The sequence below is a fragment of the Bidens hawaiensis genome, unplaced genomic scaffold, assembly GCF_021521415.1.
Source record: "Bidens hawaiensis isolate Kalapana, Puna unplaced genomic scaffold, B.hawaiensis_p1.1 tig00002866_1, whole genome shotgun sequence".
In the NCBI taxonomy this organism is placed as follows: Eukaryota; Viridiplantae; Streptophyta; class Magnoliopsida; order Asterales; family Asteraceae; genus Bidens; species Bidens hawaiensis.
The window spans coordinates 1837917-1909480 of NW_027491154.1; the positions used below are offsets into that span (position 1 = coordinate 1837917).

At 39.6% G+C, this 71564-nt stretch overlaps 4 protein-coding genes and 3 pseudogenes across 7 annotated transcripts; 3 read left to right on the forward strand and 4 right to left on the reverse strand.

Annotated features, from left to right (window-relative positions):
- The first annotated feature begins 5370 nt into the window (after positions 1-5370).
- On the forward strand, positions 5371-8610 carry LOC143621520 (heat shock cognate protein 80-like). Its single transcript, XM_077092928.1, has 3 exons — positions 5371-5636; positions 6511-6652; positions 6751-8610. Exons 1-3 carry the CDS (start codon positions 5514-5516, stop codon positions 8583-8585), a joined length of 2100 nt encoding a protein of 699 aa, XP_076949043.1. The 5' UTR covers positions 5371-5513; the 3' UTR covers positions 8586-8610.
- Positions 8611-10284: 1674 nt separating this feature from the next.
- Positions 10285-12244, reverse strand: LOC143621468 (uncharacterized). Its single transcript, XM_077092886.1, has 5 exons — positions 12096-12244; positions 11175-11237; positions 10911-11062; positions 10638-10713; positions 10285-10519 (listed from the first exon to the last, which is right to left on the reverse strand). The coding sequence occupies exons 2-5, from the start codon at positions 11221-11223 to the stop codon at positions 10335-10337; spliced, it is 462 nt and encodes a 153-aa protein (XP_076949001.1). The 5' UTR covers positions 11224-11237; positions 12096-12244; the 3' UTR covers positions 10285-10334.
- A 4140-nt stretch (positions 12245-16384) lies between these two features.
- On the forward strand, positions 16385-18395 carry LOC143621470 (pentatricopeptide repeat-containing protein At3g61360 pseudogene; annotated as a pseudogene). Its single transcript, XR_013151526.1, has 2 exons — positions 16385-18039; positions 18149-18395. The product of XR_013151526.1 is annotated as a pentatricopeptide repeat-containing protein At3g61360 pseudogene (transcript).
- A 3784-nt stretch (positions 18396-22179) lies between these two features.
- LOC143621527 (SEC14 cytosolic factor-like) lies at positions 22180-24663 on the forward strand. The gene is made up of 11 exons (XM_077092932.1): positions 22180-22251; positions 22354-22382; positions 22566-22649; positions 22728-22781; positions 22854-22931; positions 23025-23078; positions 23327-23386; positions 23474-23569; positions 23653-23754; positions 23835-23915; positions 24162-24663. Exons 1-11 carry the CDS (start codon positions 22197-22199, stop codon positions 24486-24488), a joined length of 1020 nt encoding a protein of 339 aa, XP_076949047.1. The 5' UTR covers positions 22180-22196; the 3' UTR covers positions 24489-24663.
- A 14-nt stretch (positions 24664-24677) lies between these two features.
- On the reverse strand, positions 24678-26913 carry LOC143621428 (uncharacterized; annotated as a pseudogene). The gene is made up of 5 exons (XR_013151515.1): positions 26854-26913; positions 26666-26751; positions 25675-25979; positions 25528-25611; positions 24678-25246 (listed from the first exon to the last, which is right to left on the reverse strand). The product of XR_013151515.1 is annotated as an uncharacterized LOC143621428 (transcript).
- A 3138-nt stretch (positions 26914-30051) lies between these two features.
- LOC143621429 (WEB family protein At5g55860-like) lies at positions 30052-32738 on the reverse strand (annotated as a pseudogene). Its single transcript, XR_013151516.1, has 4 exons — positions 32686-32738; positions 32167-32235; positions 31338-31509; positions 30052-31233 (listed from the first exon to the last, which is right to left on the reverse strand). The product of XR_013151516.1 is annotated as a WEB family protein At5g55860-like (transcript).
- Positions 32739-49089: 16351 nt separating this feature from the next.
- On the reverse strand, positions 49090-50570 carry LOC143621471 (protein NOI4-like). Its single transcript, XM_077092887.1, has 3 exons — positions 50550-50570; positions 49729-49917; positions 49090-49386 (listed from the first exon to the last, which is right to left on the reverse strand). Exons 1-3 carry the CDS (start codon positions 50553-50555, stop codon positions 49342-49344), a joined length of 240 nt encoding a protein of 79 aa, XP_076949002.1. The 5' UTR covers positions 50556-50570; the 3' UTR covers positions 49090-49341.
- Positions 50571-71564: the final 20994 nt, after the last annotated feature.

The window sequence follows — 71564 nt, forward strand, 5'->3', positions numbered from 1 at the left end:
CTGGGTTCTTCCACCTACAAAATGAACAGCACCGTCAACTTACCCCTCAGAAAGGGACAGAGGGGTCCTCTTTGGGGTAACCCTCCGGTGTGAGAATAAGTATTTGTGGAGAAGATAATAATATCCCAATAAGGAAATCTGGAGAGTATTGCTTAATAGCTGAATACTCAGTGTGATTGTGTTACTGGCTGTAACTGTTTGTGAGTGAATGTAATTGAATATGATTGAATGTGAATCAATGATGATGTTACTGGCTGTAACTGTGAATGATTGAGTGTGAATGTGTCCCTCTCCTTGTGGAGTTGATGCTGTATTTATAGTGCTAGGGTTTCCACTGATTGGGCTCAGCCTTGTTGGCCTCCTCCAATTGCTCTGCGCCACGTGTCCTCTGGGACACCTGGCGCTTTCTCATTGGTTGTAATCACGTGGTAGCACATGTGTCATGCTGAGTTGTCGACCTTTCATTTGGCAGCTGTCAACATCAGCATATTCTTATTCCTTAAAAAGATACCTTCTGGAAGGTTGTCTGACGTGCACAATCAGGGTTGCCCTAATCCTGATTTGGATAAGGATGAGGTTGATTATGTGCATGTGTGATACGCGCCAATCCTGAGGATGCGCGAGGTCTTCTCTTTATTCTCACGCGCAGATGTTTCATGCGCAGATGTGATATGCGCCGCGCGCTGATGCGCCGCGCGCATATGTGACGCCTGGGCATATGATGCCTGAGCATGTGTGGTGCCTGGGCATATGATGCCTGAGCATGTGTGGTATGCGCCATGCGCATAGGTTTTGGCTTAGTGCCTTCATAATGTCTTGATTTCAAGCTTCTTGTCTTTATCTTGTGGGTTGACCCGCCTCGTTCGTTGTTGAGGCGGGTACATACCTCTTCAATATTTATTAAATTGGGTACCTGTTTAGACATATAAACAAAAAATAATTAAAGCACCAAAGTCAAGTGTTAATGTTAAATGAGTCGTTTTTATGTTTGATGATTATGTTAAACACGTCGTCTCTAATATGTTAATTAAGATAAGACACGATTTGCCAACCTTGTGCTCCCGTGTAATGTTCCATTGTTTAGTGACATGATAATTTTCTCCCTTTTCTATTGATCTTTAAAAAAAATGAAGAAGATAAATTTTTCTTGACACACCTTTCTTACTACTATATATATAGTACCATTTTTTTTATATATCGACACCATTCACCCACCACAATTCCACCATCGAAGCCACATTTGCAGATTTCTTCATACAAACATACCAATGCTCTAACTTATCCTTAATTCCTTAGTCCCTTATGATACATCTCGTAAATTCGTCATCTCCCCGATTATTCTAAGATCTTCGTAATCTAGTCCCAACATCAATGAAAAATTGTATTGGAAACATAGGCAATGTGGCTTTTTATATAGTGAGAAATACAACCTCAATGTTTGAGTTTGATTCGATATGAATCGTAGTGAATTTAGTTGGGTTTTTGTTGCCCCGTATAGAAATCAAACCGAATAACCCATAATTAAAAGTCACTGTTATTAGATTCTTATGTTTATTCTTTTTTCCTTAAGATAAAGCGTAAAAGAGCATATGTCATCAAGTAATGAACTATTGATAAAATCAAACATGTTATCGTTATCAAATTTATAAAAGTTATGAATTATAGATCTAGATCAAACACATAACTTACGCGATAAATTAAAAGAAAAGAGCATGTGATTTAATATGTTTAAAATAAGACTTTCACCTAATCACCAGTCTAATATAATTTTTGGGTCAAGTTATCAACAAAGGATGACAAAGATAAGAATGATTAAAATGATTTCTAGCCATAAAAAAAACAAAAAAAAAAAATAATGAAAAGTTAATAAAAAAAGGGATATTGGTTTTTAATACTCTCAACTTTCCCTCATTGGTAGATAACACTCCCAACTTTCGATTTGTCATCCACCACTCCCAACTTTCACACTATTTTCCTGTACCACTCCCCGTCTAAATGTACATTAACCTCGTTAATGTTTTGGACTAAAAATGTCATTCAAGTTAGTTGAGGGTGTAAAACAGAAATTTTATTTTTAACACGTAACCTCCATTTCCGGTGACCTCGTTTTTCCGGCGACCTCTTTTTTTCCGGCGAATTTGAGTTTTCCGACTATCTCGTCTTTCAGAAAATGGAGATGGTTCAGAGGTGTAAAAAGGTGATGGAGATCATGAAGATTGTGCACCGGTGGAGATATGATGAAGATGGTGCTCGCCGGAAACCTGCAACTCGATTTTCCGGCACGCAGGCGATCCCGGAAGGTGGCTGGGTGAGACGCTGGTGGTGGCGGGGGGCGGGGGTTGCGGTTTTGGGGCGGTGGCGGTGAAATGATGGATATGGTGTTCGCCGGAAACCTGCAACTCGCCGGAAAACTCAAATTCATATGTGAAGCTCGATGAAATTATGGATATGGTGTTCTGAAAGTCGAGATAGGCGGAAAACTCAAATTCTCTGGAAAAAATGAGGTCGCCGGAAAAACTAGGTCACCGGAAATGGAGGTTGTTTGTTAAAAATAAAATTTCTGTTTTACCCCCTCAACTAATTTGAATGACATCTTTAGTCCAAAACATTAACGAGGTTAGTGTTCATTTAGACGGGGAGTGGTACAGAAAAATAGGGTGAAAGTTGGGATGATGGGTGACAAATCAAAAGTTGTGAATGTTATCTACCAATATTAAAAACCAATATCCTTAAAAAAATCATAACTCAAAATTTATTAACAAAATGAAAAATGTATAAAAGCAAAAATGTTTCCACCGTCTTCCTCGTTTTCAAAAAAAGAAAGAAAAAAACACACCATGTTGAAGAAAAAACATCATTGTGTCTTTTTATTTACCATTGCGTTTTGTGTTTATTTTCGTCATTGATTGTATCTTTTTTCCTTGACATTGTGTCTTTTTTTTCTTAGTATTATGTTATATTATTCAATAGTGTTTTATATTTTGTTCGACATTGTGTTAAATTTTTGGCCTATTGTGTTTTTTTTATTTATCATTGTGTTTTTGTTCATTTTCGGCATTGTGTCTTTTTTTCTTAACATTGTGTATTTTCATCAGTTTTTTTAATGGGAATGACGAAGAAACATTTTGATTTTTAGTTTTTAAATTTTTTTATTTATATTTTGAGTTATGACTTTTTTATTATTATTTTTTTCAACTTTTTGTTGAGGGTTTTTTTTTGTTGTCATCAATTCTTCTCATACTCCTCATTTTTATCTTCATTTATATTTTAACTTTACCATATAAAAAATGATTAAGATATGTATATTTTACCATTATGAGGTGAGATTCTTTACAAATAAAATTAACCAAGTAAACATACAAATAACTAGAGTACTTACCGTTTTAAACTAGAGTAATTATGTTATAAAAAATAAAATAGCGTAGTAATAATTACTCTAGTAAGATGTAGAGTAATAATAATTACCATAATATTAACAAAATTACTTTAGTTATTTATGTACTTCTCACAATAAAAAATATTTATATTTGATCTAAACCCTTACCCTTTTCCGCTGTTTTGAAACCCGGCCCGACCGGTCGGACCGGGACCCGGTCTCAGAACCGGGCCGGGTGAGGCATTTGACCCGTTTCCGAAAAACCCGGCCGGGTTTGGCGGGTGGAGATCGGCCCGGACCCGGTGACCCGGCGGGTCGACCGGTAAAACCCATTTTTTATTAAATCTAAAATAATGTGTATAGTGGGATTCGAACTTGGGTCATTTCTTAGATAAAAGCTTTAATAATTACCAATGAGCCAACCAACCAAGCTTCGTTGATGTCTTTATTGATCAAATATATATCATCTATATTCAAAAAACAATGTATGAAACATAAATAAACATTAAAGTTTGTTATTATTATTATCTTTTGTTATTATTAATTTTTTTATGTATATGAATTATATATATAAATATATATATATATATATATATATATATATATATATATATATATTTAAATTATTTATGACGTCATCCGGGTCAAACACCGGTCCGCCCTCCTGGGTCGGTCTGACCTTTGACCCGATAAGACGTCCGGGTCAACACCCGGCCGGGTCTGAAAACATTGCCCTTTTCTATATACATATTTCTCATCAATTATTTAATCATTTTTTTAAGCCAAAGAAAACGATATATACTTAAATTAAATGTCAACAAGGGCTATTGTGGGCCACTTATTAGTTATCTGTTAAACTAATTGCATAGATTTTTAATTAATTACATATAAGGTCCGTATTTAATCATAATTTTATGATTTTGGTTCATAAATTTCATTAATTGCATTAATATACTCTCTCCGTCCCATTATAAGTGTCTTAGTTTGACTTTTCAAGTGTTTCTTTTGCAATCTTGACTGTAAATATTTTTGTTCGTGTCATATAATACTTGAAAATTATATCAATGTAAAATACATTTAAAACCCAATCCATTCATATATTTTACATCAAGTATTATATAACATAAATAAAAATATTGTCGGTCAAAGTTAAACAAGAAAGACTTGAAAAATCAAACTATGACACTTATAATGGGACGGATGGAGTAATTGTTTGCTTAAATATAACATTGATGGTTTAGGAAGTGGATGAATATCAAAATTTTTAGAACTTTTTAAAATATCAAAATAACTATAATTTAAAATTAAAAATGAGAATGACTTAAACATTAAAAATTAAAAAATAATGAAAATTTGTTATCTTCTCTCACCCTATTTTTTCGTGAGAGAAAATAATGAAAATTTGCGCGCCATATTCCATATCGAAGAAATACACTGACATGAAATATCAAATATAGAAAGTCAAGGCTCTAACCTCCGCTCCTTCGACTGATTGTTCGCATCGGATCTCAGGTTCTCTATTGCACTCCTAAATAGGGATTCTTTCTAGATGGTTAACTTGAATACTTGATACAAAAGCTAATAAAACATCTGACTATATACACCACTAATATACTAACCATGTGACACAAGCCACTTAGTTATTACACAGATCGTATGATGGGTTATACGTGGTTGTACCAATATTATAATGCGTAACCACACATGTCATAATATTTATACAATCGTACGAGTCATATCATGCTAGACTGACAATACACACCATTGACACGTATGACATGTTCTCGCCGTTTATAGGGTTCATATAATATATATCCTGTACACTAACAACCCTAGTAAAAATAAAGAGTGTAGAAAAGAATAAGCATAGAAAGTGAAACCACTTGATACTTTGAAGGTCTATATGCAAAAATAAACAAAGTCAAGGGTCTTTATGTAAATTAATATAAATAATAACAAAAATAAAATAGGTGTGGTTTGTGAATAGAAGGATCTAGAATAACAAACCCTAACCTCACTCGTTATTATATAAACCCAACTCGCCTCCTTGAATAATCCACACCAACTTCTTCAAATCAAATCCTCCAAGCGCTCATTCTTCTCCGTTAATTCTTCTTCAAGCAAGCTTTCATTAACAATGGCGGACAGTGAGACGTTTGCTTTCCAGGCAGAGATCAACCAGCTGTTGAGTCTCATCATCAACACCTTCTACAGCAACAAGGAGATCTTTCTCCGTGAACTCATCAGTAACTCCTCTGATGTAAGTCTACTTTTACCTCTTGTTCGTCGATTAAAGTAATAGATCCTTCGTCTATGATGCCTCTGTTTTGTTTTTGATATGTTAGGGTTTTGTTCATCGATGTTTTAGGTTGCGATCTGGTATTTAATTAGGTATACACGGGTTTCTAGGTTATTATTGTAACTGTATGATGATTTTCAATCGTTTATTTGTGTATCTGCTTACAGTTGCACTCATAAGCCCTAGAATGAGGTTAATTGGTGTTAATTTGTATAATTGTTATACATATGTACCTGATTGATATTTATTATATTGTAACCTGATTGATATTTATTATATTGTATATAACTACACTGTATCTGCTTACAGTTGCACACATAAGCACTAGCAAGAGGTTAATCAATCTGTACCAGTTTTACATGATAATATATTATATACATATGTAATTAATTGAGCTTTATTATATTATATTGTATTCAACTTACACTAGATGTACAATTAGACCTACTATTTGTATGTGCTTTAGAAGGATGTTAATAGGAGTTAGTTTATTCAGGTATACATATGCAACTAAATGAGTTTCATTATATTGTATACCACTTACACTGTATGTACATTTATACTTATAATTGATGTATGCCAGAGGTTTTATGTACACTTATACTTATGACTGGATTTCCTGTATAAAACTTTACAATGACGTTTAGTTGTGCTAGTCGTTTACATTTATACTAACGATGTTTTTGTGTGTCTGTATGCATGTTTATTTGTTATACTATTATGCTCTGTTTTGGACTTGAAAGCTACTGGTTGTATAAAATTTGGTTGATGTTCTTGATGTGATTATTAGTTTATAATGTAACTAGCGTTGATCTTTGTATAACTTTATTCATAGGCTTTGGACAAGATCCGTTTTGAGAGCTTGACTGACAAGAGTAAGCTAGATGGACAGCCTGAGCTTTTCATTCACATAATCCCTGACAAAGCTAGCAACACCTTGACCATCATTGATAGCGGTGTTGGTATGACCAAGGCTGGTGAGTAACAGCAATCTATTTTCAACTAAATACACCTTTATTTTGTTTAAAATCATATAGACTGTGTTCTAATGATGTCTGTATTTCAATAATTACAGATTTGGTGAACAACTTGGGTACCATTGCCCGATCTGGAACCAAAGAGTTCATGGAAGCCATCACTGCTGGTGCTGATGTCAGCATGATTGGTCAATTTGGTGTTGGTTTCTACTCTGCTTACTTGGTTGCTGATAAGGTTGTGGTGACAACCAAGCACAACGATGACGAACAGTATGTCTGGGAGTCACAAGCTGGTGGGTCTTTCACAGTTACCAGAGACACTTCTGGTGAATCCCTTGGCAGAGGTACCAAAATGACCCTTTATCTTAAGGAAGATCAGCTAGAGTACCTTGAAGAGCGCAGGCTTAAGGATTTGGTCAAGAAGCACTCCGAGTTCATCAGCTACCCGATCTCTCTGTGGGTTGAGAAAACCACAGAAAAAGAAATTTCTGATGATGAGGATGATGAAGAGAAGGAGAAGAAAGAAGAGGATGGGGAAGTTGAGGATGTTGATGAAGATAAGGAGAAGGAAGAGAAGAAAAAGAAGAAGATCAAGGAAGTGTCACACGAATGGGATTTGGTAAACAAACAAAAGCCCATCTGGATGAGGAAGCCAGAAGAAATCACCAAGGAAGAATATGCTGCTTTCTACAAGAGTCTCACCAACGACTGGGAAGAACACTTGAATGTGAAGCACTTCTCGGTTGAAGGTCAACTTGAATTCAAGGCCATTCTTTTCGTCCCGAAACGGGCTCCATTTGACCTGTTTGACACAAAGAAGAAGCAAAACAACATCAAGCTTTACGTCCGACGTGTCTTTATCATGGACAATTGTGAGGAACTCATTCCTGAGTACTTGAGTTTTGTGAAGGGTATTGTGGATTCTGAAGATCTTCCCCTTAACATCTCTCGTGAGATGTTGCAGCAAAACAAGATTTTGAAGGTGATCCGCAAGAATTTGGTGAAGAAGTGTATCGAGCTGTTCCAGGAGATTGCTGAGAACAAGGAAGATTATGCTAAGTTTTATGAAGCTTTCTCCAAGAATCTCAAGTTGGGTATCCACGAGGATTCTCAAAACAAAACCAAACTGGCCGAATTGCTAAGATACCATTCTTCCAAGAGTGGTGATGAGCAGACCAGCTTGAAGGACTATGTGACCAGAATGAAAGAGGGTCAAAATGATATCTACTACATCACTGGCGAAAGCAAGAAGGCAGTTGAGAACTCTCCATTCTTGGAGAAGTTGAAGAAGAAGGGTTACGAGGTGCTGTACATGGTGGATGCCATTGATGAGTACTCAGTCGGTCAGTTGAAGGAGTTTGAGGGTAAGAAGTTGGTTTCTGCAACCAAAGAGGGTTTGAAGCTTGAGGAAACCGAAGACGAGAAGCAAAAGCAGGAAGCTTTGAAGGAGAAGTTTGAGGGTCTATGCAAGGTGATAAAGGATGTGTTGGGTGACAAGGTTGAGAAGGTGGTTGTTTCAGACCGTGTGGTGGATTCCCCTTGCTGTTTGGTTACCGGTGAGTATGGGTGGACCGCCAACATGGAAAGGATCATGAAGGCACAGGCTTTGAGGGATTCAAGCATGGCTGGATACATGTCGAGCAAGAAGACTATGGAGATCAATCCTGAGAATGCGATCATGGAGGAGTTGAGGAAGCGGGCAGATGCTGACAAGAATGACAAGTCTGTTAAGGACTTGGTGCTGTTGCTTTTTGAGACTGCTTTGTTGACATCTGGGTTTAGCCTTGATGAGCCGAATACCTTCGGCAACAGGATTCACAGGATGTTGAAGCTTGGTTTGAGCATTGATGAGGACGCGGATGAGGATGCTGATGTGCCTGCTCTCGAGGAAGCTGGAGACGATGCTGAGAGCAAGATGGAGGAGGTTGACTAAGTTTTTTTTTTTGATTTTAGTGATGGGAGTTGGTTTTTATGTTTATGTTTTTACTTGTCTCTTTTTGGTTTAATATTGGGATGTTTTCATTAAGACACAGTAGTTTGGTGGCAATTTTCATGTCTAGAGTTTAATATGGTGAATCATCTTTTGGTTTACCAGGATTGTTTAATATGATGAATTAACATTAAGACAGTAGTTTGGTTTACCAGGATTGTTTTTTTGGACGGCCAAACGAATAACAAATTAATTAAAATAATGCCGGCATTAAGCTGTCCATAACTACAAACGCTACATAACCAATTAAACAATCTGTGAAAAAATTCAGGTCTGTTTTTATACACCCCCCTGACTCATCTCTGCTAGTTCTGATTATGATCCCTGGAACTAGAATTAAAGCAAACCGATATACCTACAAGATCGTCAATGGTCAACTTCCATCCTTCTGTTGTCGGACAAGCTCTTTTTCCTCCAACCCCACTTTATGGTCTTTGTTGCATATATCCTCACTTTAATGATCCTTTTGTGACTTTTTGAATGTTTCTGGTTCATACAATTTGAGAAACTCCTTGAGTGAAGTTACTTGGCCAAACTTTCTTTTAAAACCAAGTCTTGTTACCTAATCCTAAAGTCCTGGGCTGCCCATGTAAGTAAGTAATTTGGGCTTTGGACAAAAACAAAATTAAATAAATTAATTAATTATGAAACAGACCTCAATTTTATTATCCGTTTTGGATCTTGAAAAAGCTTGAGCTGGTTATGCTTTTAAACTAAACTACCAGAAGTTAAGATATAAGTGAATCACATATCATCATCGTACTCAGTATATCCCACCAATAGCAATGCTATGGTAGGGTCTGAGGAGGGTAAGATGTAGACAGCCTTATAAGAGAATCACATATAAGCTATCTAAATCCAAATGCTATTAAGTTGTTTATTTATTTATTATTATTTTTTATTTTATAATTTGAAATAAATTACACCAAAAATTTACACAATACGATCGGGTAGTCTGGTCTATGTCCAAACCTTAATAGAACTTGGATTGTTTGCAGTGCGTCTGAAATAGAACCTGATCCTCGCTCTATACCTCAATACGGTTTAACTATGTTTTTTTCAATTTTTCTTTAATTCGTCTCTACCATGTAATTTATCAAAATTTTTGAAACGCCATTTAGAGTATTAGACTACAAAAATACATGTTACAAATCCCTTCATCTACTGGCTGGCGTAGGCCTAGCTCTGCCTCAATCATGGCTGTAAACATGTATATAAAACCTCTTATTGTACCTATTCTCACATGCTTATTTTACGTCGACGTTGAGTTGCCGAGGAATACCTCATTTGTGACACTGACAAAACTAAGGGATGTTGCTTTGCGCTATTTTCGTTTCACACACTAGCCTCCTGAATCTTGATCTACTTGCCAAAAGACGATCAAAATCACGAATCATATCAAATTTTCGGTATCCAAATTGACTTGACCGGTGACCAGTTTAGCCTTGGTCAGTTCTGGTCATTTGGTTCTTCGATCTGGCAGATTTAGCTTTGGCCAGTTCCAGATATCACCCAATTGACAAAACAAACACAGTAAATAACAATACGGTAAAACCAACCAAATAACTTTTTCTTAAATACTCCGCTATGTTTCATATTTAGTTATTATTGCAATCAACCCAAACACAATTAAACCACATATTCAAATTTATCACCAGGTCCTTCATAATAGAATTACACCGGTTTTAACCTCTAATCCCTGTAAGTCCCCTCTTTTTCTTGATCCTTGAGAAACCCTAGAAATGCAAGAAACCCGAAAAAGAACCACCCGCCTTTTCCCCACCCACCTCCACCGCCTCCACCACCACCGCCTCCATCATCATCACGTGGCGGTAGTCCAGTACCTCCATCATCAAGGTCCGGAGACTTCTCCTTCCCTGTTTTCCAGTTAATTGTCAAAAACAGTTTTACATAAACATGGTTTCTTTACATATACAATCTAAATTCCCGAATCTTATTTTATATATTTTCGTATAAAGGAAACAAGAATATTACCTTGGACTGGAGCAATGGTGATTGTTGACGACTGACGTGTGACCGTTTGAGTCTGCTCTGCACCCATTCTAGCATTCTGCATAGAACAAAATGCAGGAATTTCATAAATTGTCTTATATAATATATTAGATTATTATTCCTGAAAGCATTTATCATAGTTTAGTACATAAAGACACAATCTTTTAAAACTTTCTACACCACTGCTTTGAAACTCATAAGGTTGAACACAAAAACACAATATGCACATGTGACAGATGATGAAACTGAACTAACCAAAGCTGCAGCACATATAAAAGCAGCAGACTTCATCTTCGAAACTTGAACCTGTCCTCCAAATGTTGCAGGTTGTGTGGAAAGTGGTCTAAGTGGCAATGAACAAAGACTAGTAGACTTGACATGCCCAACTTTTGGTACTTCCGACCTCACTGTTAACAAATTCAACATTGCACAACCCGAAAGTCAGTCATTTCAAAACCATCTAACATCAAATATGAAATATCAATATTTTAAGATGATTTAGCAGAATAATTTCCGAACCTAGTTGGGAGGTGAAGCTTGGAACCACACTTGCACTCAATGAGAACATCTTGAAATACTCGCCTGAAATGTTCCTCACATTAGGGAACAATTGCACAAACTTTATATAGAATTCATACAGAATATTGCATAACCAAACAGACATGAACAGACTAATTAAACCTAAAAGGGATTAAGTGACATAAACTCTGTGAAAACATACTTCTAATCCTATAGTTTAAGGTTTCCAATTCTCCCAAAATTGACCAGTTTCAAGCCCATATATGTACAGAAACCTTCTTTCCTACGAACTGCAGACTAAATCGGTAATAACAATGACATGTAGGGCTGTAAACGAACCAAACTGTGAACTGCTCAGCAGGAAGTTGTATATATTCATTTGTTTAATAATTGAACGAACACGAGCAAAAGCCATGCTCGTGCAATTGCGTTTGAGAACGTTCGATAATGTGTCTGTTTATGTCCGTTAATATTTGTTCATTAAAGATTTAAAGTTTTAATATCTTTAATGACTTTTCTGATCTTATCATATAGATTTAAGCAAAGCTATAAACAATAAAACAAATACACGCACAAGTATTATGTGATTAATATATATGCATATTAACTAACATACGAATATGAATGTTAAAGAAAACACCAACACAAAGTCACAAACTTGTAGCCGGACGGTTAGTCAAATCAAATAAAACATTATTATTTCTTTTCATTTGTGTTCATTCTTTAAACAAGCAACTTCGTTTGGTTATCTGATAAAGGGTTAACGGAACAAGGACTTGTTGGATTGGGTTCATTTACAACCCTAAATTGACAAGTAAGAACTGGATAACCTTATCTAATATGAGTTATCTAATATTGAATATAACGATTATTACAGACAGAACCCATTGAATTTGAAACCCTAAGAAAGAAAGATTGTACCTATTTTTATTTGAAATGAAACTATTTAATAAGTTTCCGGCGGTGGGTGTTATCGACCAACCAAGATATCGGGTTGATGGAAAACCCCGTCCACGTCGGATTGGCGAATTGAACGAACGAACGAACGACCGACTCACAGACAACACAAGAGGCTGCAAGAGCTAGAGGATGTTGCTCATTGCTTGAGGATATAACTTATACATACATGTCTTCATTTTCTATTTTTATTAACCTTTTTTTTTTAACGGATGATGCTATTGAAAGAAAAAAAGACACAACAAAAAACCCAATACAAAACACTAAAACAAGAAAATCAAAACGAAAAAGAGCACCGACTATCCCAACTCATGTCTACAAGTTTCCCCTATTTTTCACCAAAGCCGTTTGATGTCTTCCTTGATTCTATAAACCGAGACTCTCTTATTATAAAAAATGGCCCCATTTCTAGCCTTCCATATACACCAACACTTCGTAAGGATTATAGCTTGAAGCGCCTTTTGTTTTATCTTATCTACTCCACAAGTAATGTGAATCTTAAGTAGAGGTCTCGTATATCAAAAGCATACACTGGGTTTAAGCCACACCAACTACTAATGAATTGCTATATTACCATAGCTACATAGCAAGACGTTAGCACATGAACCGCTGATACCTTTTCGTCTTCACAAAGAGGGCACCAATTTATTTCATTCACAACATTCCTCTTGAAGAGATCATCCGATGTCGCGATTCTACCCATTTTCGCTCGCCATCTAAAGAGGTTGATCTTCAATGGAACCCACTGATTCCATTCCCTTACAAAAACCGACCATCCCTAGATTTTTGAATTTGGTCTCAGACTGATTTTGTAGCGAATCCGCTCTCTTTTTCAAGTGCCAATTTCCACTTATCTTTCGCTACACCCAAAGTCCTACCCGGAAACAATTTGCCAAAATTCTTGTAGTTCTAGAGAGGTGGCAGGCTCAATAATCCATGTCCAATTCCAACCATTAACTGAAGAACCCTTCAACGTTTTCTCTCTAACCGTGTACCTTTTGTTTCTCTCCAATTAAACAGGGATGGGAATTTTGTGCATAAAGGGGCTTTAGATGGGATTGACCACTTTAGATGGGATTGGTTTAATTAGTTATGCAAATTGATTTTTTTTTCATAAATATAAATAGTAAGACTCTTAGCTTTCACTTAGTTGCAAATGGCAATATAAATGTGACTTTGCTTGTCTGAACAATTTATTCATTGTTATGATGAATTGTTTTTGAAAAACATACATAAAAGTTAATGGAAGTTATTTTTTCATTAAATTGGATTATCATTGACGATGAAAGTAAAAGTTACTAGTGTCGATGATTATTAGGGATGAGCGTTTCCGGTATTGGTGCCGTCGATATCAAGTTTTAAGTTTTCGGTATCGGTACGTACAGGTATTTCCTGAATTTTGCACAAAATACCAGTACCGAACCAAACATATCGGTACTGGTACCGGTTCCAAATCTTTTCAAATTTCGGTCGAGATTTTCGAGATCAGTACCTATCGGTACCGGTATTGTCTCAAGCTCATCCCTAGTGATCACATTGTCGGTGCATGTCATTACCAACCAACAAGTTATAGTTTAAATTATTAAAATCAAATTTGTATTATAATCATTTTGATGTTGAATTTTCTTGAAAATATAAAATATACATCTAATTATCTTCTCTTTTCCCCGTTTTTGAAGAACAAAGGCTCGGCTACTAGAGATCACCTTGACAAGTGGATATACTCTTCTTTCCGCCCAAAGAACTAAACAATGACCCCGGCCCACCCAACCCAACCCAAAGATTTATAATAGTTAGGATGTTTGTTAACTAATCCACTATCAGGTATACATAAAAGGTTTATCTTTAGTAATAACTTTTCTATAAGTAGGTATGGATAAAGACGTAAGCTCAAATTTCTATAAATATGTGTTATTCATTGGCGAATAATGAACATTGAATATGTAATATTCGAGGAAAAAAAGTATCAAACTCCGAAAATTCATGTAATTAGCTCTAAAGGTATCGACCATTAAATTCCATGACAAATTTAGTATGTCTTGGTATTCTTAGCAATATATATTTATCTTCTTTTGCCTTCTCCGATCATTCGACATAGATTTCAACTCTCTCACCCTCTTTCTCTCTATCCATAACTTACATACAAGGCTCCAAACTCGCAGGCATTCGTGACGATAAATCTTCCGTTTCAGGTAAACAAAAGAATCTTACAAATAATTTGTTTCAAACATGTTTGACGAAATGCATGACAATTCAAATAACTAATGTTTTCGCCTTTCGAAATGTAAATGTACATATTATTTGCATATAATTAACGTTATGACAATCAAACATATAGTGGATAAGATGGAAGCACAACAACAACGACCAAAGTTCGACCAACCAAAACCAACAATGGAACAAAGCAAGATATCTACACATCTTGATCCGCAATCGCCACGTCATGGTGTTGGGTTTTTCAAACTATCACATTTGGACATTAAAGACGGCGGCGGCATGAACAGGGACCCTTCCGACGCAAAGCTCAATTGCCTTTGCTCCCCGACCACCCACACGGGGTCTTTTAGGTGCCGCTTTCATAGAACTAATAGCAATGCTAACCACAATATGAGTAATGCTGGCAAATCGTTTAACAATTTGTCTAATCTTGCTGGTGCCCATGATTAAGAAGTTGAAGCTTGCTGAAATCTGGATTGCAAATTGATTTGGCTTGTAAGTTAATTGGATGATTCATGTAAAATGTCTAAAGCATTATGTTTTAGGGATGATTGATTGCTAACAACCACATTGTTCTCTTTGATGGAACTAAAATTTGTTTGGTGAAAATTCCGATTAGTTAACAAAAGAAAAAACTCATGCACTCCGGGTTTAGTGAGTGTTGGGTTGACTAGGACCTGATGCACACCCCTGCATTTATGTAATAAACTAGCTATTTCCACTACTAACTCACACATGTAAAACGCCAAGACATAAATAAAAACGTAATTCAGCAGCGTTGTTCTTTTAGCAAGAAAACTCCTAACAAACACGGATAAAACTTACGAGATTGAGATGGTAGGTACATCCTTAAATAAAGTATAAGAACTCGAATGTATAAATCTACAATATGTTCTTTTCAATATCCATTAGAAGAACCTCAAAATCTATTATATAGAAAGAATAACATGATTCTGTCAATTAGTAAATAGATAATACGCAATTAATATAATGAAATTAAACAATAAATCAAGGGAAAATCCCCAAAATAGCCATGTTGACCTCCTCATTTTCAATCTTAGCCATCAATTAGTCAAAATCCTAAAATAGCTATCAAGAACCGTCAGATCCAATGAAACTCTCTAAAGAACTGTCAGATCTGGCGAAACTTGTTGAAGGACATTCTTGATGGCTATTTTAGGGATTTTGACTAATTAATGCTAACTAAATCCAACCGTTAGCCGCCTTCGAAGGCCACAACCAAACACCCTCGTGCTTAGGATGTAGACACTTTCGTACAAAGCATCCAAATGTGCCGCCAATCCATGAGATGCATGTTGCCCGAAACTTGTGGTGTTTGGCTTATGGTGTCCCGATTTGGTACACCAGGCCAATCCAAAATTACCGAATTTGATCATATTAGGAATTAAAATGTTGCATTTGCACACCTACAAACTATTGATTCAAACCTCTATTGTTTCAAGCATTAGAGAACACCATTCTAATTCTAGTAATTAACTCTTGTTTTAAATAAAACAAGAGCATACTTATCAAAACTATTTTTCAATAACTTTTTTCCAAGTCTACCCGTGAAAAGATTTCACCCTTATGCAGTTATGTGACGCTTCAGGTTCGACTCGAGTATGAGCCGAGTTCAACCACTAATCTATTAGTACTTGCTCAACAGTACCAGCTTCTCTTTTGCCAAATTCACCAGCTTCAACTTCAATATCTTCTCGGTTTCCTTTCCTGTGGTAAGTAAGTTCGTTCGATTCTACATCTTTATCTGTAAACCCTAACCCCCATTGTTCGCAATTAAGCCTATGCGTTGTGATCCCATAATATCAGTGTAGTGGTTAGGCTTTGAGCCCTAATTCTTCAATTTTTTTCATTCTGTTAGGGTTTTACTTTACCAGATTGCAGGTTTAAGTTTTCACCTATCATTTTGCCTACTTTGATTGATTATATAATATTTAAACAATAGTTTGTGTCTTAATTTAGCTTTGATTTCAGCTAGTTTGAACTTGAACTTGTAACTTATAATAATATTATTATATTTTTTTAAGATTATGCTCTTCTTAGGAAGATGCAATCAACTTCTTCAAGCTCCTCAACAACTTACATTATTACTCAACGTCGGTTTCCGGTTTTATTCATCGGATTTGGAGTTTGAAGTCAAGAAAATCACCAAGATCATCAATGACCATCCGTTTCCTGACCAACCCATTCACCCTACACTTTCCCAAGCCATCCCTTCGGGTTGCGTTTCAACCGCTTTTGTAGAAAACATTCTCGGCCGTCTTTTTGCAACTCACTCTAATGGACTTAAAGCATACGAGTTCTTCAAATTCTCCCTCCAGTTTCCCCAATTTACCCCGACCCTGGACGCATTTGAAAAGACACTTCATATATTAACACGAATGCGGCATTTTAGCAAGGCGTGGGAATTAATAAATGAAATTCATCAAACACACCCGTCACTGATCAGCCTCAAATCAATGAGCATAATGCTGTCAAGAATTGCAAAGTTTCAGTCTTTTGATGAAACCCTTGAAGCATTTGAAAAGTTGGAGGATAAGTTATCTGATGGCAAGCAATTCGGTACTGATGAGTTTAATCTTCTGCTTCGCGCATACTGCACACAGAGGCAAATGAAGGAAGCTAAGTAGGTATTCAATAAGTTTTATTCTCGATTCTTACCGACAACGAAAACAATGAATATTTTGCTTCTGGGATTTAAAGAATCCGGTGATGTTACTTCTGTAGAACTGTTTTACCATGAAATGATTCGAAGAGGATTCAAACCCGACATTATAACTTATAATATAAGAATCGATTCTTACTGCAAAAGAGGTCGTTTTTTAGACGGAATAAGGCTTCTAGAAGAAATGGAACAAGTTAACTGTTTCCCTACCTTAAAGACAATAACCACTTTGATCCATGGAGCCGGTATTGCTCAAAACACAAACAAAGCATGCCAACTGTTCGATGAAATTCCCAAGCGAAAATTAATCGCAGATTCTGGTGCATACAACGCGTTAATAACCGCTTACATCAGATCAGGAGACGTCCAGTCTGCAACTAGACTAATGGATGAAATGGAAGGTAATAATCTTGTTCATGATAATGTTACATATCATACAGTGTTCTCGGGACTGATGAAATCTAATGGAATCGATGGTGTTCTCAAGCTTTATCACAAGATGATTGATCGAAACGTTGTCCCCAAAACACTAACGGTAGTAATGTTAATGAGTTTCTTTTGTAAGAAGCGTAAGTTAGATGAGGCGATTGGTTTTTGGAATTATTTAATCGATAATGGATATTGTCCACATAGTCATGCTATGGATGTTTTATTACGAAGCTTGTGCTCCGATGGACGGGTAGAACAAGCTTTCTGGTGCTCTGTACAAATTCTTGAGAGAGGGAGGCATCTAAGTAACAATAGTTTTTGTTTTAGAAAAGTATTTAATAGAAAGAAATGATGACGATAAATTAAGGAAGATTAACTTGATGATTAAGAAGCTTCAAACCGTGTTACCTGCATCAAAAGGGCATGCCATTGGCACTTCTGACCCTGATCAGGACCGTGTAGCATCGGTATAAACATCTATTACAAGTTTTATCAGATTCTTGAAGTGGGTGTGTTCTCTGGTTGCCTGCTTTTTTGGGACAAAATTGTGTTGTTTGGTAATGGAATTCTGCTCATGAGGTATGATTGTTGTTCTGTTACGTTCTTACCATAAAAGTATTCTGTTTTTTTTTCTCTAAGATCATAATTTCTGGTCATTTAAACCCCTGTTTTTGGTTGCGTGAGCCAGGATCTGATAATAGATCTGCTAGCAAAAGAACCACAGACTGGAGGTGCATAATCAGAGCCACTTAGACCAAACGTCGGTTCTTTAAAGGTGATAACTTGCTATATAATGTTGTTCGAGCCCACCCGAAACGAGTAGACCGTTTCAATCCAAGGAATTTCTGGGTTCTTAGTATAATCTTGAATTTGATCGATTTTGGGGTTGATTTGTAATTTTTCATTGTTTTCATTTATGTGTTTATTTAATTTAATATTTGTTTGGATAAATAAACTAAAAACACGTTTTATAAGACAAATTTTATTGAAAACTAGTTAGAGTTGTCATGTGCGATATGACAAGAATTTTGTACATGTATATATGTAATCCGATCTATTAAAGACGTGTGAAAGTTATTTACGATACCAAAAGCTGCTTTATTTTGAATATACATGTTTTCAATAAAATTTATATTGAAAATATGGTTATGTATTATTAGTTTCATGAAAAAGTTAAAAAGTTAGCAGTGAAAAATAAAATTAAAATCATAAATGAAATATTATTATAAATTACATATGTTAAATGTATATATTATTTATCATGGCATAAGGGATGAAATTGAAACTTTTTTTTTTTGAAGAAAAATAAAAGAAGTATAAAAAGGATTGGTTGGGGAGTTGTGGTAGGAAAACAAATGGTCCAAATTGTAACATATTGTGGTTTAGGTGGCACAAGTGCACAACCCATACAACTTCGTGTGGTCAATAAGATTGAGGGGTGTGGGGGCTTCAAAGGGGGCGCTAGAGCCCCTCCGCTCGCGCCCCCAGGCGCTAGTACCACACCAAGGGGGCGCTAGAGGGGGCTCCAACACACCCGCGAGCATGGTAGCGGGAGAAGAGAAAGATGATGTGGGGCGCTAGTGGGGCGCTAGAGGGGCGCTACCCACACCAGGGGCCAGGCGCTAGAGGGGCGCTACCAACACCCCCCCTTATCCAGTTTCTCTCTCTGCCACACGTTATAATATTATTGGTTCTTGGCTCTGCTGGAGCCCCCACACCCCTTAGTCTAACTGAGAATTTGTGGTCCTTTTCTGCTTTCAAAAACGAAATTTGTGGTGATAATTTCCCACCAAAAAAGGAACATGTTCTGTTTCAATCTTCAAATGATTGTCTAAAAGTGCATCATACTCGGTTTTTACCAAGTCGGATTTGGATAACGTGAGAACAAATAAACATCTTGAAATGACTGTCTTTCCTAAAATCAAAATTTATGTTACTTTGAATTTGTTAAAATATACAAATTACAGCATCCTAGTAAGTCGTACATCACTTTTGCATACGTTATAAAAATAATATCGTTAAAATGTCTGGATGCCTCTTTTAATAGAATATTTAAGTGGCTGGAGGTCGATGGGATCCCTCAACCCGACTCTAGTTTTTCCCATGTGCTGCATGAATGGCATATTTGACTGAGGTTCACATACATTGACATTTAAGGAACAATAAAAGTTTAATACTTTTTTTAATATGCTAACTTGAAAACATACTTTTAGTGGAAAAAAAAAGCATTTGTGCTTGAGTCCGACATGAAGCATGTGTTCTCGAAATTTTCAAGTGGTTGCACAGGATTCTCCAATTTCCACAATATCATTATGATATGCGAATTTTTGATTAAGCCATATACTCATATTCCCTTGTTTTGTTTTCTATTTAAAGTTAAAAACCCATAAAACGTCAATCAGAAAAGACGCAAATCAAGATTAAAATCATGGCATCGAATTCGTACGGATCTAGTGTCCATCGAACAAGAATAAAGATCTTATCGAGTCAATCAACTTTCATTTCGAAAAAATTAATTTTTAAATTACAATCAAAGTGACTGTTAACATATTAGGAATCTTTTTAATATCTTTCTTATAGCTAGGCATGTAGGAATTTATGCATTATAACATTAATGGATTCGATATTAAGACACGAAGATGATGACGTGAGAATATAATTTTTGTTTTAAGTTAGACCTGTTACACAACTCGCTTGTACATATTAATATTCTTTGATGAAAATGTATATGATAAACTAATCATACCTTTAATACTTTTTAGTTGGGTAAATAGGTGTAAATTGGTGTAACCATGTGCATCCCTTTGGGTCCAAGTGTATAGATCTTTGGATGTATCTTGGTTCTAATGTTTTATCCACCTAATAAGTTGATATTTAGATCTAAATCATGTTATTATTCTCAATATACAATCCATGCTTTTTTTTTTGGATCTAAAAACTTTGATATATGAAAATAATTCATAAGTTCAAACATCCTTCTTTAATTATTAAAAATATTATATTTTTAATGGACAAATAATAATTTTCAATGTACTATTAGTGATATTTTAATGGGCCATCACCATCTTTGGAATACAATGACACCGGCATGTATTGCGTCAACGTAAGGAATAATCGATCCTTTCCACCCCCACCAATCAATGCACCTATAAATGTATAATAATAATAATAATGCATTGTTCTTTACTCTTTTCTTGTTATCATGGATGATGAGAATGGGTAAGAGTATGAAACATATATTACTATTGTGAGTGTCATTTTCGGTCTCATATAGTCATATATATCACATACCTATTACTTATTATATATCGGGTTTACAGGTATACCTACAAGGCTACAAGTGTCGGGTATACCCAATGATGGTTAAAAGTTAGTCGTTAAGATACTCATGATCCAAAACAAGATCTTAAACTCATCTAAATAACCTACTTGAATTATCAAATTCTCAACAAAGGTATATATATATACACATATACACTTGTTATTTTATTACAAAGAGGACTGCTACTCTGCTAGGGTGGACATGGTACTCACTGGATGGATTCTGCTTGTCTTGTGACCGTTGGGAACACCACCCCGTGCTCTTTGGTATCGATAAAAAAGAATCCATTTTGGGTTAGCCACACCGATCAGCCTGATATTTTTAAGAGAGAAATGAAGCATGTGGGAAGAATTTCAGGATGAATTTTAGGATGAGATGTAATGAATAAAAGGATTGGGTTTTAGCACGTAAAATCACTCACACCGCCCTTAATTCAAAATGATTTAATTTTTCCTTTTTTCTTAAAAAAACACATATAATTAGTATGACTTTCTAAAAGAAGGAATAGACTAAAAATAGAAAGATCCAATCTTTTATGATTTTTATACATACTATGATGCGTTTCATCATCTTTAGATAACTCTTATCCATACATCAAAAAAATTGTCTACTTTAATAAATAAATTTTAACAATTTATAATATATATAGACCCTGTTTTTATTCAAAGTACAAATCCTGCTCTATTAATGGTAAATATCATGCATATTTACCAGTTATTCTTACCAAATATGATGAATTCAACACTTATAATTACCAGATATTTATAAATAAACATTTAATATATATATTTTTTAAATAAATAACTAATACGATTCCTTATCAATTAATATAGAATATTCTCAATTTAAATAAAGTTCTGAAATCAGAACACATTTATGCTATTTAAAATCAAACATTTTTTATTAACTATTATCTTTTTCTCCACCATTAATATGATATTTTACCATGCATTAAAAAAAAGTTAAAAACTTTATACAAAAGTATACTTATTTTTGGTAAATTTTAAACTTTGATGGATAATTGACAAATAGACAATACACAATACAAAAGTCAAAAATTCGATTACCATAATTTATAATCATTCCTTTTTTATTTATATACTGTATATCTTATCTTAGAATTAAATATGATACACATACTAAAATAAATAAAAATAAACATAAAAATTTAAAAAGCTTGAATTTTCCGCCATTATTATTATTATTATTATTATTATTATTATTATTATTATTATTATTATTATTATAAGTGCAATGCAAACGCATGTCAACTACTCAACTCTTCATTGTCACACCCACATCATCTTCATCTTCATCTTCATCTCTCTTGCAGCAGGCTTCAATGGTTAATCGACAGTAGACTAAATCCATCAAATTTTTATATAACCAAGTTTAGATTTTTAATAACAAAACAATGGTGATCATAACCCAGGATATGATCCACCAACTCCAGAATCTATTGGAATCATGTTAGTCTTTCTTTCTCCAAAAAAACCCTAATTTTTGTATTTGATTTAATCAGTTTTGTTGTTGTTTTTTTATATAATTTGTGTTCAATTTTGTTGATGCAGGTGATGAGCAACTCAAGATCACATTCGAGGTTCGATCCGCTTTTAAATTTATTTAATTTCCATTAAATTAAAGTCAAATTTGCTTCGGGTGTCATTCGCACACCAGGTGTTCGACTTAATGTCGTATACAGCCTGCTAACTGTAGCTTGATTTGATTTTGTAATTATGGTATTGAATGAGTGTTAATAGGTTAAATTGAATTGAATGTGCAGAATTTGCATCAAGGATGTCCGTCCGAGACGTTGATCAGGTTTCTTAAAGCACGAGACGGGAACATCTCCAAAGCGCATAGCATGGTTATATCAAACTCCATTCAAGTTGAAACTTGAAACCATTATCACATTAGATGTTCTGATGAATCTTGGTCTTTTCAGCTTGTTGATTGTCTAAACTGGAGAACTGAAAACGAGATCGACAAAATATTATCGGTGAGTTACGTTCACTTGATTTTACTTGGTTTAATGTTATTTACTTGGCTAACTTGCTGTTTATATGTGCAGAAACCTATCATTCCTGCAGAGTTTTATAGATCCGTGAGGGACTCGCAGCTTATAGGGATGTCGGGTTACACAAAAGATGTATGCCTGCACTTGATACTATGTGTTTTGCTTGATTTAACGACTTCAATGTGATCTCAACTAATTTATTTGGTTTCTTTTAATATTATTTAGGGGCGACCTGTTATTGCTGTTGGTGTAGGGCTCAGCACATATGACAAAGCATCTGTAAGGATATTATCCGTTTATACGATGTCTTAGTTCAAAGTTAATGTATTTGTTTTTAAGTTTATTGTAAAGTGATTACTATTCTGATTATATGAGGTCAAAATAATCAGACTTGGATAAGCCATTAAAAAGTTTACATAAGAAAACTTCAATATTGAGATAAATACAAACACCCCTTATGTTTCTTGGTGTGTGTTTATTCTTTTATAAATTGATCATGGTGTTTCTTGGAGTGTTACCTATTTTAGATTCATTACTATGTTCAATCCCACATCCAGATAAATGAATACCGAGACCATGTGATATTGGTAAGTCCAAATTATGATAATTGTTTCGACTGCATAAAACAATGATGGCTTTTAAAATATAAGCTAAACTCTCAATTTTCATTCTAGCCATCTGCAACAAAAAAGTACGAGCGACACATAAGCACGTGTGTCAAAGTTCTTGATATGACCGGCCTCAAACTCTCACATCTCAATCAAATTAAGGTTAGATACTGCAGTCTACTGAACCACTAACTGAAACAACTGTTATGAAACTGATACACATTTTGCTGTAAAATATGTTGCAGTTATTGACCGTTATATCTGGTATTGACGACTTGAACTACCCAGAGAAAACAGACACTTATTATATTGTCAACGCCCCATATGTTTTTTCAGCGTGTTGGAAGGTTACACATTTCTCTTCACCATTGTTACAAGATTTTTAAAGAGTCTTTGTTGTACAATTTTAAATTTCAAATATTTGCAGGTTGTTAAACCTCTTCTACAAGAAAGAACAAGAAAAAAGATTCAGGTGCTTTCAGGTTGTGGTAAAGATGACTTGTTGAAGGTAATGAATCATCTTTACCACAACCTGAAAGCACCTGAATCTTTTTTCTTGTTCTTTCTTGTAGAAGAGGTTTAACAACCTGCAAATATTTGAAATTTAAAATTGTACAACAAAGACTCTTTAAAAATCTTGTAACAATGGTGAAGAGAAATGTGTATTAAGGTAATAAATATTAGAGGTGTTCATGTAAGTTCTATTCTAGGGTATAATGTTCTAACAAGATCTGCATTTACTTGCACTGTGCAGATAATGGATTATGAATCTCTACCCCATTTTTGTAGAAGACAAGGGTCCGGATCATCAAAGTATTCTAAAAGCTCAACAGGTGAAGATTGTTGTTTCTCATTCGACCACACGTTTCACCAGCAGCTCTATAATTACATTAACCAGCAAGCTGCAGGTGTAAAGCCTCGAGCCCCGATCAAACAAGCATCATTTCATGTCGGTTTCCCTGAACCCAACTTAACCGGCTGTAAAATTGCACAAACTATAGAAACCGAGTTCCATAAACTTGAGATCCAGAATCAGCTTACTGATGAACAAAATGGACATCAAAAGGAAGTGAACACATAGAAGCTGTTGCGGACGTTATATATACCATAATTATTCATATATATTGTAATATTGATTCGTAATTTTATAAACCTGTCGTGTCTGGACAGGAGAATAGTGTTTTTGACCTCAAAAGTACTGAATAATGAAGCACAATAAAGCATCAACTTTTACCATCTCCATTGCTTTTGCAACATATAGTTATTCACATGTTTATATGCTTTTCTTGTTTTTGATTCAAAACTGAAGCTCAAATACATTGAAATCAAACAGTGATATTCAAATTGCAAATGGCACAAACAAGCAAAGAAATCATGAACATAACACATGATCCCTGATAACACTCTTAAAAAAGAAATACAAAATCCAACTAGCCCAACTGTCTGTAGCAGTTATAGGCAACTGCAACTGAAACAGCAGCGCCAATAAGAGCCAGAGCTGCATACACGTCTTCCTTCTCCCATGTCTCGAGCCATGTTGGCATGGTGCAAACCTTGTGTGGTGTCGGTGCATCTTTGTTACCAATATTGATAGAAATTTGATTCTTGACACCCTTTTTCTTCTCACCATTAACCTTCGTTTCAAGGTTGAAGTTCCCTGCATTTTCAGACGGGTTTGAAACCCGACAACAGGCTGAACCACCATTTGCCTGACAGCAACCACCATCCGCTGCCTGCGATCCATCTTCCATGCTTCTTTCCGTGTTTTCATCACCATTTGCTATAAGCCTTTGTTCTTGAGCTTTCATTTGGTCTTCTTCTGATAAACCCATTTGTCCCCTGAAAAAAATTTATTTTAACAAATTATTTCATCAATTTTCCACCTTTTGAAGTGAGTAAAATTGGTAGTTTAGGTGAGATAGCGAGATAATTATTATTTTAATCATTGAAACGATTGGTTAACTATCAATCTGTCACTTTTAACATTTTTGTTAGCATAACTATAGAAAGTATATAAAACAGCAATCCAAATATGTCAAGCTTCACATGGTCATCACATTTTCTTTTCATTTGTATAGTACAACAATTAATAATATAGTCAGTAAACAAAACATAATTACCTCCAAAGCCGGTCTACAATTTCACCTTTCTCAATGTGTTGGTCAAGTAGCACGGGTACATCATCAGGCATAACATATCCATACCTGTAAAAGATTATACATTTAAAATCAAGTAAAATTGTATGAACAAATAGCCATTATCATTACCAATGCCCCGTGACTTTCTGATGGTTGCTTGACCCGAATATGATCACATTTCCAGCATACTTGTGTCCTCCAATATGCGAACATGGACGAACAGATACTTTACTTTCATACCCACGCGATTCTATCTCATCTTTAAATCTTGTTACGAGCGCGGGCCCACAAACGCCACATCGTTTGTCCCGTGCACCATGAGAACACACAAAAATGTACGATCCTCTAAGCGGTTTGGGACTTCCAGGCAGCCATTCACCATCTTTCACAAGACTTCTTCCACAAATGTGTCAACATCAAAATGAGTCAATCTCCTGTATACCATTCCATTGTTGAAATCAATCATTAATCTTGCATAATGACAGTTAGGGGCTATGCAGTCAATAGTGGTGGGCTAGCGTTGAGATAGCGGTCCAGAACAGCGGAAATGCTATTATCAGCTCTATCGACCACTATCAACCGCTATCTGACCGCTATCTTGATGAACGATTGGATTCCCTGATTAATATGGACACGAAGGATGATTTTATTGCTAATGATTAGATCATGACATCATGTTTACAATATTGACACTTTTGTGTTTTGACTTTTGATATTACTATTAATAGTATATATGTTTTACGTTTTATACAGAGATATTTATATATAAACTTTGCATGATATTAAATTTACCGCTATCCCACCTTGACTGCTATTTGATTTTGGATCGCTTTAACTGCATAGGTTAGCGGTGAGCAATAACTGAACTGTTAACCAAAACCGATCAACCAAAAACCAAATTGCCCAAAAATCGGTTATCATTTATTTTGTACCTTCAGTAACCGGAACCACACTGAAGCATTCATACATTTCATATATTTATAGTTTTTAACTCCATTTCATGTTTTATACCTTTATTGACCGAACTGAACCGAGACAAACTAACCGACTGGTTGATAAAATAGATTAACAGATGACTTCGGTTTCGGTAAAAGAATTACATAATAAAATGATTGACTACCTGTATCTAACCATGTCTGGAAAGATCAACACATCTCCATTAGAAGTCTCAGTGCCATCATATCCCTCACAAATAGTCAACCGAGTCTAGTCAAACACCGTTGACCAAAACAATCAGTCAAACTCAACACACAAACAAACCCTAACACACACACAAATACAGTAACAAATAAACGTTATAAACCCTACCTGCTTCTTCAACTCACTCTTCCTGGAGGCGGTCAGGAATGTTGGTTGCTCACTTGCCATCAAGGTGTTCGACCAATTATATAATGGAATGAAATAATTGGTTTTCAATAATGGTCGGTATCCGTGTTTGGAGAGTTGAGATGAAACGTATTCCGGTGTTGTTCGGGTTAGTTAAAGGAAGTATGATGGTGTCATCCTGGTTTGTAAAGAAGAGGTAACATTTTGATGATATTGTGTCAATTTGCTCAAACAGTTTGGAGTGTCGTCTCTTTGTGGTGAAGGTTCCCTCTATTTACGCCTTCACGAATAAAGATCCATTGGAGTTGCGTCAATTCTCCTCTAAGTCAAAGCGGAAGGCGAACACATTTAATGCGGTTTGTTTGACCACGATATGGTGTCTTTGGCAAGCACAAAATGCACTAGTATTTGGGGGGAAGCCGATAAATTGTAATTGAAGAGATTAACGTGTAAAGCTTCTTGTAAGAAAATAACGCGGGGGTGGGGGTGGGGGTGGGGGTGAGGAGGGGGGGGGGGGGGTTGCTTATCTAACATGGGATGTGTGGCGGAGGTTTAACTATATGTTGTAATTGGGTGATGGGGTGGTGTATGTTCTTTTAATTTTAGGCATGCGTGTTGTATAATTGACGGTTTGATGTTTTGTGGTCGTTGATAGTGTCTTGTTTGTAATAATTGTTAATAAAATAAAGACAATAAAGCTTTGGTTGGCAGTTCAAAAATCTGTTAACCTAAAGCTTTATTTGAATAATATCTACACGAATTTAGTTACGTGATCGCGTTGGCAATTGTCGTCATTCGTTTGTGTCCGTTTATACACGATAAAGATTCTTAAAAACGAAACGAATCAAAACTAAAAGATTTGATATGTTATAATACAAGTTCAAGGAAACTTATTGTAATATGTAACATCATAATCTAATGATCCTGACTACCCGAGTTACAGTTTCAGTCACTCGTGTCATTTCAGGTTATTAACAAAAATAAAAGCTTTTAGCTTCAAAATTGGTTGAACATATACACACCAACCAACATAACGCGCACGGAAGACACGCGGACACACTACGATTTACATAGGCTTTTAGCCGGGCAAATATGAAGGAGACGAGCCGATATCAACCTGTGATTTCTTCCTATGAAACATTGTGACACTCGTCAATCTCAGGTTAACTCCGTTAACTCAAACTCCGTCAATTCAAACTTAAGATCACTTGATCTAGAACGTACATCTCATTACATTTAAACTAAGGTTTTAAATGACGCTTGACAATTACTACATGTGTAGTCTTTCGGGAATTGCACCGAAACGCAAACGGGTTGACGCAAACCATTGGTGAATAAACGGAAAACAACCAAACAATAATTATGTGATAATTATGTGTTAGGCTTATATGCTATTTGATAATATTGTTTAAAACACTAACTCAAGATGCAAACAAGTTACTTTAGGCTAGAAAAGTAATACTTAAAAGTTGAGGGACCTATGTGTAACATATTATTATTATTAATAATAATAAAACCCTAACTCTCTTCCCTCTCCCTCACACCCGATCGGCAGCCCCCCTCCCCTTTCTCTTGCGATCGGCAGCCACACCCACACCCATATCACCTTCGTTTTGATCTTGTTCTTCATAATCGGAGCATCCCACACTCGTTTCTAAGCATCTCTCACCTTCCTCTTGGTTGTTTCTGAGTTTTTAAGGTATAAACATGAAACCCTAGCTTTGTAAATTATTGTATTAAGTGTTTATATGCTTGATTTTGATTTGAGGATGATTGATTATGCGTTGGTTATTGGTTTAGATAATCATATGTGATTTTGAATGGTGAAAGATTGTTAAATCATTGATTGTTTGTAAACCATAGAGGGTTACTACTGATTTTTATGGTTAATGATGTTTATTGCATGTTGGATATATGTCGTATACTTAGGATGCATGTTAGACGATTGTTTGTGCTTGCTGAGTTTTGACAGCAGAAATTGTTAAAATTGAACAACATGTAACTTGTTAAATATAAAAACAAACTGAGCTATTTATGAGTCTAAGAGGTAGTACTTTGAGTCTAGTTTCCAGAAAACCCAACCACGCTTAATTTGGAGGTGTTTTGGTTGCTCAAATGATTTAAATGTGATTAAAGGTCAGAACTGGTACTGGACAGATTGTAAGTTATGTTTAGACAACTGTAACTAAATGTTAATGTGGAAATTGGTCGAGGTTGTTAACACTACAGGGTACTATGTTGAGTCTAGTTTCTATAAAGTCCAAGTTTGTAATTTTTGGACGAGTAAAGGTTAACTTTTATTATTTTACAAAACTGAAGTGCAAATCTGAATTGTGAGACCTGCTGTTAGGTTGTTTTGTAATTATCATATCTCATGAACAACAAGACCAAATGGGTTGGTTCCACTTCTGGAAGTTAAAATGTTGAGTTAAGACCTAACCCAATTGGTCTTGCATTAATTAGATTTTTCATTTAACGGGAATAACAAATAACATTCTGTTGAGCATGAATTTGACTGTTGTGAGTTTGCTGTAATGTTTTGATCATTGTGAGAAATCTATGAAGAATAAAAATACAATAAAATATGTTCTGGAAACCTAACTCATGTATGTTTTTGTGACGATTTTTGGTGAATTAATTGAGATGCTATGATCTGTTGAATAGAGTAATCTTTCAAGTAGAATTCTGTCTTGATGAAACTAGCTGCTGAACTTTGTGAAAATACATGAAACGTGCTAATTGTTAAATAATTGTTATGTTTTGACCAAATTGCCCTTGCGGGGAATAATTGCTAGAAATGTACACTATTAATACTTGCTTTATAGGCTAGCTACCTATAGATATATAATTGATTTACACTATCTGGTAACGCAAAACGCTAAACGCTTTATTTTTTATAAACTTGTGAACTTACCAACCTCGTGTTGACACTTTTAGTATGTTATTCTCAGGAAGCCGAGGCGGGCGCGCGGTATAGGATCATGCATTACTTTGAACGCTTTTGTTTATGCAAACTTGTTTTTAAACTGTTATTATTAATTGGGTTTTTAAGTCGTCCTGCGTGACGCAACACTTGGTTTATGGTTTTACGCTTCCGCACTTATTTACACTTAAACGTTTTCGTGGTTTGAAAACTTTATTTATGGTTTGATTATAACTAATTATTCCGATCCTGTTAGTTCACACCCTCTGACGGTAAAACTCCGTTAGTGGATTTGAGGGTGTGACAAACATGCTACTAAGACTGGTAGTGAACACCTTCTTTGTCTTTTGTTTGTGTGGTGGACTCTGCTTGTGATTTGGGGATGGCGATTGCTGCATTTGTGTTTCTTTGAGTATCAAGGCCAACTTCTTTTGTTCCCTCTCTCTCCACTTTCTCAGCTCGCCCTCTGCCGTCTTCTTGCCTGCCTCTGCCACCTCTGCGCGCTTCAATGCCTCCTCTGCTGCCGCCCTCAAATCATCAATCTCCCTTTGTGCTGCTTCTAGTTTCTCGGATTCCACCACTTTCCTACTCAGTGTCTCAAATTCTTCTCGGGATATTGTGATTTTTAATCCTGATTCGGCTTTTTTTGCTTCCTCGGCTTCCATTAAAACTATATTAAGTTTACTTTCAGTTTCTTTCAAAGCAACTTTCATAGCTTCCGCTTCTTTCTTCATTTCTTCAGCTTTCTTCTTCATCTCTTATGATTCCCATTTTGCATTTTCGTTCTCTGAAACCAACTGATGAAAAGTCAACATCATTTCATCAGAAACAACCGTGAAATCAATAAATTCTGTTTCCGTTTCTTTCTGTTTCAGTTCTTCGTGTTCTTTCTTTATGTTCTCGAGCTCAATCTTTAAAGATTCCAACGACTTCCTTAATGATCTTTCTTCTTCAACAAACTTCTGTAATGAATCTTTAGCACCGTCAAGCTCTAAAGTCACAGTCTTTACAGAATCAAGATCCGAAATCCGAGCTTTTTCCATTTCCATTTGTAATCTTGTAACCTCGGATGTCGTTTCTGCAAACTGAATTTCAAAATCTTTTGACTTTTCCGCATCAACCTGTTCCCGTAAAGCAAGTAGTTTCTTGGCAGATTCTTCTAGTGCTGCTTTATGTGCCAATTTTTGAACTCGTTTTCCATCAGGGTTACTTTCTTCACTTTCAAATCGATTTGCTTTATTCTTTGTCATCATGATTCCCGCCTCTTTTGCCTCGTTAGCAATCGTAAGCTTCTTGGTCAGATCATCCACTAAACTTTTAGCTTGTTTGAGTTCGGTTAGTGCACCGGATTTTGTAGTTTCAGCACTCTTTAACTGTTCCTTTAATTTATAAAGCTCTTGTTGTGCCAAATGGAGCTTCATTTCCTTCACCGACACCCTCTACATTCATAAACAAAATTTTGTTATAAAAATCAACGTGCCCTCTTATTACCAAAATAATATAATAATAATAACAATAATAATATTTATAAAAAAATACTTACCTCAGCAGAATGAGGCTTTAGTTTTCTGACGGGGATTTTTTCAACTGAAAAAGCACTTTCACCGAAAAGATTTACAGCGTCCTTGACAGATTGGAATGGTGTGCTAGTATCGATCTCTCCAACCACCACTTTTGGAGACCCGGTTTTGTTTTCACGGTCTTCCGCGGGCATACTGTTGATTGATCAATTGGAATGAGGGCAGCAACTCATTTACATTAAATAAAAAAAGTAAACATAAACATATGCAGTAGTTGCAAATCTTCCAAGAATCGTCTTAATATAGCCATACCTTTATTATTTATGATTTTTTTTCTTTTTTGGAATATGCATTAACACGTATACATAATTTCCAAGAACCATCTTTACCATTTTAAGAAGGATAATGCAAACTATCAGATTTTAAATTTAAAACCTTTTCAAACCGCCAAATCGAACCGTTTACGAAACGATAGTTAGCATTTTAGCCCATAATTTCCATTAAAACCAGCCGAACCAAGCCATAAACATTAATCACCCGTGGTTTTTATACGTCCTAGCCCACACAACGTAAACGCTACTAGGAGGTTTATGCTAGTCCTATGTATATAATAGATAACTGGATATTGACATCAGTTTTGCCTTGTAAGCTGTAACTTAATTACATTCATTCCTCTCATTAATACAAAAAAGAAACTGTAAATTATCAACAATTTGTGTATTTCAAACCATTATCAAACAATTTTAAGCAGCATCAACTCATAATCACCCAAATATGTATGAAAAAAAAACACAATTATGAACACAACTAATTTCATAATTAAATCAGCATTTGTCTCCTAGAAAACCTTACTTGATTAATCAGGAAGAATCTTTGGTTAGTCAAATGAACCGTTAACGACAATGTAGCAAGCTCAAGACCCTGAAAAATGAAGCCACACAACCATATTAACATTTGTACATGTTCAAACATACTTTAATCAAGTAAATCTCAATACTTTCAAAAAGATTTTAAAAAGATGCTTGAAATCATTATAAAGACAGGAACTTTAAAACCCTAAAAGCAAACAAAAATTTGATATGATTATACAACCCTAGGAGTGTGATTAATAATGAAATACCAAAATTAAGCAGTCATCAGTGAAAATGTCATGACTTTAATCATCTTTAACCATTGTATAACCATCAGATTATTAAAAAAAAAAAAAAAACTTTTTATTTCAAATTAAAAGCTAACAACGCAATATTGTCATAACAGTCTGCAAATTGGTTGGAAATCGATTCGTGCAGTGATAATTAAACATAAAGATTACATTTTTAACCAGTTTAATGGATGGAATCAGGGGAAAATGAAAAGCGTTTGAATGATTACCGATCAAGAATGAAGGGTTTGATAGCAGATGGATGAATGCTGGACTGAGAGTGTGTCCAAGTGAAGGAGGCAAGTGACAGGTTGAATGAATAGGTATAGTATATAGGATATGACACGAGAGAGTAGTACCTTATGCATTCATGATTGTACTGTGATATGACCTTACCACGTTATTATTCACACCCGTGTACTAAAAGGCACTCACTCGCCAACGAGGAGGCTATTATTATTATTTTTTAAAAACGTGATGATCTTCGATATGACTGGGTGGTCGTTTAAACCACCCCCCGCCCCTCACAGAGAGTTTCTCTTGAAGAATATAACCCTTGGTTTCTAGGTTCTTCCGTGTTCTAAGAGGGAACTTCTCCCCTTGTATCACTTGACACCAGTTGAACTGCCATAAGAGTCGAAACTCTTTGGCATAACGCGGGCATGATAAAACTCTTGTTTTGGCTCGGATTCGAACTGACGAATTTCAGAAGAAAGTCTAGTTTTTATCTTTATTGTCATACCCAACTGGATTAACCTAGTTTTTACTCTTTTTCTAAAATACATAGTTTATTGATATAAACTTTTATTTCAATTTTATGATTTTTTGGTAAAAAAAATAGTAATAAAGCGTTACAACATTCACGTTGGAACTTCTATTTCAATCTACATAATTTAATTAAACAAACACATTTTATCTAAATTTTGTTTACTTTTCATAACTCTTTCATCCAACCCTTTATCTTACTTATAACACTTATTTTGTTAGATTTTCTCTTTTTATACACTCAGAATGTATAGATGATTACAATGATCCACAAAATATAGAGAAGTGCTTTAGTTTTCTATAAATTGTTCTCTATTATAAATTATTGAATATAAAGGTGTTTTACTTGTTTTCTTTACTTTGTTCTCTATATTGTGCAGAAAATATAGATATAGAGACTCCAATATGAATGCTTTTAGAATCAAATGCAAATAGATTTAACGTGCTAAACGTACAAATAATTAGAGTTAACCCTATAGTTTCTACTCTACTTCATTTTTTTTGTATTGTCATTATTTTAGTTTGGAATTGAAGAAACACTAGATGACCCCGGCAGATTAAGGATAATCTTAGGGTTAAGTAGATGTTTCCCACGAGGGTTAGGTCCGGCAAAGATGGTTATTCTTCTCAACCTGCAAAACATACACCGTAAGCTCGTCACTGAGAAGGGGGGGGGGGTTCCTCCTTGTGACCACCCTCCGGCGTGAGAATCAGATTAGGTTGCTCTGAAATAAGTGTATATAGAGAGAAATAGCCAGAGAGAAGATGATGATACCGTTCCAAGGTGTTGGAGTTTTTATAGCCGAAGGTAGGTTTCCAAGCAGGTACGGCCAGCTGTATATAATATTCCTTTTCCACCAACTATGGGCTACGTTCGTGCCACGATGGGAGTTGGTGGGTAGGCAGCGGCTGATAGTGACATTTTGTACTGGAGCGTGCTCCTCCTCGTACTATTGTCGGTGAGCTGTCACCCTGTGATTGGTTCATGGGTTGCTTTTGTCAGATCTTGTCTATTTGTCCATACCTTGGTAGGTATAGTACAAAAGATCTTCTAGAAGCGTACGGACTGGCTCTTTTGGGCGGGAATATTCCCGCCCTGCTCATTCCTTCTTCAGGTGACATTATTGAAGTATTAAGAGTTAGTGCCTTATGCGTGTAGCCTTACTGTTAGTGCGGGTAGCCTTCCTTCTTGGCTTGTACCCACAGCTGCGGGGACAGGCAGGATACTGTACCAAGGGAGGCTTTCCTGCGGGAACAGCTGGCTTACTGCGTGTAAGGTCTTCATCTCTCTAAGCATGGTGGGTCCTGCGGATCCAGTTGGTCTTTGCGCAGACGTACCTCTTCAAGGTGAGTCTTGTGGGTCCAACTGGGCTTTGCGGGGACCTACCTCTTCAAGTCCCCCCCAGTCCATTGTTCCTCTCATGAATTGTTAATAAGTGAGGGGAACTTTTGGACTTTAAACAAGGGGTTTTAAAAAGGGGTTTTCGTTTTTTTAAGGTTCTCCGTGGGGATTCTTCCCGCAGTTTTCCTAATGTCACTTGCAGAAAATTCCCGACTTTTTCTGCTTGATCTTTGGGTATGATGCGGGTAGGTGTGTTACCTCTTCGCAAGTCGGGAGCGTTGAGTTTCACTTGTGTAGATTCTCCACGAGGTTTTGGTAGTTTTAGACATAGTGATCAGTTATATTAAACAACCAATTCCACCTTGAAGCTTCAAACAATCTAGTTCTCAACGTCCCGCCATGCGGGGGTGTTATTTCCCTTTCCGCAAGCATGGCCCATAAGATCGATCTTCTTGGTTTCAATTCCCTGCAAGTGCTAAGTATGTGAAGGGTTTCGCCTTGACACTGTACCCGCACTTGTCTTATGTTTTCTTGTTTCCAAGGTAAGGGGGTATATTCCATCTTATTTTTGAATCTTTTTGAAATTCAAAGGGTTGGTGAAAAGATAAGGACAGTCCAAACGGTTGAAAGGACGTTGGCGTCTTCTGACGGTTTCAGGACGTGCAGGAAGTTACGACGACGTGACAGCATGTGGTCAATCCGGACGCTTTTTCAGGCACGTGGGCGCGAGCTTCATGGCACACGCCGTTCTTACATCTGTTGCCAGCTTGCTTTTTCCACGTGTCGCCGTGTCATTGCTCCTACGCTCTCTCTCTCTCTCATCCGCATTAAATTCATCGCATTCATTGCAATGAGTATATAAGGCGGAGAGGGGGTATTTCGTCCAATATCTTCACTTCACTCTCCTTTTCCTTTTAAGCGATTTCCGGCGAATACTCATCTTTTCCGGCGAGCATTCTCCTGAAACCGCTTTCTTTCATCCTTAACATTTAAAAAATGTCTTCTTCTACTCATGACCCGGAGGTTAACGTCGAGGAGTCCGACTTTACCTCGAGAACCCGACGTCCACGTCCGATAATGACGATAAGAGTACTGCTGGCGAGTGTCAGTTTACTCTTTCTGTCGATGTATACCATTACATCGTCAAGAAGTTCATGCTGGAGCCCTATGAGCCAGAGTTCCCGGAGGCCCACCAGACGGTGTACGATGTCCCTAAGGGCTAGATAAGGGTTTACGCTTCGTTCTTCCTATGTGGGAATCTAAGATTCCCATTAAGGAAGTTCGTATACCGTGTTTTGGAGAAACACAGTGTTCATCTGACAGAGGTGCACCCAATGGCAATTGCCAAAGTTCGCCATTTCGAATGGGTGTGCCGTATTTTGGGTATCGAGCCTCGAGTTGACCGCCTGATGACCTTCTATACCTAGAGGTGCGTCCAGGGTTGGTATACCCTTGTCACTCGGATCAAGGGTTTGAAGATCTGTGCTACTGAGCGTAGCCTTCGCTCTTGGAAGCGTGAGTTCTCCTACATCTCCGCTCGTGTCGTTCCCATCGCGATGTCGTTCAAGAATGGGAGGGCACTTCCTAACCTTCCGGCTTCCAATTACCAGGAGACGGAGTGGTTCACCAAGATTTCCCAGATTCAGACTCCTGTTTACCGCTTCGCGGAGTCTGGGATGGTCATGCTTGGGATGAGCCACGTGTGGAAGGATGCCGGGTCTGGGATGCCGCAGATACCCATCGTTCTTGAATACGGTTTGAACTATATTCCTTATGGTATGCTCCGTCTTTTGTGTTGGTTTAGGATTTCCTTCTAACATTGTTATCATTTTTATTTCAGAGGGGAACGACTTACAGTCGCTCTTGCACCCGCGGGAGACTGGTGGTCCCGCACGGTTGGGTACTCGTGACCTTGATGAGAACGAGTTGCCCATTTTGGAGAAGACTGTGGATAGATTCGTAGAGGTCTATCCGCCAGGCCATGACATTTTAAGCGCCGCTCGGCCAGGTAAGGAGTTCTTTAATCCTCATCCTCTTCATGCTCAAACTTCTGCTGGAATTCCTCTGATCTTAGGGATCCGCAGATGGGCCTTTTATTGTGAGGAAAAAGAAGGCGGCTGGCGTGAAGGGCAAAACGAAGGTTGCTACCTTCGTTGACCTGGGGAATCAGTCCGATTCCGAGACTGAAAGTGAGGAGGCGGCGGGGAACCTTGGTGGTGGTGACGAGACCATTGCAAAGGTAACTGGCGTGAAGAGGCCAGTTTCATCGGGTCCATCTCCGCCTGTCAGGGCTTTCAAGATCAAGAAAACCAGTAAGTATACTTTTTGTGTACCTTTTCCGCATTTCCTTCCGCATTTGTTTTTTATATCTTTGGTTTTTCTTTATGCAGGAGTAGACTTATCTGCTTTTGAGAGCGGTGCGGGAGGAAGTGGTTCAGGACCCACGACGATAGGTTTGGTCAACCTATCTGAGGCGATGACCCAGGCGGCTGCGCCTGTTTCTGGTACTGGTTCAGTTGCTTATACTGTTGAAGCGACTGTTCCGGTTATGACGTCATCTGTCGTGGCTGCTGTGCCGACGATGGCGTCCACTTTTGTTGCTGTGTTGAGCAGTTCAACTTCATCGCCGGCCGTCAGTGCCACCTTTACTACATCATTCACCGGACCGGCGGTAACTTTTTCTGTGAGCTCATCCGCAGCGTCTACCACGGTTATGAGTTCATCTCAAATGAGTTCATCTCCGATGGTCTCTACCTCAGTGGCTTCTACAGTGTCACACTCGGCGTCAGCGACTACCTCTTCCTTGTCCGGTTCTTCAGGTATGTTTAGAGTTGGGACCTCTAGACTTACCTCTGTTGATGAGGGAGTCCAATCTTTGCCTCCTTCCCATCTCCTTGACCTCTTGGATAGATATCATTTAGGTTCAGGTGATGGGTTTAGCCGCTATCGGCCTGTTATCGACCCTACAGGTGCGTGGGGTTACTTTGGCCTGTTATCCATCCTTGTCATTTTTTCCTAATTGTTTTCTGTTTTCGCAGTTTCGGATTCCAATGAGGTCTATGCCCCAAGGTGGAATATCCGCCGAGGGACAACTCTCAGGACGGCTGCAGACTGTGTCGACTGGGCGCGCCATGCCGCTCCAAGTGGTGCATTGGGGGAGGCCATGGTTAGTTACCAGGAAGGCCGGTTGTCCATCGAGCTCCGAATTCTACTCGCCCGGATGCAGCCGCGTGTCGATTACTTTGTCGTGAAAACGATAAGTTAAAGACTGCGCGTAGCTTGGAGGGGGCTCAGGTGCGATCGCTGCGGGAGGAGAACAATAAGCTTGCCGCCACCGCTGCTGAGAAAGAGAAGGCCTTCAAGGATCTTGAGGCCGAAATCCAAGCCAGGCATGAGGCCCGTTCCAAGGCTACTCAAGTTGTTAATGAACAACTTAGGTTGGCTAAGGAAACGACGCGTAATGCCATTGAAAGGGCCACAAAAGCTGAAGCCGTTGCTGAGCCTCTACGCGCTGAGAATGAAGAACTGAAAGCCAAACTGGAGAAGCTTCAGCAGGCTCATGAGGCTTTGGCTTTGGAGGATGCCAAGAAGCTACAGGAGCTCTTGGATCAGAAGGGTGTGCTTGATCGCACTGAGCGCAAGGTTAAAAGCGTTGAGGAGGCTGCTGCCAAGGAAGTGTTGCTTGCCAACCTTAATAAGAATGAGGCCGAACGCGCACGCGATCAAGCTCAAGCTACCCTTCAAGAGTCCTTGTCCAATAAAGATTGGCTTCTACGAGAAGCGTTGCCGCAGGTACGCATAGCTCAATTATTCTTTGCTTTTTGCTTTTTTCTTTATACTTAGAAAAGTTTTTTTTTTTGTGTGTGTGTAGGTTGTGCATCGGATTTTCGCGAACACATCCTATGATGATGCCATGAGTGCAGCCCTCAACGCTTCTCATGAGGATGGAGAGAAAGCTGGTTTCTTGCTTGGTCTAGGATTTGCAGAGAAAGGCATCCCGCTTTCCAAATTTCCTCTACACGATGTTGACACTGAAGCTGCCTATGACCAAGCTGTGAACCAGTATGCTGTTTTCTCTCATCCGGTTGTGGAGAAGGTTAATGAAGTTGCTGCTGCTGATGACGGGCTAGCTGTTCTCAAAGCTTTCCTCGAACCGCCGCAGCCGACTGATGGTGCGGGTTCAAGTGGGTTTGGAGGAAGTGGTCCCGAAGCCTGAATCTTCAGAATCCTCCAAGTTAGGATAAATTTGTACTTTTTGTAGGCGGGTAGATACCTAGCCATTTTGTAATGTTTGAACAGCTTTTAATGTGAATATAAATGTTTTGTTAACGCCTTGCCTTGTAAACATTATATGATTTGCTCATGCATATTTTAGTTTAACTTAGCAGTTTTCTAAGTGTTTTGAATAAGTTAACCTTTCGACGCGTGTCAGATAATAGGTTAATGTTCTGTTTCCTCTATCATGATTGTGCGGGTAGGACCGTCACTTTCACTTAGTAGGATGACCAAACTTCATCTATGTCTGACCTGCGTGAAGGTTTTCCTCATCTTCCCCTTAGAAATTTTTACTGTTTTTGTGTTTATGCGGGTTGTGCCGCTTTCCACACGCAACGACTTACTTCCTCCCTCACTTATTTATGCGGTGAATGCCGGCATATCAGTGTGGTCAGTTCATAAGTATAAAGGTAAGGCTATCAACACAAATGTGATAAAGAGAATCATTTCCATTAGAAGTGGCTCTAGGCCTGTTCGTTACAAGTTTTGAATTGATCTACATGTAGCATCTGCGTAATTGAGCTCCATTCCATGTTCTTGGGATGGGGGTGCCATCGAGCCTTTCGAGCCGGTATGCGCCCTTTCCTAGAACTTCTTTAATAATGTATGGCCCTTCCCAAATCGGGGCCAGCTTTCCTGGGCGCTCCTGGTTCGAAGCCTCGTTGTTACGCAGTATGTAGTCTCCGACATTGAAGTTGCAGAGTTTCACCCACGTGTTGTTGTACTTTTGCATTTGTCGCTTGTAGTTCTCTTCACGCGCTGCGGCTAAGTCTCTGCGCTCTTCGGTTAGCATAAGGTCTAACCGTCTTTCCGCATCATTGTCTTCTGGTTGAGTTATGACTTTTGGTGAGGGTAGACCAATCTCGATTGGAACCATGGCTTCAGTGCCATAGGTGAGGCTGAACGGGGTTTCGCCCGTGCTTGCTTTTTTCCGCGTTCTGTTTGCCCAAAGGACATGTGGAACTTTGTCCACCCAGCCGGATCTATGCTCCAAGAGTCTTTTCTTTATGCCATCGAAGATGCTCTTGTTTGTTCTTTCCACCTCACCATTACCCTGCGGGTGTGCCACTGAGGCAAAGGTGTGGGTGATTTGAAGCTCTTTCAGCCACTTTTGTAGCTTCTGGTCAGCAAAGTTGGTGCCGTTATCGCTCACCAAATTCTGTGGAAGTCCAAAACGACAAATAATAAATTCCCAAATAAATTTTTTGATATGTTTTGCGGTTGTTTGGGCTAGGGGTTTTGCTTCTATCCACTTGGTGAAGTAGTCGATGGCTACCACTAGGAACTGAACGTTCCCTGCTGCTGTGGGAAATGGGCTCGTCACATCGATGGCCCACTTCTGGAATGGCCATGAAGAAGTGACTGGAACAAGTTCGTTCTTCGGGCGATGCGTGTTGGGTGCGTAGAGCTGGCAGGACCTACATTTTCTGATGTAGGCCAGCGCATCCGTGTGCATCCCCGACCAAAAGTATCCCGCGTTGTTTAGCTTAGCTACAACTGCGCGTGGACCTGCGTGTATCCCACAGATGCCTTCGTGTACTTCCCTTAGAAGGTAGTCAGCATCTTGGTCGTCAACGCATCTGAGGAGTGGGCCAAGAAAATTACGCCTGTAAAGTATGTCATCAACGAGTTGATAGTTTAGTGATTTACAGCGTATCTTTCTTGCCTGTGTCTTTGACTCTGGTAGTACACCCGTCGCAAGGTAATTTATAATTGGCGTCATCCATGTTTCCGTACCGGTTTGGATGACACAAATTTCCTTGTGCGGGACTGATGGTGCTCCAAGGAGTTCAACGCGGATGTCCTTTCCCAAGTGGGTGAAGGCTAACGATGCAAGCTTGCTTAACGCATCCGCAGATTTGTTTTCGCTTTGCTTGATGTGCACAACTTTGCAATCGTTGAAATCGCGCATAAGGGTTTTTGCTTGTGCGAGGTACAGGGCCATTGTGTCATTCACGGCTGTGTATGTCCCGTTTATCTGGTTGGCTACTAGCATGGAATCCACGTGGGCTTCCAAGTTTTTCACCCCCATCTTACGCGCAATTCTTAATCCGGCCAAGAATGCTTCGTACTCCGCTTCGTTATTCGTACTTGGGAAATCCAGCCGAATAGCGTAAGTGTATTCTTGGCCTGATGGGTTAGTTAGTTTCAACCCTGCGCCTGAACCTTCGTTGTTGGCTGCTCCATCAGTATAGAGTCGCCAGACATCGTTAATGTCTTGTGCTGGAGAGGGTTGAGCCACTTCCTGGCACTCTTTTTCCCGCGAAGCGGGGACTTCTGCAATAAAGTCAGCCAAGACCTGGCCTTTTATGGCTGGTCTTGGCTTGTACTTTATCGCGTATTCTCCCAACTCAATTGCCCATTTGGCTAGGCGCCCTGACAACTCGGGTTTGCCTAGAACGTTTGCAAGTTTGAAGTTGGTGAGAATGGTGATTGGGTGGCCTTGGAAATATCGTCTTAGCCTGCGTGAAGCCTGTACAAGCGCTAAGACTAATTTTTCCATGGTGGAGTACCGGGTTTCCACGTCTGTTAAGACGCGGCTTACATAGTAGATGGGCATCTGGATGCCTTTTCATTCTACTAGTAAGACTGCTCCGGTTGCTCTGTCTGTGGCGGAGAGGTAGAGAATTAATTCCTCCCCCACTTCTGGTGCTGTGAGTGTTGGGAGTTCAATCAAGCGTGACCGAATCTCTTGAAAAGCTGATTCCGCTTCTGGTGTCCAGCGGAAGTGCGTTTTCTTCAAGCAATTTCTCAATGTTGACACGAATGGGAACGACCTATCTGCATGGTTTGCCAAAAAGCGGTTAAGTGCGACTAGTCGTCCATTCAGTGTCTGAGCCTGTTTGATGGTAGCAGGTGATTCCATTTTCATAATGGCTTCGACCTTTTCAGGGTTCGCTCTGAAGCCATCTTTGGTAACGATGACTCCTAAGAACTTCCCTTCTTCCATCCCAAAGGAACACTTGCTCGGGTTGAGCTTCATGTTTATCTTTATGAGCGTGTTGAAAGTTTCTTCGATGTCTTTCAACATCGTCTCTGGCTCGAGGCTTTTGATGACCAAGTCATCCATGTAGACTTCCAAGTTCCTCCCGATTTGGGCATGAAACTCTTTGTCCATCAGGCGTTGGTATGTGGATCCGGCATTCTTTAGTCCGAATGACATCATTTGGTAACAAAATGTGCCATCGGGCGTCCGAAATGCGGTTTTATCCTGATCGTCAACAGCCATGTGGATTTTATGGTACCCTTTATACGCATCAAGGAAACATTTAAGGCGAAACGGTTCTAATGAATCTACCTTAAGGTCAATTTCGGGTAACGGGTAACAATCCTTGGGGCATGATTTGTTTAGGTCTTTAAAATCTATGCACATGCGCCATTGTTTGTTGGATTTTGGTACCATGACGGAATTTGCAACCCATGTTTGATATTTACTAACGCGTACGATGCCTGCGTCAAGAAGTTCCTTGACTTGGGTTCTACACGCGTTGGCCTGCTCAGCATCCATTACGCGACGCTTTTGTATGACCGGTGTAAACGCCGGGTCACACTTGAGCTTATGCTCAGTCTTACTTCGAGGTATACCAGTCATGTCAGCTGGTGTCCACGCGAAGATGTCGGCATTTTTTTGCAACAAGCGTTTGAGTAAGGTGCGTTTGAGATTAGTGATTGTTGGGCCAATGGTAACAGCCTGGTCAGGGTATTTGCCATTGAAGGCCCATTCTTCTGGCTCAGAGATGGTTGGTTTAGCCATTTTTGGTTTGGGTTTAGATGAGACGGATGCGATGCATACCTGGGGAATGCCCGTGATCATCGTGACGCCCTCAGCTGTTGGCCATCCCATCATACCATGGACCGAAGACACCACGGCATTAAATCTTGCCATCCCGTCTCTTTCGAAGAGAATGTCGTATGTGTGGTGTGGCTTCCTTATTACAACGAAGTCCACGTCTTCCGTGCGGGAGTACTTCCCGTCCGTGAGAGTGACGGGGAAAGATAAGATTCCCAAGGGGGTGTTTGTGCTGCCGTCGAACCCTTCCATCGAGGCGTAAACTGTTTCTAGGCGTTCCTTGTCTTCGTCGTCTAGCTTGTTGAAGAACTGCCTATACATGACCGTTGAGGAAACGCCATTATCAGCAAGGGTGCGGGAGGTGATGTAGTGCCCTAGCTGGCTTTTGATGACTATGGGGACTTCTTTGTTGGGCCCCTTGGCACACGCGGGAAGCGCACTTCTGCTTCCTTCCACGCACTTGGCTCTGTTGTTCGTCGTTTTCTTCCGCTGATGTTGCCGTGAACCATGTGAATGCTGATGTCGATGGGCTTCCTTCCGTTGCCCTTGTACCGATTGTCTTTCCTCCCTCCGTTCTTGATTGACGCCACGAGGTGTGTGAGTTTCCCATCCTTGACGAATGTTTCGACGACATCCTTCAAGGATGTGCATTCTTCAGTGGTGTGGCCTTTGGTCCCGTGGAAGTCACAGGATTTGCTCTGATCAGCGTTTTGACGCTGTCGGATTATTGGAGCCTTTGGCCATGGGAGCCTCTCGGTGGCAAATATCTCGGTGACGCTTTTGGTGAGTGGCGTCCATCTGGGATTTCGGTTCGACGAGTGCATGTTGTCCCTTCCGCCTAAGAGAGGGCGAGAGCTGGATGAGGTGTCAAAGTTTATCCTTGACTGCCAAATACCAAGCTTCCTCTTTTTATTTTGTCGGGCGGTACGGACATTATTTTCTCTTGTTCTCTGCGTGTAGAGGTTTGTGCCCTGGGGAAGATTTCTACCCAGTTGCTTCTCCGTTTCGGCAAAGCGTTTAGCTGCCGTCATGATGGCATCCCACGTGGATGGCATGCCATCTTTACCTGTCAACGTGCGGATGAGCTCTGGGTACTCAGCGCCCTGGATGAAAGCGGCGCGAACAAGATCTTCGCTTATAGTGCCCAGAATTAGCTTCTTTAAGTTGAAGCGAGTGATGAAGTCTAGCAAAGATTCGTCTTCCTCTCGGATGCAGTTGAGGATCGTCCATTGCTCTTCAGTATATTTTCTTTGTTGACTAAAGTGCTGGCTGAACTTGTGCTGGAAGTCTGCCTAATCATAGATGTGGTGGACCGGTAGACGATCAAACCACGCTCTGGCTGCCCCGAAGAGCGTCATCTGGAACATGTAACACCATGTGGGTTCCGTCCAATTACTGATGGTTGCCCCCGCTATAAATCTGTTCAAGTGATCGTCCGGGTCAGATATGCCATCGTAAGTGCCTATGTTGGACATCTGTTTGGCACTCTTTGGAGCGATTGCTTCCGCAATGTCCCTTGCAAATTTGGACGTTCCCGCATTCGCAACAGTTGATCTGAAAGTTTTGGAGAAGTCACGTGGGTTTCCTCCCGTGTTCTTTGGTTTGAAGGTTCCCTCGAAATTTCTTCTCGAGTGGAAGTCTGCTTCTTTACGCTTCCCTTTCGCCTTATGACGAGGGTTTGCGTCACTGTCAGATTCTTCCCAATCTTCGTCATCCAAATGCTCGCAATCATTGCTCATGGTGAGCTGTTGTCGAGTGCTTCCGAATTCGTCATTGGCCTGTTGGAGTGAACGTAAACGTTCGTCCAACTCGGCTTGGAATTCTTTCTGACGTGCTTCCGCCCAAGCTTTAACTTGTTCTGGTGTTTTTCGCGGAAGTCTCATCTGTTGTTTCCCCAACTGGGTATCAATGAATCCCAGGAGAGGATTGTTTACTGCACTTGCCCCGGCTTGGGTAACCGGGGTAGTGTTCGTAACAATCGTGTATTCACCGGTGTTCCCCCCAGTAGCTGGGGTTGTGGTTACCGGAGTTTCTTGGTCACTCGGTGGTTTTGGCATCGGAGTAACCTTAACCATCTTTCCAGAAGTTTGAAAAAACTGAGAAAAAGAATTAGTTCTAGCTTAATGCACGGATGGCGCCAATGAAGAAACACTAGATGACCCCGGCAGATTAAGGATAATCTTAGGGTTAAGTAGATGTTTCCCACGAGGGTTAGGTCCGGCAAAGATGGTTATTCTTCTCAACCTGCAAAACAGATACCGTAAGCTCGTCACTGAGAAGGGAGGGGGGGGTTCCTCCTTGTGACCACCCTCCGGTGTGAGAATCAGACTAGGTTGCTCTGAATATAAGTGTATATAGAGAGAAATAGCCAGAGAGAAGATGATGATACCGTTCCAAGGTGTTGGAGTATTTATAGCCGAAGGTAGGTTTCCAAGCAGGTACGACCAGCTGTATATAATATTCCTTTTCCACCAACTATGGGCTACGTTCGTGCCACGATGGGAGTTGGTGGGTAGGCAGCGGCTGATAGTGACATTTTGTACTGGAGCGTGCTCCTCCTCGTACTATTGTCGGTGAGCTGTCACCCTGTGATTGGTTCATGGATTGCTTTTGTCAGATCTTGTCTATTTGTCCATACATTGGTAGGTATAGTACAAAAGATCTTCTAGAAGCGTACGGACTGGCTCTTTTGGGCGGGAATATTCCCGCCCTGCTTATTCCTTCTTCAGGTGACATTACTGAAGTATTAAGAGTTAGTGCCTTATGCGTGTAGCCTTACTGTTAGTGCGGGTAGCCTTCCTTCTTGGCTTGTACCCACAGCTGCGGGGACAGGCAGGGTACTGTACCAAGGGAGGCTTTCCTGCGGGAACAGCTGGCTTACTGCGTGTAAGGTCTTCATCTCTCTGAGCATGGTGGGTCCTGCGGATCCAGTTGGTCTTTGCGCAGACGTACCTCTTCAAGGTGAGTCTTGTGGGTCCAACTGGGCTTTGCGGGGACCTACCTCTTCAGGAATTGTAGATTAATAATCACTACTCTAGTAATTTATATATTTAATAAATTAATTTAATTTGTATCGGATGTCACTCGTAATAATAAAATAATTTTATAAAGTTTTGAAAATGTATTTCAAGTGAATGCCTTTATCCAGTAAGATGACAAATAAATCTCAATCGCACGTTCCAAAACTTCTCATAGCTAGTATCATGTAGTTGTCAATTGGTGTTTGGAAAGTTTTTAAAAGATATATGATGGATAGAATGATCATTATTTTTAATTTTCTAATGCTCAAGAAGAAATCAGTGGTTACTTTGTTTGGAGCTTTTTGAGCTGAAAGTCAGACTCATAATCATAGTTATCAGGTAAATTATTGTTATGTATACATATAACTACTTTTTGAACTTTAAATACTCGTAGTCAAAAAGATAATTCATAAGTAGAAGTCAACAACCATTAACGTTAATCATGTTTTAAGGTTTACCACTTTGTTGGACAATAAAGGGTCATCTAACTTTTGAGTATTTTACTATTTTTAACAATTTTGAATGTTGCTTTTCCATGACATCATAATTACTAAAAATATAATAAAAGATAGTCATACAGTTGAGAGTAAAATGTCATTTTTGTTTATATGGTTTGCTCAGTTTTGTTATTTTCATCCAATTTAACCATAAGTAGTTACAGGTGAGGTGGTGGTGATGGTGGTGGCAGTCGCCCGAGGGGGGGAGGGGGTGAAGAGCATGTTTTGGTTGTTTTTATTATTTGTTATGTAGGGTTTACGGTTGGGTATGCAAGGAAGAAGAAAATGGCTAGCGGGTCAGGTTGGTAACATGTGGGTAGGCATGTAAAAGAACCGAACGTTCGGTGAACTGTTCGTGAATTGTTCGGCGGAAAGTTCATTTATGTTCGTTTATTTAATAAACAAACGAATGTGAACAAAAAGTTTGTGTTCGTATAATTAAACGAACGGACATGAACACATGTTCCATTCGTTCGTTTATGTTCATGAACGTTCGTTTATGTTCGTTTATTTATGTTTGTTTCTGTATGTTTATTTATACATTAATAAAAAATAATTAAATTTTATTTGGATAAGTCATCAACTTAAAGTTTTATATTTGTTAATTTGTGTTCATTTAAGTGTTTTCATTTATGTTTGTTTGTGTTCATATATGTTCACTTATCTTTGTTCAATATATTCGTTTAGATTTTAAACAAACGAGCATAAACGAACACAGATGCTCATTTTCAAATAAAAGAACACGAACATAAATATTTGTTCGATTAAGTGTTCGTGTTCGTTTAAAATTAAATGAACGAACACGAACATGCCCTTGTTCGTGTTCGTTCAGTTCGTTTACATGCTTTCATTATTCACATTGATGAATACATCGATCGTAATCTCTAGACTCTGCTGATTTTATTTGTGTTCGTTTGTGTTCGTGAACCGTGCGTGAACACATTATTTCCTTAACGAACGAACACGAACAAGACCTTGTTCGTGTTCGTTCGGTTCGTTTACAGCCCTACATGTGGGTCACCCATTCTCAATTTTATTTTATAATTATACTTTAATGAAAAAGACAAAAATACCCCTCACTTAACATAACAAAGCTAACGAAGTTAATTGTTTGAACTGAAATGGATAGAAAATGAAACCATGAGGATGGAAATGCAAAAAAAAAAAGAAAAAGAAAAAAAAAAGAACAAGACTTTGGACGAACATGACAAACTAAGAAAACCATAATGAAGGAAGTGACAGTTCTCTCTAAAATTTAATCTTGTTTTTGGAAATTTTATATACATGAGTTCATTTTCTATTTTGATTTAGAAAATAAAGAAATTAGTATATTATGTATCCATACGTATACATAGTATTGTAATATATAATAAATTTGAAATATTGTAAAGTTTCCAAAAAAGAGAGTTCACAAATAACAAAATAGGCCTTCGTAACATTTAAAAAGGGAGAAGTGAGCAATTGGCTTTTGGGTTCAATAACATGGGGTGATGGTTAAGGCTTGAAATTCTTGAAGTTTTAAGTTGAAACTTGACTCAAAGAAGTATTTCCACATTGCCAGGTTCCATCTTGATGATCTTGCTAAATGAGTCAGACCTGAACGTCAAAATCAGTATTGATGGTTAACATACTCTCTCAGAAAAACTCACTCAAATATTAGGGCTAGTTCCAAATGTTATTAGAAAAAAAGGGAGAAGTGGGGTCAAGCAATCGTGTACAACTGATACGTTTATTTTAAGTTTAACATAGTTAAAAGGTATGGAAAAATTTCTTGTTATCTAAGAAAATAAGTTTTTTTTTCTTTTAAAAATGAAATATGTAAATATGAACATAAAATATAAATTTATACGTATCTTCCTTCAGAAGAAATATTGTGAGCTCATGGTGTAAAATTCCCCCATATGACGTTAAGCAGAAGAAATATTCAAATCCCTTTTCGCTTATGTGGCCTTTGTGATTCAGAAGTTGAATCTGTTGAGCATGTCTTCTCGGATTGCTCAGTAGCTTCGAAGGTTTGGGAGTTTGTGAGCTCGTGGTGTAAAATTCCCACGATCTACGCTTTTTCGGTTAGAGATTTATTGGAGATTCATAAGACCCCGGGGCTAGGGGGCCGGGAAAGGGACGTTTTTCATGGTATAGTGATTATCGCTTGCTGGAGACTATGGAAAGCTTGTAATGAGAGGATATTTGAAGACAAAGAAGTCAAGATAGAGGAAATAGTATGTGATATTAGGTCTCTCGGTTTTTTATGGTTCAAGAACAGGTCCAAATGTAAGTCTTTAGTTTGGTCCAAGTGGTGTAATTTCATTTTTTTTGTAATTGTCGGGCTTCTCTCCGGCTTGTGGAGTGGGGTGTTGTCTCTCTGTGGCTTTGGTTTTGTTTGTTTATAATATATACATTTCAAAAAAAAAATGTATCTTCCTTCACATTTACTCAATCTGAAGATAACTAATTCATTATAAATCAATTAATATGTATATGTGAATATCGAAAGCATACATTACTATTAGAAAAATGTGTGTGTATAACTTTTGAATATCATATGCATATATTATATATGCGTGAAGCTTAACGACCACATTACCGACACAAACATAAATATATAATATATAAATGAGACATATTCACTTATTCAGGTTATTTAATAACGACATTTCCGTTCATCTGTGTGACTGACACTGACAAGGATAAAACAGTGTCGTGTTGTCCATCCAAACTCATTGCAAGGTATAAACTGGTGTTAATAACATACAAGTGCCAAGGATTCAATTCGTGACAACTTATATATGAGCACGGTTGCAAAAATCACGCCAAGCCATTTAGTAAAAGCATGTAATAATTTTGTTCGACGTTTACAACTTTTTCATTATATTACAAGACATTCCATTTTACTCAAACGAGTCCAAATTTATATGACAGACTTATCGCTGCCAAACAATCATCATCCATAACCATAACAATTTCGGTTTAATATTAAAGTTTCCGAAAGTAAAACCAAGGTCAAAACTACACATGACCTTTGCATAACATAGATAACACACAAACACAAGCAGCAAGGAGCTCAAAATCTGTAATATAGACACATTTCATACTCTTCTTTTTCCCCTCCCCCCATAAACAAGACTCACTCTATAACACACATAATCAAAGCAACACTCGGTCTCGGTTTCATTGTGCCAGTACACCTGTCCGCCACGTCAGGATTCCGCAGAAGGTGCTTGCATGCAGCAAAACCATCCCTTCTGCATATCATAAGGGTCAACAAAGATGATCAAAACCGTGTGTCAATCGCAATAATAAGTTTTTAATTCAAGTCACTTTTAATATACTAAAACTGTAATTTGCGTATAGTTTCGGAATACCTATTAATCATAAAGTCATGTTGTACATAGAGTATGAAAATTTGCTAAAAAACAAATTTTGCACTAAAAAAACTAATAAAAAGGCTTTATTAAGTCATTAAACTAGTCCATCCATCAGGACAGATAACTCTTGGCACACAATCATAATGCTTGATGACTAAATTTTAATGAAAAAAACAAAATCCAGCTATAACAAGAAAACCAAAGGGGCCAGCCACTTACAGCTGGAGGCTTCTTTACAGGCGCAGCAGCATGCTTAACACCAGGGTTCACATTTGACGGCGAGTCTGGTGTGCCACCTGTCTTCTTCTCATCCCGGGCCTTATTAAAGATCACAGTGAAACCCTCAGCTGAAGCAGGATCATTCACATCCCAATCCCCAAATTTCGGCAATGGCCTACCCTTCTCCTCCTATGTATAAACACATACAAACTAAACTTAAAAACAAAGATCAGCAGTTCAGCACATACTGATACACGTATAGCACAGATAACAATATGATTACGTTAACACTTAACAGTAGATGTTATGTTATACACTTAATAAACATACACACACACACACACATGCTCATGTCATATATACTTACTGAGACAAAATACAGACACGGTGACCGATTGTATGAAAGCCTAGTACGTTGTGTGTGGGTGTCGGTGGGGCGTAATAGGGGCAACCTGTGTGTTTCAAAGGAAGCACAATCAATAAATTCATATAATTTAGGTCATAGTTGTTGTAGGCAGGTCCCAGAAGTACCAAATTAACACACAATTTCCTCCTCAAAATCATTTCAATTGTAATGATGAAAGAGAGAAAAAGGAGTAACTGAATACAACAAAATTAGAGGTCATGATTCCAAATTAGGAATTAATTTGAATGATCAATAACTATTAACTAATACCTAAATTAATCAGTTGACAATTACACTACAAATACACGATCAACACAAACGAGTAAAAACAGTCGAAATGAACACAAACAAGCATACAATCGATCGATCGATCGATCTGTTGATAGCAATCAGTATTAGGAGATTTGATGCTTACCGACATGAAATAGATAGTGGTTTTAGAGAGATTGATGGAATTTGATAACGGAACGGAGTATGTATGAGTTTCAAGCCCTAATATTGAGCCAGAGAAAGATATTGTTGCAAAAGATCTCAAATGTGGACCCACCCGTTTCCCAAACAAGCCCGTTTCTCGTAAGCATGTGACCGAGTTTTGTAAATTATATGATACGGTTGTGATTTATGAGTGGTTTTAAGTAGAGAATAGAAAAATATTATGTAAAAAGGTTAAATTTGGATTTGCCTTGTTCAAACCGTATAATTTTTTAATATCTTTTAAGTGATTGTAAGGAAAAGAGAGAAAAAATACAATATAAAATGTATTAACTATTATTTAATTTAGAACGAGAGAGAAAATAAGTGATTATTAATATAATTATTATTACAAAGATATGAGGAGAATGAGCTAAGAATGCTCTAAGACTGGTTTATATGATGAGAGGTATCGATGTCACTCCACAGCACCACGTGAGCATCAGGGGCATCGAAACCCCAACCTATAATGCCCCGCTGTGTCCACCTCCTTTTCTCCTCCACCACGCCCATCGTTCGGAAGTTGCCCCCCACCCGCGCTCTTGGCGGTGTTCAGCGCCCTCGGCACCCAAAAAGACCCCTCCATCGCGCTCATAGCGATGAGTCTGAGTGATGATTAAGACCGTGCGTTCGGGAACTTTTTTTCAAACTAATGCCAAAGGGGATGAATATCGAAAAAATGATTCTACATAAAAATGGACCGATATACATGGAAAATGTCAACTTTCTCAGGACGTCTACAACCAGATTTATAACGGGTAGGGTGGTGGTGTGAGTGATGCGGAATAAATTATTATGTTTATGTGCACATAACGAACGAACAATCAGGTTGTAAATTATTATTGTAGCTTGTGAGTTGTGTGTATCTAATAATTTTATTCGGGCAAACGTGACCAGGGGATTTTGTAAACATTATGTATCAAATTTAATAGGGATATTGGTTTTTAATACTCTCAACTTTCGCTCGTTGATAGATAACACTCCCAACTTTCACTTTGTCTCCCACCACTCCCAACTTTCATCATATTTGTTTTTATCACTCCTGCATCAACTGAAGGCTAATGCCGTTAGTGGAGACGCTGACGTGGTCTTCTTTATATGTATTTTTAATTAAGTCCGATGAGGTGTCATGCCTACTTGGAAATTATTTTTTTTTTCCTTTTTTAATTTTTATAACCTCCACCCTCCAACCTCCCTTCACAACCACCACTTCCAGACATCACCACCACTGCCACCACTTCTCTGGCCGCTGAAGAGGTATGTACCCGCCTCAACACCGAGCGAGACGGGTCAACCCACAAGAGTCTTGAAAACAAGACATTATGAAGGCACAAAGCCAAAACCTATGCGCATGGCGCATATAACATATGCTCATGCATCACATGCTCACGCACATCACATATGCTCACGCATCACATATGCTCACGCATATCACATCTGCGCGTGGCGCATCCGCGCGTGGCGCATATCACATCTGCGCATGAAACATCTGCGCGTGAGAATAAAGAGAAGACCTCGCGCATCCTCAGGATAGGCGCGTATCACACATGCACATAATCAACCTCGTCCTTATCCAAATCAGGATTAGGGCAACCTTGATTGTGCACGTCAGACAACCTTCCAGAAGGTATCTTTTTAAGGAATAAGAATATGCTGATGTTGACAGCTGCCAATGAAAGGTGGACAACTCAGCAAAACCCATGTGCTACCACGTGATTATAACCAATGAAAAAGCACTAGGTGTCCCCAAGGACACGTGGCGCAAATCAATTGGAGGAGGCCAACAAGGCTGAGCCCAATCAGTGGAAACCCTAGCACTATAAATACCACATCAAACTCCACAAGGAAGACACTCAATCATCCAGTAACACACTCAATCACACAGTATTCAGCTATATTAAGCAATACTCTCCAGATTTCCTTACTCTCATATTATTATCTTCTCCTACAAACACTTATTCTCACACCGGAGGATTACCCCAAAGAGGACCCCTCTGTCCCTTTCTGAGGGGTAAGTTGACGGTGCTGTTCATTTTGTAGGTGGAAGAACCCAGATCCCAGAGATCCATCGGTGAAAGAGCATAATCACACCCGAGGAAAGTAGATCGTCTACCAGTGAGTCGATCCACGTTTCTTCATTGGCGCCATCCACTGTTACAACGGCAACAAGATCTCATCAGATCTATAAAAAAACAAATTTTCACCATGGTTTCTGGTGCTCGTAACGTCGATCAAGTTCTGGAGGATATTGAACGTGAGGATGTTAATGAGGGACAGCAGTTTCTGAGGGGGCCGCGTGATTCTACGCGCACCACCAGTAACCGTCCCTTCATCACAACTCCTCACGGCCAGACTGAAACTCCTCCAGACGATCTCACGTTACAAAATCTTGCCGGCGCGAAACAAAAAGGACCAATGGGTCCAGAAGATGAAACAAATGACTTTAAAGAATGGCTCATAAACGAGCAACGGCGTCTAATGGACAAGTACAATGAGATGGTCAAACAGAAAAAGTTAGCCGACTTAACACAAAGGCTAGCGTTTGACAAGCAAGCCATTCAAGGAACGAAAAGGGCGCGCGCGCCGGAAGAGGGTCACTCTGTTCACACTGAACACGCTGAGTTTAGTGATGAAGAAGTGCACAGCGTCAGGAGGACGCGAGATACTCATGCAGGAGGCTCACAGCCCCGCGCGCAAATGAACATGGCGCCTGGAGCCAGAGCCGATCTGGATCTGCACGCACCGTACAGCCCACCAGTGAGAGGGCAAGTGGACGTAACCACACCGTACAGGCCAGCCATCTTGGTGAAACATTCAAAATTCACTGAGCGCATCGCGAAGGCCCCTATCCAGCACAAGACCAAGATGCCAAGTGGTTTGGGCAAATATGACGGCACAACAGATCCAGACGATTTCTTACAAGGTTTTTACAACACTGGAAACCTAGAAAGCTGGACGATGCCAACATGGTGTCACATGTTTGCTCACTGCCTCACGGGCGCGGCTCGTGTCTGGTTCGAGAGCTTGCCTACTGGGCAAATCGATGGGTTCGAGGAACTATTGGAAAAGTTCCAAGCTCACTTCGTGCAACAGCGCAGACACACGCCCGACCCTGATGACATCATGCACTACGTGCGCAGGAATGATGAAACGATTGAAGACTACATCACTCGTTTCAATCAGGAGTCTCTGGCAATCGGAGGTATCACCGAGCAACTATTGCGCGTGGCCTTTATACAAGGCGCGCGCAGTGATCAACTCCGCCGAGCTCTCGTGAGCAGAGATGGCATGCCCACCACTTGGGCCAAGCTAATGGAAGCATCGCGAGTCTTCGCGAGAAATGAAAAACAGATTGCCCAAGATAGAGCGAGAGAAAGAGGGCATCAAGCAGAGGCCCCTCGCGGCAACGAAAGAAGGGGCAAACAGAACACTGTATGGTCCAGGTTGCAATCAACCAGTTTTTCTTCCGCAGAAAAGCAGGCGCAACCAAGCTCATCCCAGCCCCAAAAAGACGTTCGTAATCGCGGGGAGGGTGACAAGAGGGAAGGCGGCAGAGATCCTAGCAGACCTCTGCCAAGAATATGGACTCCCCTCACTAAAACACCTTCACAAGTGTTGAGCACTGAGAATGTCCAGTTCAAAACCCCCAAGCCACTACACTACAAGGGACCATCAAACAGTGGCAAGTACTGTGAGTTTCACAAGTCCACAGGACACAACACTGATGCATGCCATCACTTGAAGGATGCAATTGAAAAAGATGTGAAATCAGGCAAGCTGGCTCACCTGGTAAAAAACCAAAGACCAGAAAGTGAACAACCAGAAGGAGCCTCTGCCAGCAAAAAGTACAAAAGAATCTGTGTAGCCGAGGGAGGAAGGCAAGGGCAAACATCAAGAAAGAGAAGCGCGCAAATCCAAGGAGATTGGCGCGAGCAACAAGTAATTTTCCCAAGAATCAGGGGAGGCCCTTCTATCAGCAGTCCTCTTGTTATCACTACACACATTGCTCATTACAAAGTGTCAAAAGTCCTGGTGGACACTGGCAGCGAATCAGACATCATGTATGAGCAATGTTTCAGAAAACTGGATCCGGCAGACCAAGCAAGGCTTGAAATTGTGAATGCACCAATCTCTGGTGTTTCAAATGAAATCATTCATCCCCTAGGTCAAATACAATTTGAGCTAACTATGGGGGATGAGAAACACAAGCGAGCCGGAGTTGTCAACTTCTTGGTCCTGCCCACCACTTCTTGCCACAATATGATCTTGGGTAGAGGAACGATTGCCCAATTTAACGCCATACCGTCGCCAGCGCACGGCGCGTTGGGGTTCCCAACACCAACAGGTGTAACTTTTGTATACCGGGATCATTTGTGTGCAGTGACAAGTACTCCGCGGGAGGGGAGAATGAAACTTCCAATGGCAGACAACGCGCCAGAGGAATGGATTCTCAACCCAAAATTCCCGGAACAGAAAATCACAATTGGCGCAACGATATCAGACGACACGAGGTTGAGAATGAAAAGATTGCTCACAGCACATATGTCGGTCTTCGCGTGGCAACACTCTGATATGACTGGGGTTCCGCGAGACCTGGCACAACATTCTCTCAACACGTTCAAGTCTATAGTGCCAATTGCTCAAAAGAAGAGAGTCATGGGGGATGAGAAAGCGAGGGCCATGAATGAGCAGGTTGAGGATCTACTGCGCGCAAACATCATCCGCCCGATACGATACCAGACATGGGTAGCCAATCCTGTGATGGTAAAGAAAAGTAACGGGTCATGGAGGATGTGCATTGACATCGACGCAAAGGTGGACTCCGTGGCGCCATTCAAGCTCAAATGTTTTCTGGATGCCTACAAAGGCTATCACCAGATTCAAATGGCACCACAAGATGAGGACAAGACCGCCTTCAGAACCGACAAGGGTGTTTTTTGTTACACAAAAATGCCCTTTGGTTTGAAGAATGCGGGCGCCACCTACCAAAGACTTATGGATGCCGTTTTCAGCGAGCAAATTGGAAGAAACCTAGAAGTCTATGTGGATGATTTGGTGATCAAAAGCAGGGAGGAAAAACAAATGCTCAAAGACATCGAGGAAACCCTTGGGCGCCTAAAGGAAGTTAACATGAAGCTCAATCCGACCAAATGTACTTTCGGCGTACAAGAGGGAAAATTTCTAGGTGTAATGGTCACCAAGGATGGTTTCAAGGTGAACCCAGAAAAGGTGGAGGCCATCCTTGACATGCCCTCGCCATCCACCATGAAAGAAGTTCAGAAGCTGAATGGTAGATTGGTATCAATCAACAGGTTCCTAGCGAACCATGCAAGCAAATCTACCCCATTTGTCAATACATTGAGAAACTGCTTAAAGAAAAGCCAGTTCAAATGGACTCCTGAGGCCGAGCAAGCTTTCAGCGAGATTAAGGAATGTTTGATAAATCTGCCCGCGCTCACAGCTCCACTTCCTGGTGAAACTTTGACATTGTACCTATCAGCAGGAGAGCGCGCCATCGGCGCGGTATTGTTGTTGGTGGATCGCAAGGGAATCCAAACGCCAATATACTATGTGAGTCGGGTGCTGACAGATCCTGAGACGCGCTACTCCATCATGGAAAAGTTAGTTTTGTCACTAACACACGCGTCGCGCAAGCTTCACAGATATTTCAATGGTCATCCCATTGAAGTTCTGACTGGTTACAACATCCAGCAAGTCTTGCGGCGCCCTGCGCTCTCGGGAAGGCTGACAAAATGGGCCCTGGAATTAGGTGAACACACGATCGCCTATAAGCCCCGTCCAGCAATAAAGGGGCAAGTTTTAGCTGATTTCATCGCAGAAATCCCCGAAGGAAGAGTTGAAGAGGCTCAGCGCGAGGTAGACCCTCCGCGAGCCGATGATGAAGAAAATGTTTGGAGATTGTTCACTGACGGAGCTTCAAACAACGAAGGATCCGGCGCAGGTCTCAAACTGGTGGATCCAGAAAATCATGATTATACTTATGCCATCAGGTTGGACTTCAAGAGCACCAACAATGAGGCTGAGTATGAAGCCCTGCTGGCTGGGCTGCGCATCGCGCACAAATTCGGAGTTAAAAAGCTAGAGGCCCATGTTGATTCATACTTGGTAGCAGCACAGGTCAATGGCCTTTATGATGCCAAGCAGAACACCATGCCTCTATATCTAGAGCAGGCGAAAAAGCTCATCGAGCAATTTGACTGCTTCAGAATCATTCATATTCCGCGCAGTGAAAACAAATCTGCAGACGCACTGAGTAAGATGGCATCAACCAGTTTTGATCACTTTGGCAAAGATGTCAGGGTAGAAGTAATGAGCAACCCGTCGGTGGTAGCGAAGTCTGTCCTTGTAACTCATACAACCCCTTCATCATGGATAACTCCAATAATGGAATTCTTGAAGGAGGGAAAGGTACCAGATGATCGCGCACAGGCGAGGAAGATAAGACACAAGTCGCAGAACTATGAACTCCTTGATGGCACATTATATCGACGCTCTTATCTTGGGCCGCTCATGAAATGCCTAGATGCTGAGGAAGCAAGTTATGTGATCAGAGAGATACACGAAGGAATCTGTGGAATACATGCTGGCCCGCGCATGGTGGTTGCCAAGGCAATGAGCGCAGGTTACTATTGGCCAGGCATGTACTTGGACGCTCTAAAAGAGATCCAAAAATGCAAAGCATGTCAGAGCTATGCGCCAAACACCATGCGGCCAAAGAACAACTTGATTCCAGTGACCTCTGCATGGCCTTTCCACAAATGGGCAATCGACATTGTGGGTCCCCTTCCGCAAGCGCAAGGGCGAGTAAAATTTTTGGTAGTGGCAGTAGACTATTTCACAAAATGGGTTGAAGCCAAGCCACTAGCAAAAATCACAGCTGAAGCGATGAAGCAGTTTATCTGAAGCCACATCATATGCCGTTTTGGCTTGCCCATGGAAATTGTGAGCGATAATGGCAAGCAATTTACTGAAAAGAAGATATCCAGCTGGCTCAAGGAATTGCGCATCAACCAAATTTTCACTTCAGTTTATCACCCTCAAGGGAATGGACAAGTGGAACGCGCGAACCAAAGCTTGTTAAATGGGCTGAAGAAATGGTTGGAGGGAGAATCCCATTCTTGGGTCGAAGAGCTACCTAATGTCCTGTGGGCACACAGGACATTAAGCAAAACCAGCAATGGCGAATCCCCGTTCAGCCTAACCTACGGAACGGAGGCAATGATTCCAGCAGAAATTGGATGCCCATCCCATAGAGTGCTCATGATGAACAAGATTGATAACGAGCGCGAAAGGAGGTTGGATCTCAACTTACTTGAAGGGCGCAGAGAGGCGGCTATCATCAGTGAAGCCAAGTACAAGAAAAAACTGGAAAAATATTACAACCAGCGCGTGAAAGAATGCCACTTCAAGAAAAATGATTTTGTCCTTCGAAACAATGAAGCTAGCCGCGCGATACCCCCGGGAAAAATGTCCCCCAATTGGGAGGGACCTTATCAAGTCTTGGAAGAATTGGGAAAAGGCACATACGCCTTAAAAGATTTGAATGGAAAGAAGATCCCGCGCGCATGGAACGCAGCACAGCTTAGAAAATGTTTCATGTAAAAAATGTCAAGTTTGTAATCAAGGCTTTTTAAGCCATTATGAATAATGATACGCGCTATCTTCTCTTAATGTGGATTCTATTACCTTTTGCATACATGTTTCACACTTCCCTTTATTAATTTTGAGCAATATGACAACATTGTATTGACATCAAAACAAAATAAAACGAAGTAAAACATACATGCGCAAACGCGTTAACGAGTCTTAACTCTAAAACGTCAGGGCCTTAGCCCAAAATTATGAGCCTTAGCTCAGGGCCTTAGCCCAATAATGTGAGCCTTAGCTCAAATCACTCACAACATCCATCCTACATGCTGCGCAGACTGACCATAAAAATACCTAAGCACAACTAAGGCAAAGCAAATGCCAAAACATAGTTGTTAAGGTCTCAGGTCGAGGTCGCGCATAAAATTGTAATGGATATCTGAGTAACACATATTGACACGTAAAGGCTAAAAAACTCATAATTCCATAATGCGCGATAACGTCGCGCAAAAGAGGAATAATGAAAACGCCAAGGCACGTGTCAACATAATCAAGATATGGCAAAATCACTTACAATATGACAAGGATTAAGTATAATAATTTCCTTACAACCTTGTTCTTATTTTAACGTGCGAGCATATCTTATATTCAACAAGCTAACATGCAATATAAAGAGATGAATGGGGAATGCGCAAGATGCGAAGAAGGGAAAAACAAAATTTCATTCCAAAGAATTGAAATTTACAAGTTTACAAGATGAGATACAAACTACAAATAAAAATAAAAAACATGAAGGGCTTCTCAAGTCTCCACGTTGACATCAGCCTCTTCATCATCCTCATCACCGCCCTCAGCATCCGGCACAGCCTGCTCCTCGTCATCTCCAAACTGACCATAGTCAAGTTGTTCATCTTGAATGGAGTCTTCTATCACAACAGTGTCAGGAGCGGATCCTTTGGCCACGCCAGAGCCGCTAGCAGGAGCAGTATCCCCCGCGCCATCATCGCCGCCACCAGCCCCTTCGCACTCGTCAAGTAATTTCTTTAGCGCGCCGAGGTCGGGCTGGTCAGCAAGCGCGGATATCTGCAAATCATAAGGAAAAATATGAGTACAAAAATACTTGGAAAATAAATCAAAGTAATCTCATTAAAGTTAAAATACCTGCCCAAGGATGGGAATAGGTGTATTTAAATACTTCTCCCCCATCGCGGCCATGTCCGCGCAGGCAACGTCGCTCTGATAAGGGTAATCGGATGGGTTCTTTTTCAGCATCCCATATTCATAGCCATCCTTAAACCCTTCAGCTCGACCCACCAAGCGCGCGGCAGCGTTGCAATCCATCACAAGGGCCTGAAACTCGTCTGAATATTTCATCGCATAAGCGCAACGAGTCATACCCTGTGAGACTAGCCATTGGCGATCCTGCGCGAGAGAAGAAACAGTCGTCTCGAGGGCAGGAATCTGAGAGTTTAACAACTCAACAGTTTCCTTAGTCTGTTTTAGCTCCTCTTTGTCGGACGCTGCTGCCGCCAAGGCTTCTTCCTTTTCCGCCCGCGCAGAATCAAGTGCTTCCTGGCTAGACGCTGCCATCGCCAAGGCTTCATCCTTCTCGGCCTGCGCGGCCGCCAGCTCCTTCTTCAGGCGCGCAACCTCACTCTCCAGTGATGATTTTTCAGTTATAGACTGGACAAGAGCTTGGTCACGCGCATCCGCCTCCAGCTCCAAGTCACGCGCTCTGCGCGCGTACTTGGCCGCGTCCGCCTCCGCCGCCTGTAGCTTCTCCCGCGCAGCCTGAAGCTCATGCCCGCGCTTCACGAAGGCGCTGTTCGCGCTTGCTCTGTTCTCACTGAGCTCTGCTTGGAGCTTCTCAGCTCTCTCTCGAGCATCAGAAAGATGCCAAGCAGACACTTTAGCCTCTTGCTTGGCTTCCGCAAGAGCATCACGTACCTTTACGTAATCATAGCGAAGCTCTTGGGAGGCAGCAAAGAAGGCCTACCCAGCAAACAGATGATCGTTGAGCAAGTCATCGCGAGCGCGGTCCTCCTGGAACCTCCTTTCAGCTGGAGGCACAGCATGAGCCCAGAATTCCGCACACACACCCATGGACTGAAATGTGTTGTCTTCAGTAATATTCCATCTCGGGCGGTAAATGTGATCGGCTTCCTGCAAAAACAAAGTAATTATCTAAGTCATCAAAACACTAAGATGGAAGTCCGCGCATCGGAGCAAAAAAGAACCTATACCTGCGGGGATGAAGCAGAAAAGTCAGCGCCAGCCCCACGAGAAGGCTCCGCCGCGAAGCCTCGTGGCGCTGCAGGACTGGCGCGACCGCGGTCGGAGTTTTCAACTTCAAACTCCTCATCCTCCTCGGAAACAGGCCTTTTCTCCTGCGACCTAGAGCCAAAATCGGTCTCGCGAGGAGGGCTGTGCGCAGGAGGAGGTGAGGGAGGTCTCGACGCCGCCAGGTCGGCGCGTAAAACGGCCTCCTGCTCCTTAGTAATCCCGATGAGGGGAGATTCAGCACTTGCAGGAGCAGGAGCAGAAGCAGCGGCGCTGGCACCGGCGCCAGGAGTGCCGCCAGCAGCTTGAACGCCAGCAATGACTCCTATGAAAAAATCAACAAAAAGAAATGTTCATGACTTGATCTAAAAGAAATAAGTCAGAAACTAAAAGCGCAATACATACCTTGGCGCAACTCCGTTCGCGAGGCAAACATCGCCATGAAGTCCATTCTACCCTTTTTTGAGGGTAAAACGGGGGACTTCGAAGGGACCTCCGGCGCAGCCTCGGCATCTTGTGGCGCTTGGTTCATCCACCAAGGTCGCCGGCTCTACACACATTTGAGTGAGCAAAGATTCGTTAGTAATTCTATCAGAATCGTGCTCATAGAACCATAAAAGATAGGCAAAGGATAAGCAAAGTATACCTGTCGAAGGCGCAACACCGCTTCCCTTTTCCGCCGCGCGAAGGGAGGAGGTAGCGCCACCATACCTCAAGTGGACAGGAGGTCTGCCCACTTTTTGAGGCAGGGAAGACAGGGAAAACTTGGTGGTAAACACCTGGGTTTTCTCAGGTCCCTTCGCCTGAGTAGGAGGATCCTGAACAACAGGGGCATCATCTTTCTTCTGTTTCTTACTGGCCCCTGCGCCAGTTTTCCCCTTAGCTTTACGCTTTAGTTGGGGCGCCTCCTCTTCCTCCTCCTCTTCCGCGAGCTCCAGCTCGTAGTTTTCGAGCGCATCTACAAAACGTGCAATGGAAGTGTTAGCCAAAATTGGTATTATAAAGGCATAAGCATAAATACAAAGACTTACCAGGCACGTCGCTGTCAAAAACAAATCCCAGATCAACAGGGATGAACATGTCATCAAAGCGATCGGGGAAGCCAACCTCCCCAGCGCCGAGCGCGACGGAGCCACCCTCCATATGCTCATCATAGGCGGCGTGGATATACTCCTTGGTGACTGCACAAAACAAGTCAAATTATATCAGCAAAACGAATTATATTCGCGCAGAAGTAAAGCAATGAGATTAACTTACACAAGCCGTCAACTTGGATAACGGGCTCGGTCGCGCTGTCCGCCCACCGCCTGCTCATACCAACCCCCACCAGCGCCTCCTCACAAATGTTCTTGGCGGGGGATGGTTCAGCGGTCAACTTATTTACCCAGGCGCCAGTTGGGTTCTTGAGGACATCCACATCCGCAGGCGCAGAAGGGATCGCGCGCATGGTCATACGGATGGGGATCACACCAGCCCTTATATAGAAAAATCTCTCAGACCAGTCATGAAGGCTCTTGAATGAAACAGTGCAGCACTTCACCTTCTGACTGCGAGGAATAAAGGAGAACCAAGAATCTTGGATCTTGGGCTTATAAAAAAACTGAAAGCGCCGAGGGGTGGGCTCCTCACGCTGAGATTTGCACATGAACTCAAAATGAGTCATGCGCACGAGTCCAAACGGATGGACTTGGGATATATGAATCCCATAAAACCTAAGCACCGCACCTACAAACCTTGTCATCGGGAGACGAAGGTTGCAGTGGGTGAAAAAATGGCAGTAAAGGGATATATTGCCGGTAGGCGGGTCCGCCGCCGTTTGCCCGGCCGCCGGCAGCATGCAGCCATACTCAGGGAGAAAACCCTGAGAGGCGATAAGGCTGTCGAAATCGGCCTGCCTCAGTTTGCAGGGGATTTCATTCCACCTCTTCACAACCTTAGTCCTCCCTACCTCCTCCGATGAGGCCTCAGCAGCCTTCTCCCCTTGCCGGTCTTCTTCAAAGTTGACATTACTAGCGATTTAACACGGCGATTGTTGGGGGAGATTGTCTTGTCTGAGCTATCAGACATACAACAAAAAAAAAACGGACAAAGGATGCTTCTGAAGAACAGATATCTGGAAGCAGAACAAAGGCAATCGGAATAGAATGAAAAGAAAAAGCTCTGAATAAACAAGAAGATGAAGGATAAAAAACTCAAAGGGGCTGGCTTTTATAGGCCCAGGAGAGAGAAAAAGTGGTGCTGATCGGACTTCACGCGCCCCCACTCGCAGGTGTAACCCAATGCGAGCGCGACACGTGTCCCTGACACTGTGTGAGGGGACACGAAAAGAAACGATACAGCTGCCACCAGAGTTCACGCGCCACCACTCGCAGGTACGGACCAACGCGAGCGCGACACGTGTTCCTGACACTATGTGAGGGGACATGAAAGGCAACTGTAGCACCTCGAGCACACGAAAGGTCTGACACGTCTCCATCACGTACATAGACGATTCGTTTCAACCAAAAGGATAGAATTTCGCGCAACGACGAGTAATAAGAAGAAAAAGACAAAACCCTATTAAAAGAGAAAACTATAAAGTCTAATATCTATCTTCCCTCGCTCGCGCGAGACAAGACACACATTAGACTGGGGGGGCTTGAAGAGGTATGTACCCGCCTCAACACCGAGCGAGACGGGTCAACCCACAAGAGTCTTGAAAACAAGACATTATGAAGGCACAAAGCCAAAACCTATGCGCATGGCGCATATAACATATGCTTATGCATCACATGCTCACGCACATCACATATGCTCACGCATCACATATGCTCACGCATATCACATCGGCGCGTGGCGCATCCGCGCGTAGCGCATATCACATGCTTGTGCATATCACATCTGCGCATGAAACATCTGCGCGTGAGAATAAAGAGAAGACCTCGCGCATCCTCAGGATAGGCGCGTATCACACATGCACATAATCAACCTCGTCCTTATCCAAATCAGGATTAGGGCAACCTTGATTGTGCACGTCAGACAACCTTCCAGAAGGTATCTTTTTAAGGAATAAGAATATGCTGATGTTGACAGCTGCCAATGAAAGGTGGACAACTCAGCAAAACCCATGTGCTACCACGTGATTATAACCAATGAAAAAGCACCAGGTGTCCCCAAGGACACGTGGCGCAAATCAATTGGAGGAGGCCAACAAGGCTGAGCCCAATCAGTGGAAACCCTAGCACTATAAATACCACATCAAACTCCACAAGGAAGACACTCAATCATCCAGTAACACACTCAATCACACAGTATTCAGCTATATTAAGCAATACTCTCCAGATTTCCTTACTCTCATATTATTATCTTCTCCTACAAACACTTATTCTCACACCGGAGGGTTACCCCAAAGAGGACCCCTCTGTCCCTTTCTGAGGGGTAAGTTGACGGTGCTGTTCATTTTGTAGGTGGAAGAACCCAGATCCCAGAGATCCATCGGTGAAAGAGCATAATCACACCCGAGGAAAGTAGATCGTCTACCAGTGAGTCGATCCACGTTTCTTCAGCCGCCATTCTTAACTAGTAGGTATACCCTCCGCGATGCAACGGTGTCACCTGTTTAGATGACAATTAATACATAATCAAATTTAGATCTAGATAAACTACCAAAACCTTGATATGCTAAAGTAAAAATCAAACCAGAGAAAACTCAAAACTAACAATGAAAGGTTGTTATTATCAATAGATGAAAGTTTCAACAATTAATATCTAGACATATTATATTTCAGTAAATCTTGTCGTGTAATAGAAGATAAGAATGGCGGCGGAGAAGTGGTGGTGATGTCTGAAAGTGGTGGTTGTGAAGGGAGGGTGGAGGGTGGAGAAGATGAAGAGTATAGTGCATAAATGGAGGTATTGGCAAATAAGAATGGTGGCCGGTGAAGTGGTGGTGATGTCTGGAAGTGGTAGTTGTGAAGTGATGTTGGAGGGTGGAGAAGATGAAGGCTTATAAAGATTAACAAAAGAAAAAAAATAATTTTCAAGTAGACATGACACCTCATCGGACTTAATTAAAAACAATATAAAAAAGGCCACGTCAGCGTCTCCCCTAATGGCGTTAGCCTTCAATTAACGCGGGAGTGATAAAAACAAATAGGATGAAAGTTGAGAGTGGTGGGAGACAAAGTAAATGTTAGGAGTGTTATTTACCAACGAGCGAAAGTTGAAAGTATTAAAAACCCATATCCCAATTTAATAATGTGGCACTATAAAAGAAAATTTATTTTCTAAATATATTATTATAATTGTATAATCCTACTATATATTAAAACAAATGAGTTTGCTGTCATATGCCACTTGCCTATTGGACGATTTCCTATCCTTTCAAAATTATCATTCACTTCTCTATTTTTCTTATAATTTAAATAATCAAAAAGAAATTCTATTTCTAATACTTAAAATTGTTAATGTATTCATTTAATTCAATATTCAATATATTACCGGTTTTTAAGTTTCAATCTTTTCAACCTCTTTACATCATTTCATTCATACTCAACCTTACCTAATCAACAAAATCAACCATCGGCTATTATTTCTCAGTTCAATCTGAAAATGATAATTCTGCATCTCAGTCGGACAATGATAATTCTTCATCTCAATCGAACAATGATAGTTCTGCATCCGACATATTCAATTTACACCGTCGTCCGTCTAAATAAGGGCGATACTGGTTAAACGGAATACTCAATTATATGAAAAGAATCATTGATCTGATTACATCCCGGAAACGATTTCAGTAGATCCATGTCGATTGTTAATCAGATCTTCACTTTGACGGTTGCCCTGCCGTCAATCGATGTTTTTCCCGGTTAGTATCTTATATTGTTAGGATAGCATGTTTAATTAACCTAGGTTAGTATTTTATATTATTCGTTAAGGTGTTTGTAATTTACCTAGGTTAGTATTTTATATTCTTAATCTTAATTGTTAATGTTAGTTGATATTTATAATTGTTAATTTCTATTTTTCCTATGGTTATTAGTTAATTTATACTTCATTATATGTCTGATTGCATATTTCAATATTAATTACATTATATGTGTCATTGTTAAATTTTTAATGTATCATTGTTTCCAATTTTCAATTTTGGTATTTATTAAATTTTTAATGTGTAATTGATTCCAAATTACAATGATATTATTTTGAATTGTATTGATTCATATCATTAATAATACCTAACAACTTTACAAATTCAAAATTTGAATTCGTAGTCAACTTAATTTCTAATTTTGTAAACATGAATTATATCAGCTATGACTTATGGTTAATTTTCTAGGATTTGTTCGTTTGTATACCCTATTTTTTTAAATGTCAACGTTATATTAAACCCTAATTATGTTGTTTTGTTAATACATAAACTAATATTTTATAGATTAAAATGGTATTAATATTAAACGGATTGTATAAAAAAAACCGTTTCAATATTCCTTAATACATTTAATTGAATTAAATTTTAATTTAATAGAATTAATAAGAAAGGGTTGCTAAAAGTAAGGTTTAACATTTCCTCACTTTATATTCAAACGGTTTCAATATCAAAAACGTAATGTGCTATAAATAAGGTTTGACATTTCCTAAATTTTTTTGTTACATTACATATATCTTTGGTAGTTTTCTAAATTTTGAATTACCATTAATGAAATTTGAAAAACATTCCATGTTTAGTAGATAGAATCTTCAAAAGTTTAAAAGTGTTGCTTTACTTTAATTACTGTTTTGTGTTCAGATTCTTATTCAATTTTCTATTTATATTTGCAACTATTTGTTTGTCTTACGCACATCATGTGTTGATCATGGTTTGTTTATGTTGGAGGAAATCTATTTCTTTGTCACCAATTTAACAGAAAGGTATTTGGGTAAGTGTTATGTTCTAATTTTGGTTTATACATTCAAGCTTTTTACTATTGGTCAGGATTAACTTTGGGTTTAATATGCTTATTATTGTCTCTCTGCGTTATAGGAAACACGTTTGGTTTTGGAACGATGACACTGCTTGGTAAAATTTTGGTGAGTTAACTAATAAAGAATTACTATACATCAACAAAACGAAGGTGCCTTCTCAAATTTTCAAACATCAAGGCTAATGATGATGTGACATTCACATCCCTGAGTCTTGCTAGAATCTTCCATAAGAAGTTAGGGCAGGTAAGTTATCACCATTTTGTTTCACTTTTACTTAGAACTAGGATGACTGATGAGCCACTAAGTATCCTCTATAAACTCACCATACATAGTTGTTTTCTATATCAAAAATCTTATGATATTTTAGAAATATGGATTTATATACAAAGTTATATCATTTTCTAAAGAGAGAAATTTACTATATGGACCTATATATCTTTAAAACATAAAAGTTTCTGTATATACTAATATTATTTAATAAATTGTTTGATTATAAGTTGAGTAAATACTAATATTTTGGTTTTTTCAGATAATGTACTTAGATGTTGGAGAGAGTTTTAGAATTCGTCAACTGGTTTTTCACGTTTGCGAAACCCTTCAGCGATTCCAGGTGCGAGATCTACAATTTAGCGAAATTCCAGATCAGTAAATGTACATAATACGCGATTGATTAGTTTTCAGATTGGATTTAAGGATGATATGTGCCGATATGGAAATTGGTTATTCATAATTTCAAATGCAAAGTTATTTGTTGTTGCTGGATCAATCAAGTGAGGTAGTCTGTAGATAGTGTTTAAAGTTTGCAAGTTTAAAGTTTGTTCATAGATTTACGAAACAGGGATAAGAGCAGTTTTGACCATGACAGTAGCATTCAAAGACTAATGACCTGACATGAATTTAGTCAATTGTTGTTGTTGGTCGAGGTGCTTTACAAGAGTAATATGAGAATTTGTTATGATATCTTGGCTGCAAGTTCAAAACAGTTTGTAATCAGACAACTAAATTTGAAGCTCTTTGTTAATTATGTTACTCAGTTTTTTATTAATATTAATTTAAAAAAATTATTACTTTATTAAAATTGTTTTCTTCATTACAAAATTACAAGTATTAAAGTTTTGCTCGAACGATTGATAGACTTTGTTGACTATCAATTATTTTCTTCGCTATTGTTCGTTCTTTGTAAGATCCAAGGAAAGTGCTATACTAGAATTGATTCGATTGGAGACGGTGCCAAGTGGCGTTGCCCATTTGTTCAAGAAGCTTATTCGATCTCCAGTTTTTCTAAGGATTTGCAGAACAAGTAATATGATTTTCTATTATTATATATATCTCAAATTCTCAATAACGTAGTTTATTTACAAGACCGAAGCAGATGAATAAAGTGAATTGAACTTAACAAATGCGTGGAATGCAACAACCGGTTAAAATAAAATCTATATTAACTGGTCGAAATATGTATTTAATAAAGGTGCCAAAATAAGTTTTTATTAATAGGTCAATAAAAAAAATTTTTTTGGTAACGGGTCTAAATAAATTTGTATTAACGTTGATAAATATGTGGACAAGTAACTTTTTTTTTATTTTGTGGTTTAGTAAGCTAACCATACGTTTAGTGAACTATTCATTTATGTTTGATCATAAAATAAGCAAACGAACTTGAACACATGTTTCGTTTATTCATTTATGTTCATTTATGTTTTTTCATTTATTTTACTTCTGTTTTAAATTATTTATTATGTCTGTTGGTACATGTGTGTCAGTAGTTCATAGTCTAGCATTTGTAATCGAGTCTGTAATGCAATTATGTTTTGATTATGTTTATATTTGTAACACGCGAAGTTGTCAACAAGTTCGCTCTGGCGAACTTGTTGAATCAGCGAAGTTATTGACAACTTCGCCTATGGCGAAGTTGTCGTGTATATAAACTGTTCAGCGGAACAGTTTTTGTGTTGGTCGTTTAAGGTTTTCGTTTCAGCTGTTCACTTCGTGTGTTACGTGTCATTGTCTGTAATAGTGATCTCGGGTCACGTGTTTGTTATCAATATAACGTGTTTGGTTTATTGCTTGTGTGTTCGATCTCTACATACTCTACACTCGTATCTACCTACGCAGGGATTCCGCACCTGCGTTGTTAGCGACATCCCGTGTACGATCCGTCCAGGAGCCTACAATTGGTATCAGAGCCATCGGCTCGATTGTGAGGTTCGGGATTTCACGCGGGTGTAGAAAACGTCTCGTTTGACCTATTCGCGGGACGTGTTTTTGTTGGAATTGTGTTTTGCTCGTGCTTGACAGTCATTTTCAAGCCATTGCATTGATCGGAAACTGCTGGATTGACGAAATCAGATCTGAACATTTTCCTTGTTCATCGGGCGAAGTTACCGTTCTTCGGGCGAAGTTACCATTCTTCAGGCGAAGTTGCCGTCACTGGAATTAGGGTTTCGGCGAAGATATAAGGATTAGCGAAGTTAACCACAACTTCGCTTACCTCATAAGTTCGCCTTAGCGAAGTTATCCACAACTTCGCTTTCCACCCAAGTTCGCTTACCTCCTAAGTTCGCTCATTCTAAGCGAAGTTATTTTTAACTTCGCCAAGTCAAGCGAATTTAAGACCCAGCGAAGTTCTCTTTTCAGCGAAGTTAACTTTCAAGCGAAGTTATTCTTAACTTCGCCTACTGAGCTGTTTTAATATTTTTTTTATTTTCAGGTTTTTCAGGTTTTCGCAAGGATGTCGTCAATTAACATCTCCGATTTGGTCAAGATGGAAGTAGAAGCGGGGTCAGCCACTAAGGCCCCGAGGTTGATGAAAGGAACTGACTTCGTGGCATGGAAGGACAGATTCATCCAATACATTAAATACCAGGATGCCAAAATGTGGGTGTGCATCCAGGATGGATATATCCCTCCAACTATGCAATACGAAGGCCGTGACGTGGTTAAGAAGTACAGCAAAATGGAGGACGAAGAAAAGAAAATGTATGAGGCTGAGAGCAAGGCCCATGCAGCTATAACAATTGCACTTCCTCAAGAGGTTCTCCGCACTTTCAGAAAGTACACTTCTGCGAGAGAGCTTTGGGATGCTCTTGAAAATAGATTCGAGGGGAATGTGGGTATCCGTGCATCAAAGATCAAACTCTTAAAGACCCAGTTCTCCGTCTTCAAATTTTTGAAGAACGAATCACTGGATGATATTATCACCAGATACTATCATCTAATGACAGAGCTTAGCAATTATTCGATTGCCTATCGAGAAGAAGAGATTGTTGAAAAGCTTCTCGATGCTCTCCCACCGAAGTGGGAAATGTACACCGTTCTTATGAGGGAAGACAGAGACTTTCCAAATTATGATCTGGAAACAGCAGTAAACAAGCTCAGAACTTATGAGCTTAATATTGTTCGAAAAGAAACACCAACAGATCAGATACAAGACCCTGGTATGTATGGTGCAAAGGTTAACTCAGGCTCAAGTTTGAGGCCTGAATCTGCTGCTTTTTATTCGAAAGGGGAGTCAGGTCCTGACTCTTCTCATGAAGGAAACGTTTCTATGAACATGAACGGTGATGTCTGTTTCGTTGCTGGAGGATCAAGTACTTCAAAGCCTCAAGCATCCTCAAGTGGTTTTTCTGCAAATGCCTCAAGCAATAATTATTCCAAGATGCCTATGAGTGTAAAATCTGCTGAAGAGCAGTTTGCAGTCTATGCATCATTTATTGCTTCCTACGAAAACTACATCCAGGGGAAGATTGTGGACCCTGCTGTACTGGATGAGGACTACGACCAGATCGATGCTGATGATCTGGAGGAGATGGATTTGCAATGGCAAATGGCAATGATTGTGAGGCGTGTAAAACGGTTTATGAACAAAACTGGGAGAAAGTTTGTTGGTGGTAGGCCTGGATTCGACAAATCTAAGGTAAGGTGCTATAATTGTCAGCAATACGGGCACTTTGCCAAAGAATGCAGAATTGAAAGAGTTGAACGTGGACAAGGTCGGCCTACACAACACTCTGGAGTTAATAGAGAGATTAATGCCATGTTGAGCAGAGAGGCAGGTGAATACAACTGGAACCTGCATTCAAATGAATCTGGTGAGCAAGCGAACATGGCTGAGGCTGAAGTTAAAGAATGTGAGAAGGTTGATGGAAATGAGAAAGCTACTGAAGAAGAAACAGCTTTCATGGCAGATGACAAGGATAATCGCTCCGAGGTAAGTACTAAGAATATTTGTACTAGTTGTGAGAATTTGTCTGAGCAACTCACTACGATAACTGATCAGTACGTCCGTTTAGATGCTGATTTTAAAACTATTAAAGAAGATCACCATTTTACTAAATCAAGAGAAAATAGTTATAAAGTTAAAATAAAAGCATGTGAAAAAGACATTCAAAGCTTAAAAACTAAACTTGCTGAGAAAATTGAAATAATTGATCTTAGTTATGAAGTTTTAGAAGAAAAAACTAAATTGATTGCTGATCGGGATAAACAGATTGCTGACCACCAGGTGAAGGTGGTGGAACTGAACCGCAAACTTGAGCAGTTCAGGAATTCCTCGGCCATCCTTGATCACCTCGTGAGTGATCAAGGTACCTCTGCAAAGAGGGGAGGAATCGGATATCACGAAGTTCCACCACCCTTTAACCACAACTATACTTATAATCCGAGTGTTCAGAAATCTGTTGATTTCGAAGTTCCTCAGACAACTCCAATCAAGATTACAAGTGTAGAACCAAGTGTTAGCTGTGGCGAAACTAGTTCGCCTGTTTCTAGTGTGAATGTTTGTGTTTCGAGTCCAGTCTCATCGGATTCGGATAAGTTGTCCGAATCTGGTCAGACAAAAGAGAAGGTAGGGTTACCCAACGGTGGAGATAAAAATAAAATTTCTAAAAAGAGTTCTCCACTCAATCCGTACGTCCCACCTTATGTGAGACGAACGGCTGGTAACACTGCCTCTACATCCAAACCAACATTTGACAAGAAAATGGAGAGTCGATGTTGCTTTAGATGTAACAAGTTAGGACATCTAGTTGCAGATTGCCCTTTGAAGCCGAGATTCAGAGGTGTGAAGCCAAATAAAACTGAGTATAAGCGTCATTGTGTTACTGCTAAAAATGAAAACTTTACAAAATGCCGA

Bases quoted from the DNA above. Each gene is read 5' to 3' on its own strand.
- LOC143621468 (XM_077092886.1), bottom strand. From the start codon at position 11,223: ATGTTCTCATTGAGTGCAAGTGTGGTTCCAAGCTTCACCTCCCAACTA. The intron at 10,714-10,910 runs GTTAGTTCAGTT...TGTTCTATGCAG, and splicing joins TTATATGTGCTGCAGCTTTG to AATGCTAGAATGGGTGCAGA. The intron at 10,520-10,637 runs GTAATATTCTTG...ACTGGAAAACAG, and splicing joins CACCATTGCTCCAGTCCAAG to GGAAGGAGAAGTCTCCGGAC.
- LOC143621471 (XM_077092887.1), bottom strand. The intron at 49,387-49,728 runs GTAAGTGGCTGG...TATGATATGCAG, and splicing joins CTGTAAAGAAGCCTCCAGCT to AAGGGATGGTTTTGCTGCAT.
- LOC143621527 (XM_077092932.1), top strand. From the start codon at position 22,197: ATGGTGATCATAACCCAGGATATGATCCACCAACTCCAGAATCTATTG. The intron at 22,383-22,565 runs GTTCGATCCGCT...TTGAATGTGCAG, and splicing joins AACTCAAGATCACATTCGAG to AATTTGCATCAAGGATGTCC. The intron at 22,932-23,024 runs GTATGCCTGCAC...AATATTATTTAG, and splicing joins TGTCGGGTTACACAAAAGAT to GGGCGACCTGTTATTGCTGT.
- LOC143621520 (XM_077092928.1), top strand. From the start codon at position 5,514: ATGGCGGACAGTGAGACGTTTGCTTTCCAGGCAGAGATCAACCAGCTG. The intron at 5,637-6,510 runs GTAAGTCTACTT...CTTTATTCATAG, and splicing joins TCATCAGTAACTCCTCTGAT to GCTTTGGACAAGATCCGTTT. The intron at 6,653-6,750 runs GTGAGTAACAGC...CAATAATTACAG, and splicing joins TGTTGGTATGACCAAGGCTG to ATTTGGTGAACAACTTGGGT.